Below are 72,089 nucleotides of genomic sequence, written 5' to 3'. Positions count from 1 at the left end.
ATATCACTCACAATCGTCCCCTCAATGACAACTTCAAAGTCCAAAGTTCAATGCAACAAAAACCCAACATAACAAAAATTTTATACTCTCATAATGAATAAAAGTAGGCAAGGATCCATTCAAGTCCCTATCACCAATCAATGGGTTATAAAACAAGCGCACAACCCAATAAATCATTCCATTATGTGCTCTCATTGCCACAAAACCCCATTGCCATGCGATATCTAGTCTTGAGGAACAGACATCAGCTACTCCTAGTAACCAGACAAAACGCAAAGATCGCTAACTCCCTCTGCCTAGCTGTAGTCACAAAATCGCAATCGATGGATATCAATTCCTCCTTTTCCAAAACACTGAATTGCAAAACATACTAACTGCAAAAATTCATATTGATAAGAATACCCTTTCCAATAAACAGGGGGCTAATTGTAAGTACACGTAGTCCTCCATTGTCGTAATTATGACGAAGATATCAAAACAGAACCACATATATACATGCGACGAGCTCAAAAAGCTATCCCAAGCATGCGACAAGCGCAGAAGGTTATCTTAAACCTACGATGAACCCTAAGAATTGTCTTAAACCTGAGACTTGAGGAAGTTGTGGTACAGTTCCTCAAGGGCAATTAAGCGCACAACCAAACATGATGGCCAGACATGGTTCCTGCCTTTTTCACATGACCATGAGGAAACCTATGATGGAATGTAGCTTATTGTGTCAAACGAGAACCCTTGGGAATTTAAGCATCATGTATATGTCAATGTGCACATATGTTGTAAAACCATGATAGAGTTCTCATGGAATTTAAGAATACTTAAACCTTGATGGTCCACATGCAACTAAACTACTAATAGTAATAGTCATTACAACGTTTATTCACTAAAAGGAGTTCAAACTTTCTCAAGCAACAAAAATAAAGACAAAAATTCCAAATCCAATAGCATTTAGACACATAAAACATGTGAAAAACTAATGCCAACAGCAATGCTGGTAATCCTACCACAAGGCATTGTCAATATTCTCTCGTAGGGTAGACATCTCCGTGGTACTATGTTTCATCTGCTTCATCATAAAAAATATAATCATTCAAACTTTCCATCAGGTTATTAACCTCCCATCTCTCTAATTCAGAATTGTGTTGTGCTTTCTTTTGATGAAATTGTAAGTGATAAAATAGGCTGCCAATATGTACCACTAAAGTCGTAATTCATAAGGTGACATATTCTTTCAGATGAAAAACTTTCCCTTCAATTCCGCAAAGCAACGCTTGATGACATTCATCAATGAGGAATGGACGAAGTTGAATAAATCCTCCTTTTTCCTAAATCTACCAACCCAATGCCAAAACTTGCTCAAATGATAATGCTCACGGGGATAAGGAATGAGAAACTTAGGGGCACTAGCAAACCTAGAGTTTACAAGGTAATATTTATATGTAATTGCATGAACGCTAACTAAATAATAATGTGAAAAGTATTAACTTAATTAAACTAATTATAAATTAACCCTAAACTAAACTTAGTGGAAGCATTGGGAACTTCAAGTTAGGAATGGTGATGGCTTTAGCAAGTAATCTTGAATCATCTGTTGAACCTTCATACCAAGTGAGCACAAATGTAAATTGCATGTCAAAGGAACATGCGACTAATACATTCAATGCGCAAACTTTTTTCCTTCCTTTATATGGTGGGACTTGATCCTCAATGGGCACATATGCATTAACATGCATTTCATTGATTGCACCAATACAATCTTATCTAGTGGAAATCATTTTTTTTATCAATAACACTTTCATTAATTCATCAAAAGAAGATTTACAAAAGGAAGACAAACACGCTTATCTTCCAAGAGCAACGAAGAACCTCAAGAAAAGAAAAAAAGAAAGAGAAAAGAAAGAAAACACACTAAAGTTATAGTTTAACCCAAAAAAGTGAATCCCTTTCTACCCCTTGTTTAGCTAAACCATAAGCTAGGGAATTAGCCGATCTTTTAACCCAACGTATCTTAACTTCCATCTCCCGCACCAGCCACTTGAATTTCCTCCTCTCGTTGTTGTACTTCCATAAGCCATTGTGATCTTTAAGCAGCCACCCTATCACCATCTCTGAATCCCTTTCATTTAAGAGTTTCCTGATGTTCAACTCCTTTGCTTTTTGGACTCCTTCCATAATTGCAAAGATCTCAGCTCTAAGGGAGTCACCCACTCCAATTGGGCCTGAGAACATGGTAGAAATGACCCCATTTTCATCCCTAAAAACACCTCCAATCCCCGATTGTCCTAGATTTCCCCTGCTACACCTATCAAAGTTTAGTTTCACGAATCCATTAGGTGGAGGGGTTCAAGCCACACTCATTACTTAGTATGTGTGCAACTTGCAATTTCACCCCACTTCCTCAACATGTCATCCACAGTGTAATCTGTGAAAAGCTCCAAAGGTTTCAGCCACTATACCGCCCTAATATGAATGATAGCCCTCAGATCTGCTACTCCTCTCTGAGCTTCTGAGAATATCCTGGAGTTTCTTTCTACCCAAAGTGTCCAACATACTGCAGCCCTTAGTTCTCTCCACATTGTCCTTCCCCTTTTTATCCGCCACTTGAAAAAAGTAGGGGAAAAAAGGCCTTGCAAGTCTGATGGGGGGTTCCAGCAACAACAAAAAAGGGACAAAGCCCATTCCCAAATTGACCTCGCAAAATGGCAAGACACCAGTAGTGAAAACTAGTCTCCCCATCCGCTTCATAGAGAACACACCACTGAGGTGACAAACAAGTATTGGGTCTCTTCTTTTGGAGTAAATCACCAGTGTTGATTTTTTCCAGATAGGCTTCCCAACAAAAACTACCAACCCTAGGTGGTATTGCTCTGCACCAAACCTCATCAACAGGAAAAGGAGGAAAGGTAGGATTGATGGACTGACTTAAGACTTTGAAGAAAGAAGCACAATTATTCTAGAGTCCGCCCTAGTGGGGTCTAAGATAACGTTATCAAGAGTTGCAATAAGGCTCAAAATAGTGTCAAAGTCTGAATCCCTCAAATCCCTTCTTAGACCCAAATTCCACCCAATCCTAGAAATGGAAGAGGACGGGGTGGTAAAAGATGAGATTGGCTCATTTTTCAAATCAGAAAGAGCAAACAAAGAAGGAAACTGATCCATTAGAGGGGCACTCCCCACCCAAGTTTGTTCCCAAAATTTTATGGAGTTACTGGAATTCAAATCATATCTAGTGGAAATAATCGGTGTAAGCATAGTAGTGATAAGGAATATAACAATTTTTTTTCTAATAATACCCAACTATTACCTTAAAGTATGAGAAGTATCTCTCTGATCCTTTGATATGTGCAAGTGTTTCAGTAAATGATAGTGAAGCTAAGAATTCCCCTCTCAATCTATATATAGCATTTACATCCTTCCTAAAATGTGTATTAATAGCCCATGATGAATGCTGAAAGCGCTCGACCATGATTCAATTCCTTACATTATTGCCAATGGTCAACAAGAAGTAAGCCAAAGATTCCTTAACCTTTATATCACATGTATTTTTTAACAACCCTTTACATCTCAATATATTTGCATAATTTTTAAAAGCATGGCACTCCATTCTAAATAAATCGTAACATCGATTAGGTTGTTCCAAGTCATTCAAAATCTCTTCCCATGCATAGTCTTGCCTTCTCAATGTTGATGTCATACACCTATGTCGACAATCCTTGATGTCAATCTATAGGATGTTGGGTTGAATGTAAACCTGTAGTACAACATTTAATGAATCTGAAGATTTAGAAAACATGCTTCACCCTATTCGGCATACAAATATTAAAAACATATATATAGTTTCAATACCTACTATCCAATACACATTCAAAGAAAATGCATTTACATATATAGAGTTATCCAACCAACAACAAGAAAGTTTCATTTGTATACCAAAAAAAATATATATCAACATGCTTTCAGTCGTCCACACATATGTACCCATCATTGTATCATCATATAACATCACATTAGAAAACAAAAAGAAGATATGCACTCACAAGCATCAATGATTAGGGGGTGTTAGACAAAAAAAAAAAAACAAAACTACCCCAAATGTCAATTTTCTTACACAGCATTTCCACCTAGACTTTGCAACCAAGTGAGCCTAAGCTCATTTCACATGCCAATTAACATAAATTTCCAAATATCTTCCTTGAATAGTTTTGTTGCATATAGATAACATTGTGAATGGAGATTGTGGATTGCATATATGTCATTCAATATTGAAATGCATCTACTGATGCTTTGCTTCTCTCTATTTGCTTCATCTGGTGATCCCTCTCTAGCTTTCATGGCAAGCATTTTCTTCTCCAACTTCAGCTTTTAAACCTCATTTTTAATCTTACTAGCTTCAACCCAAATTGATAGTGCAACATCAGAGGTAGATGATTTAGTAGTCTTTCTCTTCTTTTTTTGCATTTAGCACACTATTAACCCTAGTGTGGCAATCACCCTGAGTACCCAACAAATCATCTTCCTCTACCTCAGACTCGACAGTTAGAGGAGTTTTGGAACCATAAACTTGAGCAACTAGCTATGTTTCAGGCACCTTCTCATCTTCATCAGATGGTATTTGTGTGGCACTATATGCATTTTTCACCAGTGGCTATAAATTCCAACTCTTCCTAGTAATTATAGTTCTTGGTTCTAAACTCCAAGCTCATCCATAAGTATGCATAGTTTATTTAAATTGAAATTAACTTCATTTATGTAATCATATTTTTTAACACCAAATATATTGATATGCCCATATAATTAATTGATACATAGTAGCCCATACATCCTCATTTACAGTGGGATTTTTAGTCTCATGGTCAATTGCAAACCTTGTATGGGAAAGCAAAGTATTATATTTGCTCCTCCTCCTCCTTAGAGCATTGTACTTATTCTTGAATTGAGTGTGCAAATAGTTCTTGTGATGAATCTTATTGAGATTTTCTTGATTGTATTCCCACCCTTCATTGTTGAAACTTAAAGTTGTCCTATTGTTATCCTTGGTCATTTTCGTCATTAGATCAATGAGGGTTTTCTCTTTGGCATCCATCCAAATTGCACTTTCCACATTCATCTTGCACTCAATATTAATCCCAGTTGATGTAAGCATCCTACCAAATAGTACATCATTAGACAACTAATAAGAAAATACTACGGCTGATCAACTTAACATGGCGATCCTACTCCCATCTATACACAATGGGAAACCTTCCACTATAGTGGTGACATCATATAGTAATCATCTAGCATAATCTAACATAAAAATAGTAAGTACAGTTACATAGAAAACAGATTTAGGTGTTCTCAAAATAATCATTGGGCCATGCAATAATCGGTCAACCTATATCACATGCAAAGTTGTAGTAGATGATAGGTGGTGGCGCTCATTAACACTTAATCAATTCTTTGTTTTTATTGTCAATTAGGGCATTCAAAACATGACTCAAGTTTGGCATCTATAAATAATTCAAAGTCATTCAAAGGCAAAGGATTATAATTCAAACCATAAGTCTTTCTCCAAAACTAGATATTCTTATAATTACACAAGATTCTACAAATATTCGTTCAATAGGTTCTTTAGGTTTAGATTCTTAAACTGTACAAATGTATAGATTCTACAAATTGGGTAGTTCTTTAGGTTCAGATTCTTAAATTGTACAGATGTACATATTCTACAAATGGTTGTTCTTTAGGTACAAATTATGTAAATGGTGACTTAAGCTTAGGCTCAAATTCTACAATTGGGTAGTTCTTTAGGTTCAGATTGTATAAGTGATGGTTCTTTAGGTTTAGATTCTACAATTGGTTAGGTAGAGCCTTCTATCTAGAATGGGTTCAATCCAAACAATTCAAATAACTAACAAGTTAATTGAGGTAAAAAAGAAAAGAGTTACTATATTCACTAGTTGAGTCATACAAATGATAAATTATAATCATTGCTAATAGCTGAAGATGGCTCTATAACAAAACTTATATAAACACATTCAAAATCTAAACTTACACATTCTCATTAGGCTTTATTTGAAAGCAGAAACTGGGTTTGATAAATTCCAAGAGTGGCGATTCAAAGTCCCAAAAGCATATAACCTCAATCCATTTGCAATCCCAATCCATAAAGGAATGTCGACAGAAAGCAACTACAAACCTAGGTTAGATTAACTATTAATAAATTATCTTGAAGTCTTGTAATTGCCTAGGGAGTCATAATCTGACTAAGAACATGAATTGATGAATCTATAACTACATAATAGAAACATCCTCTGTTAAAGACTGTATAGAGGTCTTATGACTGTCTAGGAGTCATAAACTAACTAAGAACCTAAATTGATGGATCTGTAACTACAAAGCCTCAATTCTTTGTTAATGGAGTAAGATGTATCCTCTGTTATTGTTAAAACAAACATAACAAAGGCATCTTTGTTAATGATTTATTTTGTATCATATGTTAATGTAAAGAAATAAAACATAACAAGATAATACATATGCAAGTGTGTTCGGTTAAATCTAAAAGACAAAAAAAATCCATTATTATGTATCCTCTAATCATTGACGGTTGGGAAACAATGGTAGTAGTACCATGTAAGAGTTTGAATGGTTAAAAACAAAACAACAAATAGGGGAAATTTCATAGGAATTCAACAATGGTTACCTTGTTTGAAGGAGACCTTCAACTAGTGGTAGAAACGACAGGGAATGGTAGTGTTGGCTGCAAGAAGAAAACCTAAATGTTAGTATTATGAGGGGTTGGCATTTGAAATATTCAAACTAGAAACAAGTCATGTGGTAACGAACTTACAAAAAGAAAATGCTTGGATTTCCTTCTTATAGATCAGGGTCAGGGAGGTCGGTGATCTTCACAACAATAAGAAGAGAAATGAGGAGGAAGAGGGAGAAAAAACCTCTCGATGGGTTTTAGGAGAGTTGATGTATTTACGATGAGATGTGATCCATCATAACACTTTTAACTTGACGTGACTAATTGCAAACTCAGATGTCAGTAGGATCCATGTAGATTAATGTTCTTGAGTCAATGGGGCGATTCAAGAAACGTGAAAAAGTGCTTCTTCATAAAATGCCTTTCCAGGCACTTTTTAGGTTGATTCCATTTATTTCCTGATGTGTGTCATAACTTCCACAACAGTAGAAATGAAACACTTGTGAAATGCTCTGGTGCTGATTGCCAAATGCCATCAAGATCTATCACCACCGCTAATCAGTTGAATGTTGGATTGAGGGTGATGTTGGAGGTGGAAGGCATTTCTAGGCTTTTAGTTGTGAACACATGGGATAAGATTGTAGGAACTAAGAAAGGAAGAGTTTAGGTTTGGATTAGGTGGATGACGTGTCTAAAAACTAGCATAAGGCATTTTTGGAGCGAGAAAACAAACTATGCCTCTCCTGTGGTCTTACTTTTCCAATCGAGCATGGTCCGATAAGGGAGTACCAGATTTTTTTGGGGTAAATTATAAAGACCCCTTGTATTATGGGGTTAGTGACAAAGACCCCATGTACTTTAGTTTCTGAAAAAGACCCCCTTGAACTTTAGTTGTTTGACAAAGATCCCCCTCTATTGGTATTCCACCAATAACTTCGAAAAAGATTCTCATCTGATTGTTTAAATTTTTCTAAATGCTCAAACTACCCTTATGCTTCTTAACGAGCTATACAAACACTATTTTATTCCATGTGTTATAGATGTTTGAACCTATTATTCTTTTTTTGCTTTTATGCCCCATTTTCTATGAGATGTTACAATCTAAACCTCTTTTACCTTGGGTTGATTCGACATTGGAGGTATGATAATTCCATGGCTGTGATAACTAATCTAGGGAGAGGATAACCTAAGCTTGAAGATTTCTTGGGCGGTTATCCAAATTCTTTTATAGCAACAATGTTTACTATTAAAACAAGCAACAAGGTTTCCACCAAAGAGAGAGAAAGTGAAGATAGAAGATCCTAGAGATCATTCTTCATTAATCCAATCCTTCCGTTATGACAAGAACCCACATGCCATTCTCCCAACTATACACCTTCAAGCCACTAACCCCCACCCTAGCCCTAGTAACAATTTGTACCATCTTCCTCTTGATAGTACAACATCAATTTCTGGGTTCAAGCAATAATTGCACCAGACACCATTTTCAGGTCAGAAAATCTTATGTGGAAGTGAACTAACTTCCAGTCGCTCTCGCTCTCTATGAACCTAGGCTCTTAGACTAGAGTCCCTAGACTTACGTTGTCGCTGAGGTCTGACAAATAAAGTGGCAAGTTAGGAAAGCTGCCAATTGAGAACTAGTACCACGTAAGTCAATCAATACATTTGGACAACGGACATCTCAATATTGTGGTGTTATGAGGTGGGTTTTATCTTTGAAGTTTCGGTCTTGATAAGTTTTGTTGTAATCAAATTGTTTCTTCTTCTTTACAGTAATCCTTTAGGAAACGCCAATATTTCTAAACTCTAAATTGTCATACACACTTTATCATTTCTATTAAAAAATAGACACCAATGGTTTGGAAGATATGAAGCCCATTGTGGGATAATAGTTGTAGAAAGGAAGGAAAAAACAAGCCATTTGATAAATAGGAGCCTTTGTTTTCCTGAAAGATACACTTGACTAGACTATAACAACTATTTTTTGATTTATGGGACGGTCTTTTTTTTAGTGCATCTTTACCAAGTTCTGTCTCCTGCTCTCCAGGAATCCGACAGGAAAATGGTCGTAATTTCTCCCATGACGATCATCTTTAACCCAATATGATCAATGCTTCTTTTCCTCCTCCTCCTCCTCCTCCTCCTCCTCCTCCTCCTCCTCTCTCTCTCTCTCTCTCTCTCTCTCTCTCTCTCTCTCTTTGAGAACGAGAAATGCATCAATTCATGCAAAATAAGAGAAAGTTTGGGTCTGTTTTAAGTTTGAATAGAAAATGACAAAAAAAAAAAGAAAATAGAGAAAGTCTAATGGAGTATTTTGGTAATCTAATGCCTTTGTCGTCTTATTTAACGGTCATGGGGTATTTTTGCAACATATATCTTTATCGCAAATTAAAGTATAGGGGTTGTCCATAGCACGAGGGTCTTTGTAATTTACTTTTTCCTTATTTTTTATTTATCTATATTATATATAAAAGTGTGAATGTAGTATGGAAGTTTTTTTAGGCTAAAATTTCCCTATATTTCTGTATTTTAGAAAGGGTATAAAAGTCACTTTATTATAGCTTTAATGGCTACTAAAATTCCCATATTTGTGTATTTAATCCACCTCTAATTGTAAGGGTTGAAAATGTAACTTCAATTATTACTTTCCACCTCATTTAATCTCCTCTAATTCAGTCTTATACTTAAGGTATTAAATCCTATTTTCTCTTATTAAATTCTATATTTTTAAGTTATTTTTCACTAATAAATGCTACTATATAGATCTATGTCAATATTTTTAAGAGTATAAATCCACACATTTTAAAGTTGACTCAAAAACAAAATCATTCTTTATCTTAAGCAATTTAACCATCCAAATCAAATTGATCAATCTACAAAGTCATAGTTAGGTAATAAAATTTTTAAAATATAAGTAAATATAAAAAATTACAAAAAATGTAGAAAATTAGACATATTTATGTAATCAAATTATTATTTGTACTGAATTTTTGTAAATTTGTTATATTATTTATTTTTTATAAAAAATGTATATATGCGATGAAAATAGTTGAAAAGATACTTGTATTTCTTTGTTTTCTTTATTTAAATTGTTATATATATTTTTATTTTCTTTTAATATTATTATTTTTTAATTTAAATTGGAATGGATCAAATCCAAATATCCAGCTTCCTCATAGGATTCGTATTCAAATCCATGTTTATAAGACGCGATTGGATATGTTGTTAATAGTATTGGATCACATTCGAATATACCCTGATTAGAATATGATCCAATCCATTTGCATCCCTAACAAACAGGTGGCTTGTCAATGATACTTGAAACTTTACAACTCAATCCGATGATCACATATTTGGATGAGGTGTTTATGTAATCATATTTGGATTTTGTAATTTGCATCTGATTAATAATAAAAAATGTAAAACATAAAAACAAAAAAACATAAAAGTTTATAGAATACTTTGGATATATTATTACTCATTATGATCATCTAGAATTGCCACGTGCGTGCATCCTTACTAGTGTGTGTGTGTGTGTGTGTGTGGTGTGTGTGTATACATATTTGTAATTTATGTTATTTTCTTCAATTTTTATGCTTTTATATTTTTTATAAATTTTCTATCTATTTCTTTGTTTTTTATAATTTATATTATTTTCTTCATTTTATGTGTTTTTTCATAATTATTTTGCAATAACATATATATAAGGGGAAAAATAGAAAGTTGAGGGTAAAGTTGGAAAGTAAAATTAGTGTTTTGACCAAACCAATTGCACCATATAAGATATACATGGTATAGAAATTTTTATGATTTTCTATTTTTTATATAAATGCTTGTGTATTTCTTTGTTTTTTTTTTTATTATTTATATAGTTTTCTTTATTTTGAGGAGAAAGGTGCATAGGATAAAGAGACCATTTCTATTTCCTCCTTCCTATTGTGAAGTAGGGGGAATGGATAAGATATACACTATACAGAGAGGGGTTTAAAGGAGAGAACTGGGGTTTTAGAATTTATTTATTCGCTTCATGTGTGAATGATAATATTTGGCATTTTGCCTCATGTCGTTCTGTTCGTCAATGGTGGAGCTGTTATTTGCATATCCAATGGCTAGTGTTTAGATATAGATTGAACTTTATTCGTTTATAATTGGATTTGAATTGAACATCCATCTGATTTTTGTAGAAGAGTCTGGATCTCCTGCCAAGAAAATACATTCCAAACCCTTACGACCCTACCAAGTACCAAACCCCTACGGCATTACGTTGGTAGGGTGTTAGATTATTGGACTAGCCTGATGATCGTCGAGAAAAAAACACCCTAAAACAAATCAATATAATAAACCTAAAAGGATTTCTTGATCCAATACAACTTATTATGTTAACGGAGATAATCGAAATAGAGGGGAAATGGGAAAAAATACCTAAAAAAAATAGGGAGAAAACCAAAAAAAGGCTTCATTCAATCATTTAATTGATTGTTCGATGATGAAAATAGAGAGGTCGAAAAAATTCATTCCTCCCTTCAATTTGAATTCGTGGGTTTTGGGTAAACCATCTGATACTTGGCACATGTTGGCTCTATTCAATGAAGAGGTTCGTCAAGTAGGCCTGACGGGAGTAGGCCTGTCAATGGTACCCGAAAATCCAAGGCCTAATTTGACATCCAATCTGATTATCTTGGATTCAGATTACGTATTTATGTAATCGGATCAGATTTGGATGTTACAATCTACATCCAATTAATAATCAAATCGGATTTGGATTTGACCCAATATGATTTGATTAAAATTTGAATGTGATTATATTATAATATTTAATAATTTTAACATATAAATTCTATATAATTATATTAAAAATTATAAAACAAAATAATTTAAATATTATATTATATATGAATTTATATATAATAAATTTAGTATGTTATATTTATATTAATTTATTATATATAAAAGTTGAAAAATAATTTTTTTTTTAATTTTACTGGTATTTTATAGAATTTAAAGTGGAGCCGGATTAAATCCTAATCCGATATGAGTTTGTTAGGATTCAAATTCAAATCTAAGTCTCTAAATCCAATCGAATTTTTGATCAAATTTGAATGTAGGTTCTTAATATTTAAATCGGATGCGGATTTTGCTACATCCAATCAAAATCTAATCCGATTACAACCCTATTAGGGAGAAGATCAAATAAGGCCTAAGAGGGGAGAGAGGAGTAGGTTCCATAGCGGTTTTATTATTATTTTATTTGTTACAACCGTGAGCCGTTAACTAAATAAAATTGGAAAAAAAAACTATTATTATTTTATTTGTTTTATCCAATTACAAGTGTTAACCATTAATTAAATAAAATCAGAAAACTAAAAAGGGTAAAAATGGAAAGTGAAAATCAGGCTTTTTCACGAAAAGTTGTCACCATCCTCATTTTTATAAATGCAGACAACATTCTCATTTTTTAGTATGGTATAGAAATTTTTATGATTTTCTATATTTTGTATTTTTTTTGCGTATTTCTTTGTTTTTTTTGTAATTTATATTGTTTTATTCTTTTTGAGGAAAAAAGGTGCATAGGATAAGAGAGATGCCATTTCTGCTTCCTCCTTCCTACTATAAAGTAGGAGGAGTGGATAATATATACACTATGCAGAGAAGGATTTAAAGGAGAGAATTGGGGTTTTAGGATTTATGTCTTCGCTTCATGTGTGAATGATGACATTTGGCCTTTTGGCTCTTGCCGTTCTACTCACCAATGGTGGGGCTGTTATTTGCATATCTAATGCTTAGCATTAGGATATAGGTTACTCTTGATTCATTTATATTCAGATTCAAATTGAACATCCATTCGATTTATATAGAAGAATCTGGATTTTCTGCCAACAAAATGCATTCTAGACAAAAAACGATGCCCTTTTTTTGTTTGGAATTGTTGCTGCTAGGTAGGATGTTTCCTAGAGCAACAACAACTTTTTTTGTTTGGTACCAATGCTCCAGGAATCGTTTTCTGCACTTCTACCCATTATTCACTACCACATCATTGCCCTATGGCAGCAACGAGATGCAGCTCCAGGAAATGCCAAATTTGGCATTGCTCTAAGCCATGCCTTCTTGATTTCCAAGGCATGGCTTGGAGCACCTTTTTCTATGGAAAAGCGGTTCCAAATAGATGGTTGTTTCCCGGAGCACCGTTTTTTTCCTACTTGGCACTGATGTGCCACCGTTTTCTAGAGCAACAACAGCGGTTCCAAACAGACGCATAATGAACCTAAGAGCATGTCTTGATCCAATACAACTTATTACGTTAAGAGAGACATTTGAGAAAATAGGGAGAAAAAAAAGCTTCATTTAATCATCTGATTGTTCCCTAATGAAAAGAGAAGTTGAAAAAATCTATTCTTCCATTCAATTCAAATTCATGGTTTGGGCAAACCATCCCATACTTACACATGTTAGCTCTAATTAATGAAGAGTTTCATTAATTAAGTAGGTGCTTTGGGATATAGAGATTGTCCAATTACAAGTGTTAAGTGTTAGTTAAATAAAATTGGAAACATAAAAAACATAACAAAGGGTAAAAATGGAAAGTGAAAATAAAGGTTTAAAATAAGAAACATGATAAAGGGTAAAAATGGAAAGTAAAAAAGCAAGCTTTTTGACAGAACATTGTCGCCATCCTTGTTTTTATTAATGGTTAAGAGGGGATAGGATTGGAAATATGAAATCGGGGAGGGGTAGAGTTGGAAATGTAAAATCAGGGTGTTGGACGATGGATGCCTATGAAATCAGGGAAGGGGTAGAATTGGAAATATAAAATCAACATTTTAAGAGGGGATAGGATTGAAAATATATTGGAAATATGAAATCAGGGAGGGGTAGAATTGGAAATGTAAAATCAAGGTGTTGGACGATGGACGCTCATCCTTTTTTGTTAGCATGTCTTTCCTTCGAGAGAAGCTATTTATCTATTTTCTTCATTTTTTCTTATTTTCTTTTGTTTTAAAAATATAAAACAGTAATCATTGCTTATCTTGATTAGATTAATAAAGTTGCACACTATTAGAGAGAGACTTTTGGATTTTACGAGGCTTTTTATTTTAATGCATGTTATTATTACATTTAAAAAAGACATTTAAGAGAGAGATATAGATAAATAGAGAGAGAATAATAATAATATAAATAGGTTAAGGTTAAACAATCAAAAACATTAATTTAAAAATCCACTAAACTTTCACTAAAAATAAATATTAACAAAAATTAGTAAATATTAAAAATATGTTTTAATTCCACTTAAAATCAAACTTAATAAATGCTAATAAAAAAAAGAAATTTAAATATAAAAATATTAATTAAAAGTTTTAATAATATTGTAAGATAACTTATGAGTTGAGACCTTTGTTTTGCATAATGAACTCATTAAAAATGATAAAAATTAATAAAAATTTAAAATGCAGAACCCATTTTATTAACAATATTTTTTTGCAAAAATTACTGAATAATAATGAAAAAAATACCAACAATTAATTAAAAAAATTAAATATAAAAATATTAATTGATAGTTTTAATAATATTATTAGATAACTTTGTATTAATGCATTTTTAATTAATTAATAATTTTTATGAGTTGAGACCTTTATTGTGCATAATAAACTCATTAAAAATGATAAAAATTGAAGAAAATCTAAAATGCATAACCTGCTTTATTCACAATATTTTATTGCAAAAATTACTAAATAATAATGAAAAGTACCAACAATTAACTAAAAATCTGGAAAATTCTAAAAAACTTAAACATAATTAAGATATAAAAATTAATTAAAAAATATTAAAAATTAACAAAACTTTATATTAATAAGAGTATTTACTAAAAATAATTTAAAAGTATAGTTAGTAGCATTTTATTATTAAAAAAATACCCTAGCCATAAATTATTGAAAAATATTGAAAATTAGTTGTATTTTCTATTAACTATGGTATTTATTTAGTTATTTAATTTATCTTTATTGAAAGCAAATGCAAATTAATTTTGTAGTGACTAATATGCAAAAATAAATTCTGAAAATTGTTGAAAAATACTCATATGCAAAAATTGTTGAATGATAATGAAAAAACACAAAAAATTAATTAAAAATCCAATAATTCTGAAAAAACCTAAAGCTTAATTAAAATGCTAAAAATAATGAAAAAATTAAATTAATTGTATGTTATTGCAAAAAATATTTAATAGTAATGAAAAAATAATGTATTTTAATTATTAATTGTAATATAATAAAAAATAGTTATTTTTAAACTGTAATTAACACTAATTATAATTTAAGCTAGAAATAGTAGAGAATTACATTTAATTTGTTTTAGCCAAGAAATTAGCAAAATTTTTGAAAATATGATCATTTCTAGAAATTACTATATTTTAAATAAATACATCAATTTAATAATAATAATATTTTAATAGCTAACAATTTTTTAATAATTAATAAGAAAAAGTATCAAATTGTTTATAACTTAAGCTAACCCAATTGGAACTATAAATTTGCACGCTCAAGCAATTATTTTCTTTTGAGTTAGCTCTAGCTGAAATATGCACCATGCATATACATTTTGAAGGATAATCAAATTCGAAGTCTAATTGGGTATCAAACTTTTATAGTCCAATGATGACTTTAGTGGAGAGGGCCCAAGTTAAACAACCCTAATAAGCTCAACTTGGAAGTTATATGCATATATGGTAAATATTATTAATTTATATATATATATATATATATATATATATATTTTTTATACTAGACTAGAATTAAATAAAAATTTTAATTTGTAAAAGTTATATTTTTATAATTAACATTGGCCTCTTTATCAACAGAAAATGTGCAAGCCCAAGTCCGACCATCGGACCTAAATATTGAGCCCGAGCCCAACCCTTGTATAAAGCTCGAAGCTCGAGCTTGAGTCTGAAGCCCGATCTATACACAAAATGTCTTATTTTCAGTATACTCTTATAAAATGTAATAGTATCGAGCCATGCTTATTTGAGAAAGCCCAAGCTCAACCGCACGGCCTTGAAATTTTGTCCAAGCCTAAAAAATAACAGGTTAGGCCAGATTGGGCCGTTGGGCTACCTGGCCCATGAATAGGTCTAATTGAATATATAAACAATTGTATACATAAAAAAAAAAACATATGGAATAAAATTGAAACATCTTTTTTATTTTTTTAAACAGACCTCTCATAGCTTGGACCGGTCTGCGACCTGGCTTGGCCCAAGGCTCGACTCATGGACCAGCTCGGTCCATGGCACGACACGGGCCCGTATGGGCTTAGGCCGTCGGTCATTCCAAATTGACCCCCCAAATTATCCCAGGGGAGGGAGGCATAGCCGAGGATGCCTCGTGGGCCAGCACGACATGGCTCACACTTTGTGCGGGCTGCATGTAGGTCGTGTCGTGCCAGCCCAGCACAACTCAATTTACACCTTTACTTGAACTTGCCCAATACTAGGGACAGGGTAGGGAAATTCGAGGATTCCCCATCCTTGATGAGGAGTGGGATGCCTTGCCCTTGAATTCGCCCAACATTGAAGAGTGGTTGCTTTGCCCTAAACTCACCTGACACTAGGGACGAGGTGGGGTAGGGATAGGGATGGGGTAGAGTGTCTTGAATATGGGGTAGGGATAGGGATGGGGTGTCTTGCCTTGAACCCACCCTGTTGTCATTCCTATATAATTGTTAATTATTAGTGAAATTAATAAAAATATTAGATTTGGTAATTATTTTTATTTATTTAAAATGAATCAAAATTTCATTTAAAAATAATAAAAATAAAACAATTATTAAAATTACTACAAATTATTAATAAAACTAAATTTATTAAAAAATATTTATCATATTAAATTAACAATGATTATTTTAAGTAAATCAACATTAAATGAAAAATAAAATTATTAAAGTTTTAGATATTAACAATAACTTTCAATATTTTAGTTAATTAACAACAAATTTTGATTATTAATTTATGGGAAATTGTCTAAATCTCACTTTGAGTTTTCAACAATTCTCTTAAACTCTCCACAACTTGTCAAAATGTCTAAAACTCACCATGTCAGTAAGTTTTTATTTTCTAAAACTCACCTTCCGTTGATGCACCGTTAATGCTTCTTAACAGAGGTGTCCATGTTAGTATAAATAACAATTTTTATGACCAAATTGCCCTTGAATGGTGAGTTAGAGGAAAAATGGCCTTTTCGGTTTTCAAATTTCTTGTTTTTTTTTTCATTTTTAGTGTTTTGTTATAATTTCCAATGTTTTTTTATAATTTTTGTTTTTTTACATTTTTTTATTTTTTATGATCTATAAACTTTCCTATATTTTTGTTATTTATTGACGATTTCTGTGTTTTTCTATAATTTTTGGTGTTTTTTTTACATTTTTTATTTTCTGATTTTGTTTTTCAATTTCTATAGTTTCTATAATTTGAAAATAATTTTTATTTTGTTTGCAATTTTTATATTTTTTATAATTTTTATGTTTTATGTATTTTATATTTAAAAATATTTTTTGAACTTTTTCCTTTTTTTATATCTAAATATTAAAATGGTAATATATTAACACCCGTTAATTTATTTTGTATATATTTTATATTTTTCTATGAAAGTTAAAATGATAACATATTAACACTTGTTAATCTATTTAATGTCAAATTAGTAATATGGTGAGTTTTAGACATTTTAAGAAGTTGTGATAAGTTAAAGAGAAATGACGAAAGCTTTTGTTGTCTCGTGAGGAGGATGGCGATAGATGCAGTTGAATCACCATCTTCATCTTCCTCTCCATCTGCACTCCATTTAAGGTATTATTATTGTTTGAATGGACGGTGGTCTTTCTTCATTTTCTTTTTGATTTTTTTTTTTCGTTCTCATATGAAATTATTCTTCCCCCATAAAAATAACACTGCAAGGTTTTGTGACAGTCAACCACGGCACTACTATGTCGCCGTCGACAGAATTCAATTCAAAATGGTGCGTAGTGTCTTCTCCTTCATTTCTCTTAATTTCTTTATATCCGTTTGTATTTTACTTTAATTAAAACCAGTATTGAGTTTCGTAATTCTTTAATATTATCGTTTTTTTTCTAAATCAAAATTTTGGCAGGAGACTTTGGTAGATCTGTTGGGGGTGGCGGGCCGACGTTCATCCTTACCTATGGTGCTCTGTTGCAGCTCAAGAGATGAACTTGACGCTGTCTGCTCAGCTGTCTCCAACCTCCCCTACATTTCTTTGACTTCACTGGTATTTGTTCCTTTTTGTTTTTGAAAAGCTATTCTTTCCTTATCTTTTGAAAATTTTTGTATTTTTTGCTATGTTTAGATGATGGATGAACTTGTGTCTGGTTCTTCTAGAATAGAAATGATTGTAAGGGTTCCATCTTCATCATGTCATCCATTTGAACTATTTTAGGGGCCTTGTTCTTGGTTATGATGCCACTCCAATGGCGGGTGCTTAACTGTGCAGAAATCATTCAACATACTTAATTATTTGGGGGGAGGGGGTAAAATGATGCTGTCAGGACACTGTGCATGGGCTTCAAGTGAATACTTCTATCTATTTAAAGTGTTAATGCGAGAGTTCGAGGGACTAGTTTTCAACATTCCCGAAGTTTCATCATAGTTAAGATGCTTTGGTGGTTGTTTCTTGAGCACGTTACAGAAGCCTTCTAACTGTTATATACTAAACCTAGTAGTGCTCATTTGATACTTTAATTGAAGTCTATAGGTCATCATATGATTACCAAAAAAAGGGTCATCATATGGAAGCATCTAACTGAAGCTTAATGATATGATTATCCTCTTTGGGTTGTTCAACACTGAAATGTCCTAACATCAATCCCTGCTTTTGCACCAAAAAGAAGGGGAAATGCTAGTGAACAGTGATACTAGAATTCATGCTTGAGTACATTGAGATTAGTCATCTTGATCAATGCCACAAGAGCATGGGTTGGCATACTCACCAAGTAACTATTTTGATTTTTATTGTTTTCTATCCTTGCAGTGCATTTTCCTTTACTTCTTTGCTACTGGAGAATTCATTTGTGATTTTGATAGGCATTCCACTTAGAAAGTGCATATTCTTTCTTCTGAGTGCTTTTCATGGCATGCCATATGATGTAAAGAAGACTAGCAGGACCTTTTTAATGATAAAAAGTACTACTTTCCAGTTTCTTTAATGAGATTTACCTTGCTGATTTCAGAAAATCTGGTCAAAATTTTTATCCTGTTTCCTTGCATTATTTTTTAGTTATTGATTTTTTTGGGTGGTATCTGATGTGAACACGTTGTATGCATTTCAGTACAGTGATCTTGCTGAAGCTGAGCGCATTTCAGTATTTGACAAATTCTGTGAAGCAGTCATGGAGTGGAACCAAAATATTGCTAATCCCGAAGAAGACATTGAAACTGGGAACCAAGAGAACAAGTCGCATGTGGTAGTTGTGACGGATGCATGCCTGCCTCTTCTTGCTTCAGGGGAGTCACCAATTTCTGCTCGTGTTTTGATAAACTATGAGCTGCCTACCAAAAAGGTCTACCATCCTTCCTTTTTTGAACAAATACTTCCTGAAACCTGGAGGATGAGAGACAAGCTGAATCAGTAATAGGTTAGTTTTTGTGAAGGGAAAATGATTACAATTTTGGATACCTTGACTATGAGCTGCCTACAAAAAAGCTCTAGCATCCTTTCTTCCTTGAAAAAATATTTCCCAAAACTGCTGATAAAAACAAAATCCCAAAACCTGGAGGAGGATATACAAGTTGAATCAAAACCTGTCCTCCTTTCTCTGTCTGAGTCATATCTGATGAAAAGGATGTTTGTCATTATAACCATAAATATTCCTTATAGTTATGAAAAGGATGAGATACAAGGATTTTTGTCATGAAAAGGATTTTTGTCATTATGAGATACAGATGTGATGGATTTTCATGAGAAAGGAGATTTTTGTCCTTCCTGATAGCCTAGATGTCTGCATTTTTAAGCTATTGTCATTATAACCATAAATATTTCTTATAGTACAGTACTGCAAACTGATGTTCTTATTAAGGAATCATCACAGCCATTTTCCCAGCAAAGAGATGTTACTATCCTTGATCCTCCAAATTCCAAATCTCTCCGGATCATTATCTTTCTTATTTTGTAGTTAGTGACAAAGTTCCCTACCCTACACATTTGTGCATGTGTACATTTGTATGGCTGTTACAATGATTGCCAACTTGTGCACTTCTCATTGCTTGTATCTCATGTCGGTGAACTAATTCCAACCATATAACCATTGAATTCTGAATCAACCTGGGGCAGCATTATTTGTCACTCAACACTAGGCAATTGGAAAAGGATGCTTAGGGATATTTGATAGATTTTGTATCTGAACTTTTGGCTGCTTGATTTGATTCTCTGTCTCTGTACTTAAAACACTTGTTATTGGTCTTGTTAACTTGGTGCATGTATGCATACATGCAACTATTTAACCATATTTTGCTTGACCAATTTAATGAGCTTCTTTTAATTCTATTATAAGCCAAAGGACTTTAGAGGGAGAGCAATGCAGGGTATGATGCTCTTTTATGACAATAGACAAAAGGATACACTTTGTTCGAGAGAAGGAAGTTGATATTTTTCACTTTACTTGGTTTTACATTGTATAATCAAATTCCTTGGGCTAAAGGAAGTTTATTCCTATCACAACAAGATGAACTTTATGTAGAATGTGAATGGAACAACTATTAGATCTTGGGTGGAAATTTCTTTTACCCACTCCTCTAGGTAATGTATTACTGAAAAGTGAAAACTTCTTCCATTAGTAAGGTTTATTAGAAAATTTGCTAAATTGATAAACAAATGAATCTAAACACGGTGAATAGGATCTTTGGAAGAGAGAAGGATCTCCAGCATTGACTTCACTCTGCAGGTCAAGTAGTGCCAAGGGTATTTTCTGAACTTCAGCTTCAGTCATTAAGGAATAAGGAGCCCACAACTTCCTTAAAATGTTATTCACTAAAAGACAAAGCAATAAGCTTTCAGTTCAGCCACTTCGGCTGTTATCAAATGAACCTTAGTCAAATGAAAATGGAGACAAAGCTAAACTTACATTGAGAGTTGGAGTGTTAGCAATCCCTATATATTTTTACATCAATATACAATATGGTTGTTTTGGTATATTATATGATATGCTTGGTAGCTTTCTGAAAGTTGAGCTATTTGGTAGAAGAATGATTGATCATTCATTGTGCCTTAGGTAAGGGGAGAGAAGCACTCTTTAATAATTTTGCATTAAGGAAGACATAAGGATTCTCTATGGAGAAGCTTCTGAGATGAGTTGTAGTAATCATTTCAAAGACCTTCGAATTGGAACTATGGCCTAACATCCAAGAAGATGTGATTGCAGTGATAGAAAGAGGGAGAGGCACCTGGATGAGATTGTTTATGAAGGAGGAGGATCCGAAGTGGACGTGAAAGTTCATATAGGAGGTGTTAAAGAACCAGAGACAGACGCTAGATGTCGTGGAATCTCATCCAGAAGTTAGACTCCATTCACCTCATGACCACTCCCAATCATCTTCTTTGACTCAAGATCCTGCAAAACACAATTACCAGGAAGAAATGTCACAAAACAATTCAATTTTTTTGTCAAAAAAACTAACAGACAATAGGTTGGTATGAAGTCTAGGGACATGTAAAACAGAGGATAGAGTTATATCATTGGTCACTCTAACTGTCCCCTTCCTAGCAATGGGCATATGTGAACGAACTACTTGTTTGTGCAAAGGAAGTGGTGTAGTTGGCTCCTACATTCAGCTGTCCATCTGGAAGGCTAGAGCTAGGTGAATCTTTCTTACTCATAAGCTGTCCAAACCTCTCCAATTCTATTCTCATTGCTTCTACTGCAATGGATTCCCAATCAGTTTGGGAGAGAGGGGCTGAAGAGTCTCTTGTAGTGGCTACATTTACATTTCCCTTCTTGTTTTTTACCCGAGTAGGAATAAGATTTGGATGAATCTTCCAACAAGTGTCCCTGGTATGCTTAGGCTTCTTGCAATAATCACACACCAAGTCCTTATCTTCCCTTATAGTCTCACTACTCCCCTTATCTCCATTCGGCTTGGGTTTTGTTGTACCAACCATAGCCGACTGGTCAATCCCAAGCTGTCTCAGCATTACATTCCTCCTACTCTCCTCTTCAGAGACAAAAGCATAGGCCTGAAAAAGTGTCACACCCTTCATAGAAAGAATATGCTGCCTAGCAATGTCAAATTCGGGGTTCAGCCCTGCTAAGAACTCAGAAACCCTATTCCTCTCTACCAGTTTGTGATAAGTTGCTTCATCATTTACACTTTCCTATACCACAATTTCTAAGTGATCTATTTCCTGCCATAGGGTTTTGAGCATGGAGAAATACATAGCAAGAGGTTTTCTCCCTGTTTCATACTTATCACCTGATTTCTAAACTGATAGGCTCTGGCTTCATTTTGCTTCTGAGAGTAGGTTTCAGTCACTCCATCTCAAATCTCCTTAGTAGTATTAGCCCATAGGAAATTTTTTGCAATATGAGGTAACATAGAATTACACAACCAAGACATTACTATGTAATTCTCTTGCACCCATCGGGAAGAGTTTGTATCAGGTTTCTTCTCCTCCCCAATGAGATACCTTAATTTTCTACGGGCACCAATAGCCATCTTAGCTGATTGTGCCCACTCCAAATAATTTGTACCATCAAGTTTTACTGTAGTAATGATCCCAGACCCAAAAATATCACTACTACCTCCAACATCTAGTACCACAGTACCGGTAGATTTCATCTCGGTATTCCAACTCTCCATTTTACTTCAAAAAATTTAACAGTAAGAAAAAAATAGATTGGAGACCTTCAAAAAATAATTTAATACCACACACAGAAACCAACCCTTCTGGAAGAAGAAAACCCTAGCTAGAGGGAAATCTCTCTCCTCCCCACGCCTCCCAACAGAGAGAAAAGTGAATCGATCACTCTGGGAGGCCTAGAAAATTTCAGAAACCAAACTGCCATCTTCAGAAAATCAAAAGAAAACTAACAATACCTGGGCGCTCAAGATCAGATCAAAAACAAAGAGTCCAACTTTTCTGGGACTCTTCCCCGTACTCCGGTTCTTTCTGATTTTGATGCCGAACAGTAGATCACCTTCCTGATGTCTAGATCCCACAAAAACTCCAAGAACTGGGCAATCTATAGCAGATCGATCAGCCCTTTACTACTTCATGCAGTCGGATGATCTAGGGCTGCATGAGAATGCTTCAAGAAACCCTAACCTGGCTCTGATACCAAGTAGAAATCTGCTGAATTAAAAAATATGAAAGAAAGTAGTTTCTTGAAGAGAGAAGGAAGAGAGAAGGAGAGAGAAGGAGAAGAAGAGAAGTTGAAAGAAAAGAGAGCTATATTCTGGCCGCCCCCTTCACTTATTATTTATACTAAAATAATAGAACAGTACAAAAACAACTATGCCCTTATAGGGCGGCAAAACATAAAACAACATATATAACACTCAAGAAACATAATAAAATTTGGACTCACATAATTACTATGGTCCCCACCTCCTATCTAACAACTAACATAAAACATCTACTCAGAAAAACATCATAAAACTAATTAATCTTCAACAAGGTCAAATTTGGAGAATATTTCTACATCGTATAATCGATTTACTAAGTCCTGTTTATTAGGAATATGATACCTAATCCATCTTAAGGTTTTGTTTAATGGCTTATAGTTTATTATCAACCTTGGTACTCCTCTTTCAATTTTTGCAGCATTTTCTACATAAAATGCTAGGCAACTCCAAGGGGATTTGCTTGGCCTAATTAGATGTTTAGCTAATAACTCCTGGGTTTCTTTTTTACAAATTTCTAATAATCTTCTATTCATTTGAATGGATCTGGCCTTAGTGGAGATTTTAGCTTCACTAAATCCTTCTTCATAAGGGAGTTCCACCATATGCTTCTTTCTACGCCAAAATGCACTAGGAGTTTTGGCACATATTTCGTTTTCTACTTTTGATTGGAAATTCTCAATTTCCAATTAGGTTTTTGGGTCAATAAGTGATTTAACCAATTGTTTTTCTTTTATCTCTGTCTGTAATTTAGAGATAAATTTAACTTTACCTTTTAAACTCTCTTTTAGAGTATTTATTGTAGTAAGTTTGGGTTTTTGACAGAATTTATAGGTGATTGAGATTTCTCCTATGGTAGTGGTAATTCCTGTGGAGTCTATTTGACAGGGTAGAATTGTCAATAAGAATGGTGTTCCTGAGATGACATCTCGTCGTAAGTCCTTGACCATTAGGAATGTGGTTTTCAGGCAAGTTCCTTGGTTATAGATATGAGCCATAGGAATTTTGTATTTGATCCCTAGTTTTCTTCCATCAATAGCATTCACCTGTTGAGAAGTTTTCTCAAAGTATTTGGAAGGTATAATTCCTTCCCTGATACAATTTATGTCTGTCCCTGAATCAATTAAGGGTATGGCTGAAAAGCTAAAATCCTTAATTCGAATAGTTACCTTTGAATACCATTTTGATACTTAACTTCTTCAATATAGTATATAAATTCTTCTTCTTCTTCCCCTATGATATCTGCAGGTTCTACTTTTGACGTCTTCTCAGATTGATCTGTCAAATACCTATAAGATTCTAGTTGTTCAACTCTAGACTTCAGTATCTTGACTTCCTTCTTAAGATCATTGACCTCTTGCTTAAGGTCTATTAGAGTGGGAGGTTGCGAGGTACTGACCCAAGCTTTCTTCATAATTTAGTCATACGAGATTATATTTTCTACTGTAAACAATCTTTTAGATTATTGTTTTTTATCATTTTCCTTATTTTGCATTGCTTTGAGCAAATGCTTTTTTCTCGTTTCTTGATCAGAAATTTCTTCTAGAATTTCTAGAAGGTGTTTTTCATCTAATGAAAGCATATTAACACTTTTTGATTCTTCTTCTGTGCTCATTTCATTTTTACAAGTGTAGACTATGTCATTATAGTGGGTTGCCGAAGAGGTAGAAGATTCTCTTTCTGAAGTTACCTCTTCTTCCCTTTTAGATTCTTCTAACTCATTAATTTTCTTTGAGTTTTTAAAACATTTATTAGCATAGTGTCCATTTTTTCCACATTTGAAGCATGTAGGGGTTTTGTATTCTTTCTTCTTTTTAGAATACTTTGATTTCTTTGCTCCTTTTTCATATTTTTTCTTGTAGAACTTTGGTTATTTTTTCCTGTGCATTGGTCTAGAGCTGGTTGGTTCGGGAGCTACTCCAAACTGGTAACAAAAATCTCCTAACTCTTTTTTAGAGTCAGATTTTTTTTTCTTAATTTGCCTTTTAAGGCGCAAATCATTGCATAGGTCTAAGCCTACTTGTTTTGCTACTTGTACTAAATACCCAAATGTATAGTGAGGGTATAACAATCTACCACCACCTAGATGCCTAAGGTAGTTCCTAACCTTTTTTGCAAACAATGGAGGGAGACCTGGAATGAATTGATCATTCCAGTAATCTTGTCTAGGGGTGGTTAATCTATGTACTTTGGAAAAAAAAATATCTTTATACCATCTAAAATCAGATAGTGTTTTACATCTAAGATTAATAAGTTGTTCGCTTATTCTCTCCATCATATCATTAGAGTTTCCTATGAAATGATTCAATATATTTAAGACTAAAGTAGTTAACGCATCCTGAATGGGTTGGCCTTGACTTAAGACCATTTCACCGTCTTCATCTTTTTTACAGAATTAGGGATATAATCCCTTTCTTCTTGGGTTAGGTAATGGAGCCGCCATCTTTAAGTTGTCCGATGAAGGAATCAATTATTACCGTGGCTATTACATTTTCTTCATTTCCTGCCAAGTTATTGGCACTAGCATACATAGTCATATGATGAACCATCTCATGAATCTGGTATTCAGATTTTCCATTTAGATTCCATTCGTAAAAGGTATTCCCATCATAACTAATCTGTGGTTTAACTGGTTCTTCAAAGAATAAGTCTATTGGCATATGCCTAGGATAATAGGGCTTCTTACTTTTGTATGAGAGCTTATTTAGCTCTATTAAGGGATTTTCTTGAAATTCTTTTTCTGAGTCCAATTCGATTTCAGATCCTTCACTCAATAAATTTACTGAGTGCGAATTAGATGCCTTTTCTATTTTCTCTATTTTGGAGAATTTAGTTATTTCTCCTTTTTCCCATAGGTCTTTCTTTTTTGATTACTGTTCTCTGTTTAGAGTTTTCTAATGAATTTAATAATGTTTTCTATCCTACTAGTATGTTTTCCTAAGATATTTAGGCATATATTAGTGTAATTATTTTGTTCTGTTATTTGAGAATAGTGTTCAGGTATTATTGTTTCAGATTCTTTTATTATATTAGAATTTTTAATAGGGCTAACTATCAGTTCTTTGCCTATTTTAATGGCTTCTAGAGGCGGATGTAATGATTCTACAATTTTACCTGTAGAAATAATTTTCCATGCTCTAGATAATTTTTCTGTCACACAAAGCTCTAATTTCTCTACTGGTGGTTTTATGTGTTTGAATTATTTTTTCCTTGTAAACTCTTGATAGTGTGGCCGGTCAGAGATAAGAGGAAGAGAAGAGAAGAGAAGAGAAGAGGAGAAGAGAAGAGAAGAGAGGAGGGAAGAAAGAAGGGTTTTGCAATGTAACAGTGCTGGCGGCGCTAGCCTTTATTTTAATATATATAGGGCGGCAGAAATAACAAGGGAAAATACCCTTGTGCCCCTGAGTACAATAACAGACATAACAGAAAGAAAAACGAAATATAAAACACTTTAATTAGCCAAACAGGCCCTAACATTTGCAACTAAGTTATTTTAAAATTATTCTAATACTCCCCCTCAAGTTGGAGCATAGATGTCAATCATGCCCAACATGTTACACAAATCTTTGTGCCGCACATGATGGAGACCTTTGGTGAAGATATCTGCAAGTTGTTCTTCTGGGTTGACATATGGTGTACACACTTCTCCACTTTCAAGTTTCTCTTTGATGAAATGCTTGTCCGCTTCAATGTGTTTCGTCCTGTCATGCAGAACTGGATTAACTGCAATATTTTTTTTGATGAGAAAAATGAACATTAACCACACTTTGTTTTTTGCTTCTCCATGTGTCAAGGTTTCCTCCTACAAAGGCACAATACCCACTGGTAGACTTTTGGTCATTGACTGCTCCTTCCCAATCTGCATCAGTATATACTTCTACTTTTAAGTGACTGTGTTTCTGGAACAACAAACCAGCTCCGGGAAACTTCTTGAGATAACTCAAGATCCTCTTTGCAGCCTCAAAGTGAGGTGTCCTAGGGCTGTGCATGAATTGACTGAGGACACCCACTGCATAGGCAATATCAAGCCTGGTCATAGACAAATACAAAAGTCTCCCCACGAGTCTCCGAAACATCTTTACATCTTTCAAAAACTCTCCCTGATTGTCTCCCAGATGGTGATTAGGTTCAATAGGTGAATCAAATGGTTTTACCCCCAACTTGCTTGTATCTTCTAGTAGATCTAGTACATACTTCTGTTGGGAAATAAAGATGCCCTTGTGAGTGCGGGCAACTTCAATTCCAAGAAAGTATCGTAAGGGGCCTAGATCCTTCACCTCAAATTTAGTGGCTAAGAATTTTTTTAGTCTCTGGATTTCAGCCTCCCAATCTCCTGTGATCACTATGTCATCCACATACACAATAAGAGCTGCAATTTTACCTTCACCTCTTTTCACAAACAGAGTATGATCTGATTGGCATTGTTTGAATCCCATCTGTTGGACTGCTAAATGGAACTTACTAAACCAAGTCCGAGGTGATTGTTTCAACCCATATAGGGATTTTTTTAACATGCATACCTTTTGCTCATTGCCTTTGGCACAGAACCCTGGGGGTTGGGTCATGTACACTTCCTCTTCCAAGTCACCATTCAAGAAGGCATTCTTGATGTCCAATTGGTGAAGATCCCAGTCAAGATTTATTGCCAAGGAAAGGAGAATCCGGATAGAGTTCATCTTGGCTACTGGAGCAAAAGTCTCTGCATAGTCCACTCCATATACCTGTGTGAAGCCTCTTGCTACCAGTCTAGCCTTGTACCTTTCAACAGTTCCATCAGCCTTGTGTTTCACTATGAACACCCACTTGCACCCACTAGTTCCTTCCCTTCAGGAAGGTCTACCAACTCCCAAGTACCATTTTTGTGTAATGCATCAATTTCTTCTTGCATTGCATCTGTCCATTCAGGTTTTGACAAAGCTTTTGCCACAGTCTTAGGAATGGGGACACTATCCACAGAAGAGAGAAAGGCACGGTACGAAGGCGAAACATGCTCATAGGACACAAAATTAGAGATATGATGATTAGTGGTACAAGATCGAACACCCTTTCTCTTAGCAATAGGAATATCAAGATCATTTGTGACAGGGGAATCAACATTTAAAAGAGCAGATATATCAATGGGAGCAAGTGTACCTGGCTGAAGAGACGGATCTACCTTGGGTGAATCCGATGATGTTGGTTGCATAGTGTCTGGCTCCACGGCTCTTGAACTTTGCTGGCTCTTATGGCGACAATGAAAAACCCGGAATGGAGGAGGATCGGGTAAATGAGGTAATTGAATTTGATTCGTTGCCTGTTTCTCCTCAACCCTACTCTCCCCCTGAGGAGAAACCGAGAAAAACGGTTGACTTTCAAAGAATGAGACATCAATGGAAACATAGTACTTGCGGGCAATGGGATCATAGCAACGATACCCCTTTTGAGATAAAGGGTAACCAAGAAAAACACAAGGGATAGCCCGAGGATCAAGCTTACCACGAGTAGGGGACAGGTTATGGACAAAGCAACGACACCCAAAAACACGCATTGGAATGGTGGACAGTGGGGCTGTAGGGAACAAGAGCTGATGTGGGGCCTTATACTCTAGTAGCCGAGAGGGCATACGATTGATGAGATATGTCGTACACGAGACTGCATCCATCCAGAACTGTTTTGGCACATTCATATGAATCAGCAAGCCACGAGCAACTTCGAGAAGGTGACGGTTTTTCCGTTCAGCCACACCATTTTGTTGGGGTGTCCTTGCACAAGAGCTTCGCTGAAGTGACCCACTCGAAGCAAAGAACTTTGTAAGATAAATATGGAAATATTCCTTTGCATTGTCCGACTGGAAGATATGGATTTCCGTTTGGAACTGAGTGAACACCATGCATTGAAAATCTTTCACAATTTGTGGCACTTCATCTCGAGATTGCATTGGGTAAACCCAAGTGTATCTAGAATAATCATCAATCAAAGTAACAAAATACTTATAGCCAGCCGCAGTAGGTAGAGTAACAGGGCTCCAAACATCAGAATAAACAATATGAAATGGAAATTCAGATCTTTTATTTCGTAAAGGTAAAGAACTTCTACAATGCTTACTCAACTGACAAGTTTGACATTGTAGCTAACTCATTGACAAGGACTCAAACAACTTTGGGAACATAACTTTTAACGACTCAAAAGAAAGGTGACCTAAACGACTATGCCATAAATAGGCCTGACTCTCACTTGACGAACTTGTGGACTCTGCCGCCACTAGACCAGCATTATTTTCTAACACGTAGAGACCATCCACCATGCTTCCTCTACCAATCGTCTTCCCCGAGGTCAAATTCTGAAACACACATGAAGACGGAAAAAAAGTGACTGAGCAGTTCAAAGAGTGAGTAAGACTACTAATGGACAACAAATTAATAGGTAATTTCGGAACGTGTAGTACATTAGGAAGAGTAAGGCCAAGTGGGAGAGGTATGGTGCCTCGGCCAACTATGATAGAAAAAGAACCATCATCCAATCTTACCTTATCTCTCCCAGAGAGAAGGTTATATGTCTGAAACAAATTTGACTTACTGCTCATGTGATTTGAGGCTTCAGAGTCAATAATCCAAGGAGAATTAGTAGTATGAGATGACACATGGAAGGCTGTGGCATTACCTGATGTAGACGCAAATGAGGTAGAAGGAGTAAGCCCAGAATCCATCTGGCGGAGAGTCCTACCATACAATTCCAAATGTTCACGGAAGGAGTTGATAGTATCTTCCTTGGGGTCAGAACTGGGATGTCTCTCTTGAGTTACTGAAGGACTAGTCTCTATCGATGCCGTATTAGTTGAGTTATACCTTTTTTGATTCTGCTGGCCTGGTTTCTTGCCCTGATCAGGTGCTGACTTCTTTCCCAAATCCTATGCCCATTTAGGTTTTCCATGGAGATCCCAACATGTATCTTTCGTGTGTTGTGTCTTCTGGCAGTGAATGCACCAAAGCTTGCTCTTATCATCTGATTTTTTCTGAGTGTCACTCCTTTTAAAGCCACCTCCGACATTTGTATCTGAATTTCCCTGGACAGCTAGGGCAACTGACTCCCCTTCTACACCATTCATCACATTTATTCTGATTTCTTTTGATTGCACCAAGGCATACACCTCCTGGACTGATGGCAAGTCTTTACTACCCAAGATCTGCACCCTAATGGACTCATATGACGGATTCAGCCCTAGGAGGAAGGCTAACACTCGTTGCTGTGATACAAGTGACTCATAGGCCTTTGCATCTTCATCACACTTCCAATTCACATTCTGATAGTGATCAAGTTCTTTCCATATTGATGTCAAATCGGAATAGTACGTTGAGAGACTCCTCTCCCCCTGCTTGCAAGTAGAGGATTCAGTTTGTAGTTGATATATCTTGGCATAGTGTCTCTTCTCTGAATAGGTGGACTTCGCTTGTTCCCATATCTCACAAGCAGTTTCAGCTCACATAAAAGTCTTCCTTACTTGTGGTAGCATTGAAACCAAGAGCCAAGACATCACCATACTGTTCTCTTGGTTCCACCTATCATGCTCAACACTTACATACTTCGGTTCCTTCACTCTCCCATTGATGTATCCTATTTTCCCCCTAGCAGTGATGTAGAGTTTTATTCCCCTAGACCACTCAAGGTAATTCAGACCATCAAAGGGAATAACAGCCATGGGAAAGCTCATATCCATTCCCCCACTCACTCCATTGTGGCTCCCTGAAATCTCTGAAGTAGCAGAATTATCAGTCGACATGTTCAAGCAGTTAATCAGTCCCAAACACCGGATTTAGGACCCCTCCTTACTCCACAAAACAATGCTCCACGCAGTTCACACCCACACACTTGGGTTTAACAACCAGGTTGAGCACAAACAGTACCAAATTCCAGACAAAACAGAGGTAATATTCGGCAGATTTCAGACCTGTATAGTTTTAACATTCCCAACCTACCAGAATTCCATAATGTCTAACAGCCACTAATCAGTAGGAGAGATCCTTCTTACTTATAGTCAACTCAAACCCTTGAGAAGACAGGTCATCCTTGACCTACAGTTGTCTTAGCACATGAACAGGATTAAACGATCCAAAAAAACAGGGGTTACACAGGTTCGACAGCATTCAGCCGCCCAGACTCATAGGGTTTTCACTCGGCACATGACTAAGGAGGGTAAAGAAGAGAAAAACAGGGAGAACTGTACCAGTTGTAGCTATTTTTTTTTTTTTTTTTAGTCTAGAATCAGATTTCTGTTCCGCCCAGGTTCTGCTAGTCTGTTCGATCTGTTCTTTGGGTTGATTGATCTACTCTCTTTAATCAGTATTCCCGCTTTGATACCATCTTGACAGTGTAGCCGGTCAGAAATAAGAGGAAGAGAAGAGAAGAGAAGAGGAGAAGAGAAGAGAAGAGAGGAGGGAAGAAAGAAGGGTTTTGCAATGTAACAGTGCTGGCGGCGCCAACCTTTATTTTAATATATATAGGGCGGCAGAAATGATGAGGGAAAAGACCCTTGTGCCCCTGAGTACAATAACAGACATAACAGAAAGAAAAAACGAAATAAAAAAACACTTTAATTAGACAAACAGGCCCTAACATCTGCAACTAAGTTATTTTAACATTATTCTAACATAAACCAATCCCATAAGGGAATATTTTCTTACTTCTAGCATATCTTCTTACCATAGTTCTTGGGTACATTCTCTCTCATTTTTAGAGAAGTTTTCAAAGAACCATTTTTTCTTTATTGGTTGTGAATTAAAGTCTAACCTTATGTCTTTATCTATTTGGAATTCTTCTTCAATTTCCAAGATATTTATCTCAAAATCTTCTTCAGCCGGTTCATAAGATTTCACTGAGGGGTTACCCCTCTGGGCTGCGTGATAGTCTAAAGGTGGCGTATCTATTATAGGAGTTTCATAGGTAGCATATATAATGCCAGGAGGAGGACGAGGTGGTTCTGATGAATCAATCTACCGATTATCTTGAATGAGAAGACCTTACTTGTAATGGTTCAGCATACGAGGGTCTCAAAGAAGTAGAGGCTCTTCTGAACCACAACTCAACAGATCCATCCTGTTCGCTGAATACTGATGCTAACTCAGTGGACTCCACCGTATGCCCCTCACGATGGCAATGTGAACAAAAACGAATCCCATACAAGTGTCTGCAATAACCAATTGTATGTCCTTTCAACCCATGTGCACCTCTACTACTACTACTACTACTACCACCACCACCACCACCATCACTACCACTACCACTACCACTACTACTACTACTACTATTACCACCTCTTACCACTTGGACACCCTGGAGGTCCACGACCACCATTCCCGCAGCCTCCTCCATAAGTACCTTGACCTCGTCCACCACTCCTAGATACGACGAGTGCTGCTCGATCAGATGGAGAGGTGGATTCAGATAGTTTGGCTCTCTACTGTCTAGAAAATACATCCTCTAAATCAGGTAGCTCCAGGCTGCCCAAAATCTGAGCTCTCACTGATTCATACTCAGGTTTGATTCCTGAGAGAAACTTTGCTACATATAGTTCTTTTCTCTGCTTCTCCATCACTGTAATATCATTGGTGACAGGTTAGGTATATATTCAGCTCCTAACATAAACTCATCATATCAGAATATACTCCTCAAGAGACTTATCCCCCTGTTGTAAGCTTAAAAATGACTGAAAAACTGATATATTCGGGTGATATTATTGCTTCCTGAATACATCCTCTTCACTTATTCCCAAAACTGTTTTGAAGTATCAAGAAAAATAAGGGTGCAGCTGATTTTTGTTTCCATGGAGTTCCACAGAGTAGAAGAATCCTAATAGGTTTTAGGTTTACAAAACAGAAGAAAAGTGAGAGAAAGGAGAGAGAATAGAAGAGAAACAGGAGAACACAAGTGGTTGAAAGGAGGGACAGATTCTAACAGATCTGCCGCCACCACTTTCTTATTATTTATAGGTTATGTTTAGTACATAATGGAAAAGACACATCTGCCCTTAGTACTTACATAATAAATAAAGTAAATAAATAACAACTGAATTAACAAACTGACTCAAACTGACACTACTATAACTGAAACAAATAATTACACATGCCGTCCTACGAACACAGTGGGGACCACTGCAGTGGGGCCCACATCAGTGTTCTCTACACTCCCCCTCAAGTTGGGAGTAGATATCTATCATTCCCAACTTGGATAGGTCTGTCTCTAACTTCTTCCTTGGTATAGCCTTGGTGACGATATCCATGAGCTGCATATTAGATGTGATGTACGGAAGACACACTTCTTGTGATGTGACCCTTTCTCACACAAAATGTCGATCAACTTCGATATGTTTAGTTCTGTCATGCTGTACTGGGTTGTGGGCTATATTAATAGCTGCCTGATTATCGCAATACGACATTAAGGGCTTTTCATAGTTAATACCCAACTCTTCAAGTAGTGACCTCAGCCATAAGATTTCAGCCACTCCATTAGCCATTGACCTGTATTCCGCTTCAGCACTGGAGTGGGAAACAACACTCTGCTTCTTACTCTTCAAAGAGACAAGGTTACCTCCCACAAGGGCACCCAGAGGTAGACCTTCTGTCATCAACACTTCCAGCCCAATCGGCATCTGTATAGACTTCCACCCTCATGTGATTATTGTTCTTGAGCAGTATACCTCTACCCGGGCATCTCTTCAAGTATGTTAATATTCTCTCTGCCGCAAGAAGATGAAAAGTTCTAGGGGAGTGCATGTTCTGGCTAACAACACTAATTGCATAGCTGATATCCGGCCGAGTGAGGCAAAGATATAGGAGCTTTCCAACCAACCGTTGGAACATAACTTTGTCTTCAAGAGGCTCCCCGCCCTCTGCACTAATCTTGTGATTTTGTTCGATGGGTGTATCAGTCGACTTTACACCCAACTTTCCAGTTTCCGCCAACAGATCTAGAACATATTTTCTCTGAGAGATAAAAATCCCCTGCTTGGATCTCGCAACCTCAATACCCAAAAAGTACCGTAGTGCACCAAAATCTTTCACCTCAAACTCTTGATGGAGCTGTTTGAGGGACTCAATCTCATGACTATCATTTCCTGTCACCATAATATCATCAACATATGCTGCAAGTAGTGTCAGAGAGGACTCCACCCTCTTGATGAATAGTGTATGATCTGACTGGGCCTGTACATAACCAAACTTCCAAGGGCTAATTTGAACCTATCAAACCAGGCTCTAGGTGACTGTTTCAAACCATACAATGCCTTGTTTAGTTGGAAAACCTTTTTACTTGTCTCTGTATCATAGAATCCAGGAGGCAACTGCATGTAAACCTCTTCCTGTAAGTCTCCATTTAGAAAGGCATTTTTAACATCCATTTGAAACAGGGGCCAAGAATGATTTGCTGCAAGGGATGACAGAACTCGGATGGTGGTCATCTTGGCTACTGGGGCAAAGGTCTCCAAGTAGTCTATACCATAAGTTTGAGTGAACCCCTTTGCAATCAGCCGAGCTTTGTACCTTTCAATAGAGCCATCAGCATTATGCTTCACAGTGAACACCCATCTGCATCCCACCGGTTTCTTTCCTTTTGGTGGGTCAACCAGTGCCCAAGTATTATTCTTCAATAGGGCATCCATTTCGACTTGCATTGCATCTTTCCATTTTGGAACTGATAAGGCTTCTTGCACTGTTCTTGGAATGGGGACATCGGCAATGGAAGTGAGATAGGACCGGTAAGATGGAGACAAACGATCATAGGATAAGAACTGTGAGATGCTGTGAGCTGTAGAAGTGGTGCAATGTTGTTTCCCTTTGCGAATGGCAATAGGGAGATCAAGGTCATCCACAAGAGGGGAAGTGGCAACAGTGAGAGGTATCTCAGTAGGCTCTGGATCTGGAGCCGCAGAAGGAACTGGAGCTGGCCGGGACTGCCAATGACTAGGATCAACCTGCCTGCATCGCCTGTGATAGACTCTTAACTCCGGCTCCCTCTGACCACCCTCACCACTACAACCTTCATTATCCAGTGGAATAGGCAAAGGAACAACCCCACTCAAAACAACCCCACTTCTACCAGCCCCATTTCCACTCTCACTACTCTCCCCTTGAGGAAAGAAACTCAAAACAGCCCCACTCTCACTGCTCTCTCCCTGAGGAGAAACCCTAGGATAATAGGGTGTCTCCTCAAAGAAGGTGACATCCATGGAGACGAACCGTTTCCCTGAAACCGGATCATAGCAACAATACCCTTTTGAGTTTGTGCATAACCAAGGAAAATGCATTTGGAGGCCTTAGGTTCAAACTTGGAATGATGAGTCCCGAGAAGCTGAACGAAACAAGTACAACCAAAGGTTTTAAGGGGAACAATGAACAACTCCTCGTCTGGGTATAGAAGGGAAAAGGGGGTTCTCATTTCAAGAACCCGGGAAGGAGCTTGATTAATGAGATAAACTGCCGTGAGGATAGCATCACCCCAGAAGCGAATAGGTACATTGGAGGTAAACATAATGCTTCTAGCCACCTCCAAGATATGCCTATTCTTCCTTTTGGCAACGCTGTTCTGCTGTGGTGTATAAGGGCAAGTGTTCTGGTGAATAACTCCATGGCTAAGAACGTAGGAGGTCAATGGTTGAGCAAAGTATTCCTTTGCATTATCAGATCTAAGGACTTTGATTTTGGTCCCAAACTGAGTGAGAACCATCTGATGGAAGTTTTGGGTCAGAGCAGGAACCTCATCTCGAGAACGCATAAGATAGACCCAAGAAAAACGGGTATGGTCATCAACAAATAGTAGACAATATCTGTACCCGCCCATAGAAGAGATATGATATGGCCCCCAAACATCAGTATGCACAATATCAAAAGAGGAATTACTCGTTTTATTACTTAAAGAATAAGAGGTTCTACAATGTTTGGCAAACTCACAACTCTCACACCTCAACTTTGATAACTCAACAGACTCAAATAAAGCAGGAAACAGACTCTTCAAAGACTTAAAAGACAAATGACCTAATCGGTTATGCCAAAGCATAACCGAACTCACAGACTGGGAAACGAAAGACTTCTTATCCACTGACTCCTCCCGACGAGAACTCTCTCCAAGCAGATAGATCCCATTCGTCTCACGGCCAGTCCCAATCACCTTCCTCGTCTCCAAGTCCTGAAAAACACATCGGTCAGGGAAAAAGGTTACTGAACAGTTCATGTGTTTGGTAATACTACTAACTGAAAGCAGGTTAGTATCAAGCTTAGGAACATGCAGGACAGAAGATAAAGAGATAGTATCCAATAGCTTGATGTCCCCCTTGCCCGAAATGGGAACAAGAGAGCCATCAGCAATGGATACTCTATCTTGGCCAAAGGACAAGTGATAAGAAGTGAACAAAGATGGCAAGCGCTAGTCATATGGTCAGATGCACCTGAATCTATTACCCAACAGTGGTCAGTATTACCTGGAGCTGAAGCATGGTAAGCTGAGGCTCGAGTACCTGAATGTGCAAATGTAGATGTGGCAGGAGCTGATGGTGACTGAGATGGCTAAGCTGAACTCCCAACTTCATTTTCCAACTGTATGAGGGCAGCCCGAACAGCAGCTAAAGTCTCTAGGGATGTGCCTGATGAGGATGCTGAATCAGTGTTCATGGCCACATGAGTTTGTTGGGACCAAGTGAGGATGTAGCTTCTAAAAAGTATCTTTTGTGTGCTTGGGTTTCTTGCAATGTTCACATACCAGATCCCGTTTATCTTCCTTCTTCCGGTCCCTTTCTAAGTCACCCCCTGGCTTAGGTTTAATAGCTGTCAAGGCTGGGAAAGAGGGCTGAGGCTGCATCATGACTTTCCTCCTGGTCTCTTCACTATGCACCAGGGAGTATGCTTGAGAAAGGGTCACACTATCTCTTGTCAATATCTGTTGTCGCACAATGTCATATTCTGAATTCAAACCAGCTAAAAACTCAAACACCCTATTTGTCTCAACTTGTTTTCTATGAGTCTGTGCATCTTTGGGACTCTCCCACTCAAGGGTCTTTAGATGGTCAATCTCATGCCACAAGGATTTCAAGGTAGAGAAGTAGACAGGAACTGGCTTCTCTCCTTGTTTAAGGCTGTTCACATCACATAGGCTCTAGCAACATTAAGGGGTTGGGAATAGGTTTCTTTCACAACATCCCATATCTCTTTGGCTGTCTTTGCCCACAAGTAATTTCGGCTGATATGTGGTTGCATAGAATTACACAATCATGCCATAACCAAATAGTTCTCTTGAATCCACTTGGTGTATGTTGGGTCCTCCTTGGAAGGTTCTTTCACATCTCCCAAGAGGTAACCCAGTTTTCCCCTTCCTCCAATAGCCATCATGGCTGATTGAGCCCACTCCAAATAATTTGACCCATCAAATCTCATAGTTGTAATCTGAAACCCGGTTTCAGATACACTACCATAACTGTGGTTTCCAAAACTACTTTCTCCCTGACCCTTAAACTCCATCTTTGATCAAGATTCAGTGGCTACAAACTGTTAGAGCCACTATACCAGAAAACAGAGTCAAACAAGCAAGTCTGAAATCTGATCCGAAACCAACACAAATCTGATCTGATTCGAAATCTGATCTGAAATCAATCGCCTATCACAGTATATGCAAGGAATCAACTCAAATCTGATATGAAATCAATCGGCATGCACAGTACCAGGCTGCCTGTCAATCTGAGATGCTATTTTCTGAAATCACTACTGTGGGGCCCACTGTTGCGAAAGCAAAATTAGGGTTTCAATTGTAGGTCTGAAATAAGTGCTCAGCTGTACTCTCCAAGTAGTCCGCACAAGTGGGACTTGTCGTAGGACAATATGAAACCCTAAAAACTAATCACCTCTGAGGGGGGGGGGTTCGGCCCAACAGTCAAACCCTAGAAACAAACTTGAACACAGTTTGACCCCTCCTTCTAGATAGGTCCAACCTATCTCGATTGATTGCAGTCTTTGAAACTCAATAAAAAAAACTTATGTACTTCGGTTTACTGTCTTCCAGGGTTACCTGAACCCTAACCTTCGTTGCTTCTTCCTGATTACCAACTCTCTGCAAGCCGTGACAAGTCTTCAACTGCTGCGAACCTCTCCTGGTAATCTCCAAGATTCAGCCACCGAATACTCCTTCAAAGCTTCCAGCCCTAGCTAGTCCTCATGTGGTCGGCTGGACTAGACACACATGAGAAGCCCTAGATAGGCTTTGATACCAAGTAGAAGATCAAGACTGTAATCAGTCTTGAATCCTAATAGGTTTTAGGTTTACAAAACAGAAGAAAAGTGAGAGAAAGGAGAGAGAATATAAGAGAAACAGGAGAACACAAGTGGTTGAAAGGAGGGACAGATTCTAACAGATCTGCCGCCGCCACTTTCTTATTATTTATAGGTTATGTTTAGTACATAATGGAAAGGACATATCTGCCCTTAGTACTTACATAATAAATAAAGTAAATAAAAGCTGAAATAAATAACAACTGAATTAACAAACTGACTCAAACTGACACTACTATAAGTGAAACAAATAACTACACATGCTGTCCTACGAACACAGTGGGGATCACTGCAGTGGGGCCCACAGCAGTGTTCTCTACACACAGCAAAGTTTTGATTTGAGAGTCCTCTTGTAACCGCTCAGAATATTTCGGATTATCAGTAATATATTTCAATTTCCCAACTGCCGTGAGTGACACTTCTATAGATTTTGCCCAAACAGCATAGTTTGTACTTCCACTTAACTTGATAGTGGTTAACATAAAGGCTATGGGGGAATAACACTTGATTTCATCTCCATCCTAACTTAGATTTCTAAGAAACAAGAAGATTACCACTATATTCTACCAACTTGAACACCTTCACAGCTCACAAAATCACTTATGATACCACTATTAAACTCTTCACAGCATCAATCACTAACCCAGAAATATTTCTGTCACAACATTCCCTCTTGGATTCGATCCACTAGAGGGATACACACCTCATTGTTCACCTGTCATAGTAGTTGTGATAGTCAAAGACCATTACTAATCACCAAGAAAGCAGACTAAAAAACTGGTCCGATCCCCTGTAGCAGTGAATATCAACCTTCCAAAAGAAACCCTAGATAGATTGACTGTGAGAGGGAACCCTACTAGACCTTACATTTCCTGCTCTGATACCATGTGAAAAAGAAGAGAGGAGAAGAGAAGAATGTGAAAGGAAGGGAAGAGGAGAAGAGAAGAAGAGAAGAAAAGATGCAAGAGAGGCAAAAAGATATGCTGGCGGTGCCAGCCATTCTATTATATACTAGGGCGATCAAAAACAAAAGAGAAAAATTACAAGTGTCCTGGTAATTGACTACTAGGAATAGTATACTGATAGTAGTCGACTACTAAGAACAGTATATTGATAGTAGTTGACTGTTGACTACTAAGACATCTCTGTGTGAAGTAGTCGGCTACTAGCAACAAAGTATTGCTTTCGGGTACAAATTTAACATATTACATTACATCAACACTTAGATAACACTCTTTCAACAGGTTCTAGCCGCTCCATTTAAAAGGCAATTAAAATTATAAAATCATTATTTTTTTGTGTGATAATTAAGAATTTTAGACCCTAACATGGACTTGTTTGGTTGGGCACCTAGGTGTGCCTCAGGTGCACCTTTTAAATCACTGCTTTGGGTCGCTGTTATCACCAGAAAGTATGGGTTGAACACAAATGGTTGGGATATCAATCTTCATTTGAACCAGATAAATTCCTCCAATCTTAGGAAAGGTATTATCTCCACTTATAGAAGCTTTATTCCCTTCATAAGATTTAAAGTGGGAAATGGCAACAGAATAAAGTTTTGGACCAACCTGTGGTGGGGCATTTCTACTATGCCAGCCTCCTACGCTAGACTGTTCAACCTTACCCTAAATAAAGAAGCAACCATTTCCTAGTGCCTCCCCTCTTCTTTCACTGAGAGCAACTTAAACTTAAGCCTTAGAAGATCCTTAAGGGACTTGGAGATCAGTGAGTTAGCTGAGTTTCTCCAAACTCTTAAAGAGGTCTATCTGTCCCCCCTTTTCCCTGACACTTGTGTATGGAAACCTCACCCAATTGGAAAGTTTGCTTATAAGTCTTTCTTCAAGGCTTTGGTTGCATGAGAACAGGACTGTTTTTTCCTGTTCAAGGTCTGGTGAGGCCACTCCCCCTCAAGAGTTTGTTTCTTCACTTGGGAAGCCTGTTTGCAATGAATAAACACCTGTGATTGCTTGAAAAGGAGCGTTGGTAGATATATATTTCTCCCAATGTTCGCACCCTATCCTTATTCATGAAGAGGAATCAGCTGATCGCTTATTCATCCACTGCCAGGAAACTAGAAATGTTTGGAACCACTTTCTTCAGCTAGTTGGTTACAGCTGGTTGCTCTCGATCATCTATTGGACTTTCTCCAACAGTGGCAAGGCAAAGGCCTTGATAGGAGAGGATGGTTTACTGGAATAGTGCTGCATTCTGTGCTTTGGGGTGTTTGGGAGGAAAGGAATAATAGTTTGTTTGATAACAAGGCCAAATCCTAGGAAGAGGTGATTTCTCATATCACTTACAACTGTAATTTGTGACATCCATGTCATTAAGGCAGTATGCTTCTTTAACATCATTTACATCTTGGTCTATATTAGTGTTTTCATCTTTAGTAGTTGTTTGCAGGAAACATATTTGAGGCGCATGACAACCTGTTTGGCAGCAGGTATTTTCTATTCAGAGTAATAATATTTAGGTATTCATGGGGTTCACATGTTGATATTGTAGAATATGTACAGATGGAATTGTAATTAACATGGTTGTTGGGGGTGAAGTGGTGACCTTGAAAAGCATTGAGGAAAGCAGTGGGATTGCCATAGCTGAGATGCCCATTCATGTAAGTTTAGTGTTTTATTTGTGCTAACTTGTTTTGATGTCAATCAACATGACACATGGTTATTGCAGATTTCTGAGATTTTGTGAGGATTTCTCCCCCAAAACAGGCAAAGAAGCCATTTTCATGGATATGTTTCTAATAAGGCCATTTTGGGAGTTAACCTGATTTGAAGTCTGATTATCTGATCTTGTGGTGCTTTTATCACTGGGCGCTGAGACACGAGCATGTTCTCTTTCCAATGACAAAACTGTCCTGGTTAAATTAAATGCTCTACCAGTTTAGGTGCTACTCTTCTGAACTTTTACTTTTTCTATAGTTGTGCATAATGTTATACAGATAATCTTTAGTTGTATGATTGCATTATTCTTTTGTCTAACTTTTTTTTGGTTATTGTGCTAAACTACTACTACTACTGTATAATGACAACACCTTGGTGGCATCCTTTAGTCTACATTAACTATTTTTGTAATAAATTTGTATGTTTGAATTAAATCAGGGATAAACGGTCCTTTCCGTTGTTCTAATTTATAATCATTTATCCAATAATGATTCTAACAATATATTTAACTCCACATTTTGGCTAATAGTTGGATAAAGCAAAATGCAATTAATGCCATTGACTACTTCATAATTTAAAGCTTCCTTCCATGGTCTATGTACATGATGAAGCTTTTTGGTTATTTTGACTATTATCTGCTGATACCAATATTGTTGTGGAATCTGGCCAGATGTCAGACAATTTGAATGTATGATTATCAATGGATTTAGATAAGCAGGAAGTTCCCAAATCGTGGTAGGATGCATGAAGACAGAGATACATCTAGTGGATTGTGGATAGGGGTGTCAATGGGTCGAATTTGGGTTGGACCCCATTTGGATCGAATATGATTTGAACGGACTGAACGGTCCAAGAGATTGCATTGAATCAAACCCATCCAAACATAATGGACCAATAGTCCAATACAAGTAACAGACTGGAATTGGACAAGTCCGATTTGTCCAAAGTCCAGCCATCCAGTCCAGGTCCGTGACTCTCTTGTCATTCAAACTTCATACTTCCAAGTTCCAAGTTCTCTCCACACTCAGCGCTCCAACTCTCTCTCTCTCTCTCTCTCTTCGGAAGCACTCTCCTTTTCTCTTTCCAGCGGCTCTCTCCCTCCCTCCTCTGAGTCCTCTCTCTCTCTCTCTCCAGCGGCATTCTTTCAGGTGACTCTTTTTGACCGGATCTCTCTCTCTCTCTCTCTCTCTCTCTCTCTCTCTTCTATTAATCTATATCTTCCTCTGTTTTAGTAATTTTAGGGTTTCTACCGATCCATGTTTTTGTTTTCTGGTTATAGTTGAAAGCATTGACTGAAACAAGGAGGCAGGCTCTTCCTTCGCTCATTCAGGTGAACAACCAAAGTGATCCCAACTCTATTATAATTGAGACTTAATATACGAACCCAGAAATTGTACAATAGGGTCAGATTCGTTTATTACTAGTAATATGATATATTCATAAACTTTGATTTTACTAGTACTCTGATTATTCTAGCAGTTGAGGATTTAACCGTATCTAATTGTTCTTTTTTTAATTGCTTTAAATTTGTTTTTTTTTATAGATTTTGTAGCTTATCTGCTTAAGTTTATATTTCTTGTTAGGACATTAATTTTTTAATTAATTAATTAATCTGAATCCGATCCAATCAGATTCTGATTCAAATAGGGTATATCTGAATCCAATCTAATAATACAAATCATAAATCTGACCTGAAGATCCGACTGGATCTCACAAATGTCTATTCGAATCCGAATTTGTTAAGGATGTCAGATGTATCTGAATCAGATATGGTTCGATTTAATTTCTGAGAAATTTAATAAATTATTAAAAGAAAAAACATAACAGTTTATATAAAGAAAAACAAAAAATACAAGTATTTTTTTTACTATTTCCATCATATATATGCATGTATTTTTATAAAAAAATAAAAACTAAAAATTACAAAAATGCAATATAAACATGCATATGCAATAGAAACAAAAAATACATGTATGCAATATAAATATACATATGTATGCATGCATGATTGGATCAGATCCTTTTGGGTCGGATAGGGGGATCCGAATTATTTGACTTGATCTATTCTGAAAATCCAACATGGGATATCCAAATTCGACAAAATAGGATCGGATCGGATCATGATCTGATCCATTTCACCCCTATATATGAGCTTATGTTTTGATCTGAGTTTTCCATTTTCAAATGTTGCTAGAACTGAATCCATGATCCTATAAATGCTTGGTGGTAACTATTAAAATCTCATAATCAATTTATGAATTTGGAAGGTAACTGTTAAAGATAGTTAAAAGGGGATAAAATGTCATCTCTACTTCTTTTAGATAGGATAAAATGTCATCTTTCATTTCAGTTCATCTGTAATGGACTCATCTGGTCCATATTTGCTTATTCTATTTAATCTCATTAGATTTTCTTGTATTTCATGTTAGTGTGAATGATACAGGTTATGCTAGTAACAATTAATGAGTTGTTAAAACACAACTTTCCTATTAAGTTTTTTCATTGGACAGGTTATGCTAATATATATGAATGAATGGTACATGTTTGATAGAACTAACCAATCCTCAAACTCTTTGAATTGATGGATTGAATAGGTTCATCTAGTGATAGATATTACTAGCTCTTAATCTATTTGGATGAGTGCATTAGATAGGTTATAGAAATCTGCTTAGCTTTAGCTTCAGCCACTTCAATTGTAAAAAAAGTTCAGAAATGGTGTTCCCAGACCACTTGAAAGGAGATTTTCCTTTTTTTTCACCATCTTTTCTACCTATGAAGGTGAGGTGGGTCTCATCCAGCTTTCCTGCATTGCAAGCCATCCATTAGATCTAAAGTGGATCATCCTGTTGGTATTATGACTTTCATGTAGTTCCAATGCTTATTTTTTAATCTTAAGTAGATGTAGTTAGATCTCTACTTTTTCTTATTTAATATTACAAGTTAAGTGTATGAATTATAATTCTTGAGATGTACTGATTTGCTTGTATAAATTGTTGCAGGAGGAACCTTGAGATTAGTGAGTGGACAGGATATTATATTTCAGATGATTGATTTTTTTTTTCTAGTTGTATTAGGTTAATTTTTCCTAGGACCACTCACCTTCTTGCAATGGAAATATGTTGTCAAGAAGGTGAGTGGTCCTAGGAGAATGCATGTATTGACTAACAACATTGACAGTATATGAAATATATTGTTGTATTAGGCAAAGATAAAGAAGTTTTCCAACTAACCTTTGATACATAGCCTTGACCTCAAGAAGTTCTCCACCTTTTGCACTTATTTTATGGTTCAACTCAATGGGTGTGTCATCAGTCTTTATTCTTAATTTCTAGTTTCTTCCAATAAGTCAAGGACATATTTTCTTTGAGATATAAAAATGCCATACTTAGATCAAGCTACCTCAATTCCTAAGAAACAGTGCAATTCCCCCAAGTCCTTCACTTGGTGTTTTCATGTTTGGATATAGAAGGTTGAATGGTGTTTTTATGTCTAGAACCCGTGAAGGAATTTGGTTGATAAGGTAAACAACAATATGGATTGCATCCCCCTAGAAGCGTATGGGATCATTAGAGTTGAGCATGATGGTTCTGGCTACCTCTAAGATATGTTTATTTTTTCTCTCAGCAACCCCATTTTGTTGAGGTGTATGGGGACAAGTGTTCTGATGAATAACTCCATAATCTAGGAGATATAATGCCAAGGGTTTTGCAAAGTACTCTTTGGCATTATCAGATATAAGATTTTTGATGTTGATTTCAAATTGGGTTAATACCATCTAATGGAAAGCCTGGGTTAGAGAAGTGACCTCATATCGAGAATGCATAAGGTAGATTCATGAGAAATGGGTATAATCATCAACAAACAATAAGAAGTATCTGTACCCCCCTACAGCAGGAATATGATATGGCCCCTAAACATCTGTATGCATAATTTTAAAAGGAAGATTACTTCTTTTATTGCTCAAAGAATAAGTTGATCTATAATGTTTTGCAAGTTCACAACTTTTACACCTTAAATTAGACACTTGGATTGACTCAAACAAATTTTGAAACAGACTTTTCAAATACCCAAAAAATAAATGACCTAATCTGTTATGCCAAAGCATAATTTGACCCAAAGACTGAGAAAAAAACAAACTCCCAACTTCACTCTCCTTCCCTTGTAGATGTTCAAGCAGGTAAACTCCATTCGTCTCACGACCAATCCCAATCACCTTCATCGTTTCCAGATCCTGAAAAACACAATGATTAGAAAAAAAATGTTATTGATTAGTTTTGATTCTTAGTAATACTACTAACTGAAAGTAAGCACTAAACTTAGGGGCATGTAAAGCTGAGGACAGAGAGATGACATTAGATAGTCTGACGTCCCCCTTACAAAAAATAGGTATAAGAGAGTCATTAGCAATAGATACTTTGTCCCTGCCAGAGGATAAACAATAGATGGTAAACAAGGTGGATAAACCAGTCATATGGTCAGAAGCACTTGAATTTATTACCCAGAAAGTTCTAGTGTTACTTGGGATTGAAGTATGATATGTTGTAGTTCTTGCACCTGAGTGAGCAAAGGCTGAAATAGGATTAGCAAAAGTAGTAGCTGAAGGCTGAGATGATGACCCTGAGATATCGACTTCACTCTCTAATTGTGCAAGGTAGCCCGAACAATAGTTAAGGCATCTAAGGATGTGGTCCTTGTGCTAGAAGTGGATGCACTGTCTGTAGTAACTACCACATTAGCATTTCCCTTCTTATTTCTAACTAGAACAAGATGAGGGTACAACTTCCAACAAGTGTCCATAGTATGTTTCGACTTCTTACAATGATCACCAAAACCTTATTTTTATCTTCTTCATTTCCTTTTCCCTATCTCTCTCAAACTTTTGTTTTGTTGCTGCTAAGGCTGATTCCATGGGCTGAAATTGTAACATCACCTTTCTCCTACTCTCTTCATTGTGCTAGTGAATAGGCTTAAGATAATGTCACACTTTCCTTGGTAAGTAGTTGCTGTCTTATAATGTCAAATTTTGAATTTAGACCAACTAGGAACTCCAATACTCCGTTTGTTTCAATCAGCTTGCTATAAATTGTTACATCTCTTTGACTCTCCCACTTAACTGTCTCCAAATGGTCAATTTTATGCCACAGATTTTAAAGTAGCAAACTAAACAGAGATGGGATTTTCCCCTACTTAAGATTATTCACTTCACACTATAGTTCATAAGCCTTAGCAACATTAAGGGGTTGGGAGTAGGTTTTTTTCATATTATCCCAAATTTCCTTAGTTGTTTTTGCCCATAAATAATTACGGCTAATGTGAGGCTGCATTGAATTGCACAACCATGTCATCACCAAATAGTTCTCTTGAACCTATTTTGCATGTGATGTGTCTTCCTTAGCTGGCTTCTTTAGATCCCTAGTCACATAGCCTAATTTGTCTCTACCTCTAATAGCCATCATGGATGATTGAGCCCATTCCAAGTACTTGGTTCCATCGAACCTAATAGTAGTAATCTGAAAAGAACTTTTGATCATGCTTCCAGCCCCTAAAAGACCTTCCCCTTGAATCTTTAATTCACTTCCAACCTTCTCCATTTTATATGTGATGTTAACAGCCACTACTTCAAACAAAAGAAACTTGAACTCCTCCTTTTAAGCAAAAAGGAACTTAGTTGATTGAAATCAGCCACCCAGAAATCACTCACAGTGAGGACTTCTCATTTAGAAATCATCCACAGTCAAGAAACACAACTAGGAAATCACTTCTCAGCCAAGAATCATCACCCAGGAACCATTTACAGTCAACTATAATTGTCCAATAATCAACCACAATCAAAGAACAATCCTGGGAGTACTGATTGTGGAGTTCTGAAAAAACTAGGAAAATTGATAGGGAAAACAAAGATCTATCAAAAACCCTAAAGAAACGAGCAAGGGAGACAGAAAACTGTTAACTGCTGCTTCTAGAGAGGTTTAAACTGCTCTTATTCAAGGTCGGTCTTAGTAAAAAAAAAAGGTTATTTTTTAAAAGAAGTTGATCACCACCTTCAATTCTCTAATTTAAACCCTAAACTTGCACTTACCTAATTTCTCTGATCCTTCTTGGTCATCGGGCAATCTCCAAAGGTAATGTAGTCCCTTGGGCAACAACTCAAGACTCCAATGATCCTCCAGGAATCAGGCGATGAACAAAATTCCCAAACTTAGAAAGTTCTCATGCTACCGATTGGATTAGGTTCACATGAGAACCCTAATCTATCCTAACTCGGCTCTAATACGAACTTGGATAAAGATAAATCAGAAACTGGTTGTTTTCTGATATAAATTTAGTAAGAAAAAAGAAAGCAAGGTCACGAATAAAAGAGAAGAGAAAAGAGAAGAAGAGAAGGAGAGAAAGAAAGGGTGTGGATAGATCATACTAGCTGCCCACTTATTCTTATTTATATTTATAACTTTACAAGGGGTGGAGTTACTCTAATACCCTTACTTAAAATAAAAGGGAAACAAACAAGGCCCAACCGGCCCAACTACCATAACTAAAATATAAAAATAAGTAGTAAAAATAAAGTGTGGGGTTAACCCCACACACACTAATAAGTTATCCCTACAGGCTCGAATTCAGCCCGAAGCTCGGTTTTAGACCAAGTCGAATCGAGCTTTTCACAAGCTAAGCTTGAATATCTCATGAAAGGCTTAATTCCTTTACACACCTAAATGGATCTATGTTGGATCAGATTGGACCAAATGTGGTCCAATTGACAACCCTACTTATGGAGATAGGAATGCAATAATGGAACAGATCGGATTTGAATTAAGGTATATCCGAATCTTACCCGATAATATAAAGGGCAATTTTTTTTTAAACTCCCCTTACTATTTAACTAATTGACAAATTGTACCTTTACTGTTTAACTATTGTCTTAAACCACCCCTACTATCTTTGACAATTGTCGTCGTCTGTAAATCGTAACAAAAATGATGAAAATGTCCCTTTTTCCCTTGGTCTCTTCCTCACTACTATTCATTCTCCCCACCCTCCTACTTACAACGTGAACTAAAAGAGAGGAACGGTGATGCTAGATCTCCGGTAGTCCCTCCTCTCTGAATGAGACAAGCAGTGATGTGATAACCCCCTCCACCTCTGCCTTTTTCACTCTTTCTCCTTTTTCTTCCCTTTTGTTCTCTCTCATTCCCTTCCCTGCAAATTTAAACTCAGCTCCTCCCCGTTTTGGTTTTTCTTTTCTTCTTCCTCTTCCTCTCTTTCCCTCAATCCCATGTTCGCCTATCTTCCGCTTATTGCCTCTACGCTTGTTTCTCTCTTCTTCATGTTATTCTTATGTCGCTTCTAGTGCTGGCACTGACATCAGCAGTGCCATTAAGGCTGAATCTAAACGGCATTGGCCAAGTTGGGGCATGACCACTAGCGCTGTTGCAATTTCTTTTCTCTAGTTTTCCTCTAAGATATCGCTAGAAGAAGATGGAGGAGGCATCATTGGCATAGTTTTACATGGTTGCTAAGGTGAGCTTGGGCCTAGAGCTGCAACTTATATTAGAGGACCGTATATTGATGATCATTTATGAATTTGAAGGACAAGATAGTGAGGGTGGTAGTAGTAAGGGAAAGAAGCTTGAATTTAGACGGAGGATCGTGTACTGATCATTTCATCGCTACTAGCATGGAACTTTGGTAGCAGTAATGCCAGGAATTTGTCACTTCACAAATCTCGAGCTTTGAGAAGAAATACCAGCAGCAACGTCGGGAATCTACCACATCAGTAATCTTGAGCTTTGAGAAGAAATACGAACAACCCAAGGGTCGATAGGCTGGTGGGAGCTAGCAGGTGAGGCCATAATTGATGGATCTTCAAAGAACATGCCGTTAAGTCCTTTTCAATGAGTGGCGGTGGTCCGATTACATCTTCCTCTCTTTGCTATGGAAAGCATTTCACTAGTCCCGCCCTGACATGGTCTAAAGTATGAACAATTACCGTGTGAGTGCGACCCACCAACTCTATTGTCTATGGTTCTCTGAGCTATTCACTCATGTGATTTGTTCTCCTCCGTTCTTCAAGGCAATCTGTCTTTTCTCCCTTAGAGTGTTGAACAAGAAAATCTCTTCTTGATTTTTGTAAAAAAATAGGTGATAGATGCCTAGACTCTGATAAAAAATCCGCTTGAGAGTGAGGACGATGGAATGATTATCGATCTGAATCCATTTGAACTACATTGACGCATAGACTCGATTAAGAAGCTGGTCATCACACAATTGTCGTACGACCCACAAACTCTATTTTTTCAATTTCTTTATTTGGTGTGGTGATATTGTTGATTTTAGGTGAGTTAAAATACCAAACCGTCCATTGTCGACTAGAATCCTTGGCTGACTTTGGAGGCATTTGGCAAGTCTTTTTAAGAAGATCTTCCAAAAGCTGAAGACCTTAAAAGACTGATGAGCTTTCATGGGTAGATCTTTAAAGACCAAAGATTGTTTGGTTGCAATTTTTTTAATAGATCTTCTTTAAAGCTAAAAAGACTGAAATACTGTTTGGTAAGCATATATAGCCCAACACAAGGTTTTTAAAACTGACTCGGAGAACAAACTGGTTAGGGGTCCGGTTCCCGGTTCGAACAGTTAACTGCTCGGGTCAGCGGTTTGCTGACCAAAATCAACGGTTTTTGGCAAAAATCCGGTTTTGGAGAAAAATGAAATCGATCACCTGACCGATTTTTGAATTTTCGGTTTGACCGTCTGGTCCAGTCTGGTTTTGAAAACTATGTCCCAACAAACAAATGTTGAACATTTAAATAAAAATGCACCTATCAAATGTCTTGTGGCAGACCCATTGACATATCCAAATGTACATTTAGCACTTGTGGGCCCCACATATCATTTGTGCAAAATAACACGTGTGTCCCATTTGCACATTCATTTGTGCAAAACAGTCCATCTTGGGCATTTCTTTGTCCATGAATGATGTATGTAATGTCAGTTCAAGAGAGCCTGTAATATCCATTTAGGGCTTGCTTTTGTCCTACTCCAAATCATTTTGGAATTGTATGCGCACAAACAAATACAATATTCCCCGCATTCATAATCATAGATAGGTGTAAATTGTTAGTTCACTTGTGCAAAAATGTCAATGCTGGAAGTAGAGTTTCTCTTGTCAATCGAAATGGAGAATGAAGGGAGGTTCAACCAATCATTTTCCCAATTTTTGTCAAGTGTATTGGGAATCTTCTCAAATTTAGATGAAAAGCTTTGGTTGGAGCTTTTCAAATTTAGACCACTTTGGGTTTTTAGTGTCTTTTTTTCATATCTTGTCTTTTGGTCTAAGGGCTTTCAGTAGCCAAACAGAGAAAGACCATTTTTGGACTACCAAGCTTTTAAAAGCCCAAAAGATCTTTTAGAAAGACTTGCCAAACAGGGTCTTTGTTTATTAATTGAAAACCCTACAAGAGAAGGAGGAAAAAATAGAGAAAAACTCAGAATATGAAATGTGCTTTGACAACTTTGTTTATTTTGATGTTTCAGAGTTTTGTTTTTAGTGAGTTTTAAGAATAAATTATAAATAATATAAAAAATTTTATTTAGTTTTGACAAAGGGTAATATTGGGTTTTAAAAAATTATGTCACATGGTTTCACATGTGTATAGATTTTAACAGAATATCAATGGATGCTAATGACTATGGTAGAGCTAGTCATTTGTTAGAAATAGTAGGGGTGGTTTAAGACAATAATTACATAGTAAGGGTACAATTTGCCAATTAACTAAACATTAGGGGTAGTTTAAGAAATTTGCCCTAATATAAATTTCATATCTGATCCCGTTTGAAGATCTGATCGAATCTCAAAAAGTTCGATTTGAATTTGAATCCGTTAAGGACATGGGATATCCGAGCTCAATCCAATCCAATTTATTTTCTTTAAAATTTAACAAAATATCAGATTCTTTTGGATTGAATAAGGAGATCTGAATCTGGTCCGAACATGAACCAGATCCAACTATCCATTTCGATCCTATCTAAAAATCCAATAGGGGAAACTTGAATATGAGAAAGTAGGATCAGATTTGAGTTCGGTTCGAGTCATGATCCGATCCATTTGCATGATGCCAGATTGGGGAGGTTGATATTACATGACGAATCCTCATTACACTCATCTGTAGGATTCATAGAACAACCGATTTTCTATTAATAGGCTTGCAGCAATAGGAGTCTCAGTTCTCAAGGGTTGAACATTTTGGTATTTGAGTCAAGGATAGAGTCATATTTTGTCTAGACTCAATCAAATGTACTGGGCTGCCGTAGATTGTCGGCTTCCATTACTTGAGTTTGGGGCTTTTTATTGACATATATACATTTTGACTCGTATGCTGACATAATACTTCTGCTACCAATAGAAAGATGGGAAAGATGGGCTAGTAGTTCACAATTGAGTGGGCTCACTACCTGTTTCATATTGTGTGAGAGAGAGAGACACTTTGGTGGGTGTGTCAAAAGTGACTGTCGACACCTTTAAAGAAAGATATTTATATTAATAAAAGGTAAAAGGATAAATCTGTCCTTATTATATAAAAGATAGTGTACAACACAAATTACTGTACAAGAAAGAAAGTAAAAGTATAAAAATAGCCCTCGGTTAACTTTCGTTATCTCTACACTCCCCTTGATGCCTAGAAATAAGCATCAGTTTGTCCATGAGAAATATATGTCAAGTCCAAGTTATTGTTTTATCAATATGCCTACAAATTGGAGGCCGAAGGACACATGTGGAAGAGAAATAATACCCGCAAGAAGGTAGAGAGAAGTATCTTTCAGTTGTTGTCCAGAAAAGGAAACTATAATGGTCAGCTGAACCCAGAAGTAGATTAAAACTGTTCCAGATCAAAGCTGATCCAAACCAAACCAAAGTGAATCAATAGATCTCTTCCGAGCGGCATTAGATCTAAATTTTCAAGCTGATCTTATGTTTCTACAAGGCTATCCAAGGAGAAAAAGCTTTTTGATGGCGCAACAGTCTAGGAAATTGGTCTGTACAGTTCTAGTCGAATAAGCCCTAGAAAAGGGATTGAAGGGCACTCATGGTCTTCCCAAGGGAGACCCCAAGAGAACAGTAAAAACACAAATTGAAATGGAACTTTATGCAGATCGGATCATGACCTGTTCTAATACCATGTTATAGAGAGAGAGAGAAAGAGAGTGAGAGGGTTGTCAAAAGTGACTGTCGACACCCTAAAGAAAGATATTTATAATAATAAAAGGTAGAAGGGCAAATCTACCCTTTGTATACACAAATTGCTGTACAAGAAAGAAAGCAAAAGTACAAAAATAGCCCTCAACTAACTCTCTTTAGCTCTACACTTATCATTTGAATTTTGAGAATAAAAAATATAAATCCGAGCACTAAAAAATAGGGAAAACTTAGATTAATATATAAATCTAAGGGAAGCATTGTTAAACCATAACATAGATATCTTTTTAATTTGAACATCTGCAAGTGGTTTTGCACTGATTATTTCAACCTTATAAAAATGTTCAAGAATCAACCAAGACTAGGTACAAGTTGGTAGTTCGAAGGGTTCAAGCATCTCTTAAGACAATGTCTATGCTCTCTTCTCATACAGACCTTCACCTACTGGCTATTCATCTCATGTTTCTCAGTACTATAAATTTATATAATAAAATAAGTCAATGTGTGGAACCAAATTAACCTTGTTGAGTTGTATGGTTTCTAGTTAGGAGCATGAGAAAGAAATGCAATGAGTTATATGGTTTCTAGCTAGAAGTTGTATGGGTGTTAAAACAATGGTATTATTATTGTTTTTTTTTTTTTGTTGAGAAAACTTGTCCTACTTCAAGATACTATTGCAAAATTTGGATTTTCTTTTGGATAGGTAATAGGTTGTACTCGTGGCGTTGTCGAAAGCTCAGGTTGTGTTGTATCCCTTCACTAGACCACTTCTCTAGGAAATTATGATAATAGTCATTCTGACATTTTAGCCATTGTGGACACTTTTTCATTGATTTTTTTTCTTCACAATTTCAAAATATAGGTCACAATTTTTTATAAGATTAATTGTTTTTATCAATATTTTCATAGTATTTTTATTGATTTTTTGTAACATCTACCTATAATACTATAAAAGTGTGAATAGCTCCCCATGGTTTTTTTTGAAATTTTGAATTAAAATACCTCTCATTTTGAATATGTTCACTCTCTATTGTGAGTGCATAAATTGTAATTTGGATATTACTTTTTAGTGCATTTCATTCTCTTATTAAGTTATATATTTAAGGCATTAACTATTATTTTCTCATTGAATATACTTATGGTATTTTATTTATCATCATTAAATTTCATTAATTAACATTTATGATCACTAACATTAATATTTAATAGTGTAAAACTTATGTTTTTAAAATAAAGTAAAAACTAAACCGATTTTTCTAAGTGGCAAGTAAGTAGTTCTACTGTTTGGGTTAAATACGTGAATCCACGATGCCATGATTAAATACTAAAAATTAAAAAATACATAAAAATACATAAATAAAAAAATTTAAAAAAATTTAAGCACATCTCTAAAATTATATAGTTGTCATATTAAACAAAAATAGGTATGATAAATAAAATGTATTTTTATTAATGATGGAAATTGAGATACAATTTAAAATTGATTTATAAATGAAGCCATTTTCCTCCCTAAATGTTGGGTCAATGGTTCAACTATTCGGTCATTGGACAACCCATGATGTCATAGCTAAATAATATTTAAAAATAGAAAAAATAAAAAAAATTACATAAAATAGAAAATTGTAGACACATATCTAATATTATATATTAATTCATATTAGAAAAGATAAGTGTGATAAACAAGAATTATTTTTATTAATGATATAATGGAATACAAAATTTAAAACCAAGTGGACCAACCCTTGTTATAATAGAATAATAAAAATTAAAAAAAAGAAAAAATAGAGAAATTTAGTAGAAATTTTGATATTTGCAATATTATATAACCATCATATTAAGAAAAAGTAATGTGATGAATAAGAATTAATTTTATGGTTGGTGGAAATGGAATACAAATTTTGAAATTGTCTCAAAAAGGAAAATGTTTTCCATTAGGGGAATAGTTTAAGAATTCAATAGTCTAGGTTAACCCATGATGTCACAATTAAATAATAAAAAATAAAAAATAGATAGAAATACTAAAAGCTATAAAAAAGCAGAAACAATTTATAGAAAAATTCAGAGACATCTCTAATATCATACATTCATCATATTATACAAAAATAAGTGTCATAATTTAATAATAAAATTTAAAATTAGGTAGAGATATAAAATATTATAAAAGAAATTAAAAAATAGACACATTTTTTATATTATTATTGTTATTACAATTACTTTTATCTAAAATTGCCACATACAATACTTGTGCACATTTACTAGTTACATCCAAAAGTCCTAACAAAAAAGTACCCCAAATCCTAATTTGAAAAAAAAAACTCCAAATTTTCATATGGAATACATCCACCCATGACTTATTACTTTGTCTTTTAGTGAATAAGTAATGAAGGAGGTTCTTGAGTGGTTATGCCATTTGAGTTGTGATTACTATATTCTCGACCATTTTGCTATTTATATTATCTATTACAAAACGATAAAGCATTCAAATATTAGAAAATGTCTTCACACAACTTTGATATTATTATTACTATTATAATTGTTATTATCTAAAATTTCCATGTGCAAATGATCATGCACATTTACTAGTTATATTCAAAAGTCCGAACAAAAAAGTATCCCAAATCTCAGAATTTTGAAAAGGACTCCAAAGTTTCATATGGAATACATCCACCCATGCTTTGCACATTTTATTGTCATTTGGTAATAACTTGAGTGGCTCAGAGCTCTGGAAAGCTCATGGCCGGCCCAAAAAGATGGAGTCACCACCAATTTTTAGAAGAAATGAGCCATCATTTTTAGATTTGAAAAACTCGACTTAAGTCTTTGATAGTGACTTTGTCCTCCATGGAAAATGCGCCCCTCTCCATGTTGATATAACAGCCTAATACGGGAGTTGTTCAGGCTCAATTTCTTTCAGAGAAAAATAAAAATAATTGTAGGAATTTCTTAAATATAGATGAACATGTTTTCAACTTCTCCTAAGACCGATTTTGAAGTGATGTTGTTGGGTCTTAGGTATTGATTTCCCTAAGACCCTCACCTCTCTACTTCTAATCTCAGTCAAGAAGAAATTGAAAATGATGGTTCTCCAACATTTTAAAACTTCAAACAAACAGAAAAACAAAAATAAAAAATAAAAATAAAAAAACAAAGATTACAAAATCAGGTTTAAAAGTTAAAATGAAAGACTTGCCTTTCGTATGTACATTGATGGGAGTTTTCTAGTAGTGGAAACAACTTGAAAGAAGCTTGAATGAGATACTAGAATGGATGGTGCATTTTTTGGTTTCAAATCTCATAGTTGAAAATAGATGGGCGGATTTGAAATTTGATCTTCAAGGACTTTGTGATTACAAAGGTTGGAAAAAATGCTCTTTTCTCCTCTTCTCCTTTAGGTCTCTACATTTTTAGTTTTCTATCACTTTCTCTTTTCCCCTCTCTCTCTATGGGGGCTTCCTTTAGGTTTCCTTCATCTTCTCTTTCTTTTGAGCTCAAATTAGATTAGTATTTATAGAGAAAGGGAGGGGGGTCAAGTCTGAATTCGTTTTGCTACAGTGTCTAGGATTCAATAGAGTTTTTTCACACAAATAGGCAAAGATTCTTTAAAGAAATAAATGCCCAGTCAAGCTTTCCTATTTAGTGAAACGTTTTCTTTGATTTGGGGGGTGGTTTTCATGGGTTTTGTGCGTCCAATGGGAGCTTGAGACGTATCTATCATAGTCTAGTATTTGAGGTTATCAGTGACAGAAAAAGTAAATTTGATGAAATTTTAAATGTTATTTTGTCTTTTCTTAGTTTTAACTAGGGATATCTTGGGATTTTTGGGGTTTTTGGTTTTATTAGGCTCTGTTTCATTGGTCCAAGTGTTCTAATGAGTCAAGAATGGGTCTGACATCAGTTATTACCCTTTTGAGGCTTCAGGTTGGAACGGATGATGTGGCCATTTAATTTTGTAGGTCGAAATGGTATATTTCTAGTTTGGCGATCAAAAAGATGAATCTGGTCAAAAAATTTGGCATGTTGGGTTTTTTTGGGTCTTTGAACACAGTGGTGAGGTCTAATCGGACAAATAGGGTCGAGATGTTTGGGATCTATGGATGACAAGTTCTGATCGATGGGATTTATTGAAATAAAATCTTTATTTGGTGGGTTGGCATTTTTGAATGTCTTAAATCTAATGGAAGTGATAGATCTTTGATCAGAGGTGTAAATTTACTGATTTAATTCAGATCATGGTCTTAGCTTATGGTTTTCTAATCAACGAAATGGCCTGAAATGGAATCTTACATTTTTAACAGTCAAATGGAGGTGCTTAGTCGTGAAATTTGACATGTTGAGGTTTTTTGGGTCTCTGAACATAGTAGTAAGGTCTGATTGGTCATACGAAGTTAGGATGACGGATGATAAGCTCTAATTAATGAGATTTGCTAAAATAGGATCTAGGCTTGATGGAGGTCAAATAGGGGATTTTTGAGCTACAATTTGGTAGGTGGGCATGGATTAGGGTGAGGAGTCAAGTGGATGGTTCTGATCTGAGAAAGATATGGTTGACCTTGGTAATCATTCAGGGCCATTAGAATGAGATCTTGATGTTTTTGTGGTTGGTTATCGTAGTTTTGTGTTGGGATTTGCTAGTTGATTGTTTCCTAATGATCTTGATGTGATGGATATGTTGGATTTGATTTTAGAGGAGTTGGAATTTGAATATTGCATAGATCAGGGCTATTAGGAAGGGAATTGGCGTGATGAATGGTGGATCTTTGGAGTTTAGTCATTAAACTAATGTGTAATTAAGTTATAGTTTTCAAAGTATATGGATGGTGTCTAATCGGACGTTGATGTTGATCTCAAGGTTCTTATTCATCCTGTGGATTGTGTCAAATGAGGGTAGTTTAGGGTTTTGAAAAGTCTCAAGTTGATTTGGTTATGTTTCCAAGTTTCTAGGGTCTAAGAGGAGGGTACGAAGAGGTATGGTAAGAGGACTGAGCAAAAATTGGGTGGTGACAATGGTCGAATTGAATGACTTACTACTTTCTCTTTTTTTAGTGAATTAGTAATGAAGGAGGTTCTAAGTGGTTCAACCATTTGAGGTGTAATTACTATATACCCGATTAATTTGCTATTTATATTATCTACTACAAAACAATAAGCCATTCAATTCAGCCATTGAGCTATTATCAAACTAAAGGTGTTAGATGGCTCAGATCTTCTCGATGCATTTAACCTTGCCTAATTTCATTAAATGTGATTAAACTTATCATCATAAAACTTGAAGCATGTCTCAGTGTAACTGGATTTCCTGCCCACCACTCTCTACTCACACTCTACCCGCCTTGAATTGCAGCCACACATTGCCATTTTGTATTGTGAGATGTGTGGCTGCAATGCACTGTGGATAGGGTGCAGGTAGAGAAAGTGGGTAGGAAATCCGAGTTCCGTCTTTAGGATATGGTGGTGACGAGCTGAAAAATTGACTGAAACCAAACTAGAAATTCGGTTAACTAAATAGGTCGGTTCGGTATTTTTAAAAAGCCAAAGGTATCAGTTCGGTTTCAATTAACCAATACAAAAAGCCAGTAGTTAACCAAACTGACTGGTATACATATATTTCTATATTATATATATTTATTTATGTATATTATAAATTAATAAATATGCATTATATATGAACATATAATATATGATATATTATTTATTATTTAAAATCAACGAATCGAATCGACGGTTAACCGAATTGGTCAATCGATTAATCGATTGGCTTCCGTTTGGTTTCAGTTATCAATTTCCTAAAAATTGATAGGACCGATTCAGTTTCAAAAATAGGCCCACGATTCAGTTAACCGAACTGTGAGCACCCCTAGTGACGAGTAGATCTATTGGTTGGGTATCAGGCCCATCACCACCTAACTTCCTATTTTTAGGGTTAAATTATTCTCCTGATAGTGATTACATAGGAAAAAGGGCCCACAAGTTAAGTTATAGGAAAAGCCATGTGGAGAACAAACAAACTTGAGGGTGAAGTAAAACCCGGGTAGTGCATTTAAGTTTGGGGTCGGGGACGGGGCATGCAAAACCCAACCCTGCTTCACCCCATTGTCATTCCTAGGGATTAACTTGTAGTAGTAGCTACTATCTACTAGGGGTGAGCATGGGTTGGTTTGGTTCGGTTCTATGGTAGAACTTGGAACCGACCTCCAAGTTTTTGGAACTAGAACCTACCCAAGTGAAGGTCGGGTCTAGCCTTGGCGATTTCAAGGTCTACCTGTGGAACCCATTCCTTCTTTACTCTCCCTCTTAGAAAAAATGAAACATGTAGTTTAAAAACTTAATTTTCAATAATGATAATATATAGTTTAAAATTTATATTATCTTTATTGATTAAATTGAATAATTTAATATGTAGATTATCATAATATATTAATGTATGATTCAAAAATTGTCATTATAATTTAAATTTTGTTGGTATTGCCTTTCAAATATTAAAGTGAAAACAAATGATCAAATCACTTAAGTAACTTAATGGTCAAGTGAGATTGTGGCTTTTTTAACCATGAGATTTTGTGTCTAAATCTTTACATTCTTAAAAATATTTTGAGCTTTATTTCAATGCAAGTTTAGTTCCAAAGTTGATTCCACCAAGGCCAACCAAGGCCAGTTCATCAGGTCGGTTCGGGTAGGGTAAACCTCTAGACCCTAGAACCAACCTAGGTAGGGGTTGATTCCAAAAATTTGGAACCAGACCCTACCCTATAACAGATTGGGTAGGGTTGGTTCAAGGCTGATTCAAGGTCGGTTCCATTGGGTTCTATGTAGAACCTTACCCATTTGCCCACCCCTACCAGCTACCCCCCAAAGAACAACAAAAGGGGGGAGGGGGGGACGAGCTACCCGTAGGAATGCTAATGGGGTGGGGATCATACTCCTCATCTCTGATATCAATTTTGAAACAAATCCCCCTCCCTGACCTCAATCCCGACTTTGAATCTCCAAAATTTTTAAATTAATTTAAAAAAATAGATTTAATTAAAATAAGGAAAAACTTTTAAATATATTTTAATATATAAATATATATATATATAATATACACACAAATAATCAGGATCAGGATGGGGTGGGGAATTCACTCCCTATCCCCGGTTGGGTATCATTATTAATCCCTGTCCCCACTAGGCAATCTCCATCCCCGATCCCATCAGGTCAGGGAAGCCTATCTCTGGCTTCCTAGCGGGCTACCCTATTGTGTTACTGCCTTACAAGTTGTGGCCTGACTGTACTTGGTGACTTTTGGTTATGAAGATACGAGTTCAAATCAGCCCCCCCACAGCCCCCCACAACGTCCCACAACACATCCCATAGTGTATTGGGAACATCTCCTGATGATAACATCATCATTCCTGGTATATCATCGGAAGATGTTCCCAATACATGGAGGGGATGTTTTGTGGGACGTTGTGGGGGACTGGTTCGGTCTCTCTGGATACATATGAATACATGATCTGAGGAAACCCAGGGCTACGGATCCTATTCACATAGGTCTGATGATCAAGGTGTATACATGGGTCATGAGCCCATGAGTGCAGATCCATCATCGCCCATATGGTGAAAAGCCTGGCATTTTTGATATCCAAATGGGGCGATGTTTATATTCCCTTGAGGAAAAATCTAAGATGCGGGGAAGATATGGTATGGAAAGAGTTTTGACCAATCAAAACCCACCCATGAATTTTGATGAATAACACCTAATTGGTTATAAAGTTTTTGATTCCAATTGACTGATCAGAGATCTTTCAGATATCATATCTTTCCCATATCATACAGGAACCCTATATTTGAGTATGTATTTTCAACATGAATAAAAAGTAAAATGAAAAAGAAACAGCCAATAGAAAAGAAAGGGAGGAATATAGGGTTTTAGAAATATTAGCAGAACAAATTGAAGTTCATTAGTTTTATGGTGCTTGTTGCATATATATAGGAACAATTCTAAGCATATTATTTTTATATTTTTGGTAAAATTCTAAGCATACTGATTGGTCAATTCTGTATTGAGTACAGCATCGAATGCACTGTGGATGTGTGTACATTATGTGGGACTCACCGTCTTCTTCTAAATTTGCTGCTTCTTAGCTGCTCGCTTGCTCAGCCAAATAATTAATTATTGAGGAATGGTGTCTGAAGTTGTTAGTTAAATGCATCCAAATCCATTGTGCCTGAGAATAACAGATCAGAGATGATGCATGCTTTCTTGATTCTTCTTAGCCATCTGACAAGTCAGTCTTTTCTGCAATAGTGCAACTTCGTAGCCATCTAATAATACTCACATTCAACACTACTGCTCCTCGTGGGCTGAATTTGTGTTTCTCTTTTGCCTTGAGTCACTAATCGTATAGATTATAAGCTTTGAATTTGAGGAGCATCACTATCTCTGAGTAGAAATTAAGGCTGTATTTGGTTTGGAAGAAAAGGTAGGGAAACGGGAAACCTATACATTTTTTCTTTCAAGCCAAACACAGCCCAAATGTAAAACATGCTTGACTGGGGTTAATCGATCACCTACGATTCTTTTTTTAATAGATTTGACAGGGCTACATTACTTCAATTTGCTTCTGGTGGTGCCATCCATCCATTATGCATGTAATTTGCTGGTGCCAGTAAACTATGGATGTCTACTGGAAGTATGGACAAGCATTCCATAATTAATCAACTCCAAGTTGCATTGCAATGTTATTATCTTCCTGTAAGCTTGCATTGTGGATTGCCTGACAGCTCACATGGATGGACATTTAAGGTGATGTTTGGTTTGCTGCTATGCGCTTCATTTTTTCAATTCTTATTCATTTGCCTTATTCATTTATTTTAAAATGAAAAATGAGTTCATGGCATGAAAGTTGAGTTAAACCAAACATCACCTTGCCTTTGAATGATTGATATGAAGGCAATTTGTTATGATAGATATTGACCACTAGTCATGACCGCTGATATAAGGTTTCTTTGAGAAAAATGAAAATAAAAATATGAGGCACGATTTTATGATGTTTTACTATATTTTATGGTTTTATTAATATATTCTCTTTGTTGAATATAGTATTATCAATTTGATGAAATTATTAGACATTTTGTAATTCTTCATTCTATTAATTGTATTTTTAATTTTATAAAATTTAGATTCTATTTCTATTTTGAAATGGATATATAATAAATTGCTAAAACCTACCCTAAAGTTTGATAATTGCAATTATCTCCCATGAATTTTGATACAATTGCAAGTAGACTCTTTTTATTAGAATCTTCTAAAAATAGACATAAAATGCCCAAAATACCCATGCAACCTTGCCTTTGAATGATTGATATGAAGGAAAAATTTGGAAAATAAATCAATTTCAGAAAAGAGATTTGAAGGGTTTGGGCGAATGATTCATATGAAGAGAAAATTTGGAAAATAAGCATTTTGATAAAAAATAACTGCATGGGTATTTTGGACATCAATTACACGCAACTTTGCCAGAAAGTTCATGCGAGGTGATTGCAACTACCAAACTTCAGGGGAGGTTTCAACAACAACCAAAAAATATCAGGGGAGGTTTTAGCAATTTATCCTTTTGAAATTCAAAGCTCTTTTCTTCATTTGCACAAGTGCCTTCTCATTTCAACAAACTATTTTTTTATTTAGTTTTAAATAAGTGCTAATTACTTCCATAAAAAAATGAATGAAAATGAAATTTATAGCCAAAGAGGTTCAAAATTTATTCTCATTCTTGTAAAACAAGAGAACTCTTTTGGAAAAAAAGCATTTAATCCATAGAAACATTCTCATTCTACTCATTTCTACCCATTTTTGGTCATTCTAAAATTTTATTATTGGAAAGAATGAAAAAAAGGAGCAATTAAAGCATTCTCTTGTTTTACACATATAGAGGTCATGTTGCCTGTTGCCTGGCACGATGGTATGTGGGCCATGCCACCCATGACCCGACATGATGGTATGCGGGTCGTGCTAGGCACGACACGATTGTATGAGCCGTGTTGGGCCAAGGGTTTCAGGTCCGTGGGCTGGCACGACACGTCACAATTGTGCGTGTCGTGCCACCCACGGCCCGCATGTTGACTTGACCCATATATATATTTATATAAATAATATATATATATATATATATATATATATATATATAATATTCTATATATTATAATTATATAATAATATATAGTATATCATATATTAATAAAATAAATAATTATTTTCAATTTTATTATACTATTTTGTTTAATTATTGTATATATAAACAATTGTATATATCAAAATTCATATAAAATAAAAAATTTAAGTTTTTTTTTTTCAATTTTTTAACTAAACCTTTCATAGCTTTGGCCCGGTCCCGGCTTGGCCTAGCCCAAGGCTCAACCCGTAGAACAACTCGGTCCATGGCACGACATGGGCCCGCATGGGCTTGGGTTGTGGGCCGTGCCGGGCCGACATCCCAAAATATCATAGGGGAGGGAGGCACAGCCTGGGATGGCCCGTGGGCCAGCATGGCCCGTTTTACAGCTCTATACACATATGCATACAATTTTATTTTTGTAATTAGGGTAAATTACTGAAACCTCCCCTAAACATTTTGATTGCTGTAAAAACCTCCCCTGAAGTTTGATAGTTGCAATTACCTCCCTTGAACTTTGTGAGATAGTTGCAAGTAGAATCCTTTTACTAAAATCTTCTAAAGAGAGGCATGAAAATGTCCAAAATACCCATGCAGTTATTTTTCACTAAAATGTTTATTTTTTAAAATTTCTCTTCATATGAATTGCTAGCCAAACCCTTTCACTCTCTTTTTCACTTTTCTTTTTTAAATTGATTTATTTTTCAAATTTACCCTTTATATTAATTGCTCAAAAGTAAAACTGCAACTTTAAATTGTTTTTTATAAATATTATTTTTTCTAGAAACCAGTCTCAATAATAATTGCATAGGTATAGGTATGGCACTAACATAGATAGCATTGCTACATAATTAAAACTGATGTCATCATATGTACTTCATCATCACCAAAAATATTATTGACACAAGCAAAGTTGAAAGAAGAAAGTGGACATATATTGACACTAGGCCTTCAGAATTGATAAAAGAATGGCCACTAGCACACTTAACAGAGCTTGTTATATAGAGTAGGCTCATCTATGGATGTATTTGCAGGTGAGAAGGATATCTAAAATGAATGTCCAAATATTACAAACAAGAATATATATATATATATATGATTGTGTAATTTTATATATTTGAGAGTCAGGAATACTGGATATTCAACTCATAAATATGGGGAAGAGGCCCAATACCATTAAAGAAGATAAAAGAAATGAGAAAAGAAATCACTTGTATGGCCAGGTGTTGGCAGGATGCATGACCAAGTTGGTTTCTTATATTAGTATGGGAATCATCGGTCATAGGTCAAACACCTTATTGTATTCCCGTCTTGGTACATGGCTAGTGTTGAATGAATCCATCAATATTTGAATGGTCCCCAGAACTGAACCGGCCGGTGGCAGTAAATTGAGTCCTGTTTGGTTTTAGTGAAGGCATCTGCACGTGAAACTTCGTTGCCGATGCTTGCCCATTTGCAGCAATTACCGCATACTCAAGGTTCACAAATCACAACCAACACATTCTTCTCTCTCTCTCAAGGGTAAAAAGAAAAGAAAAAGTGTAATAAAGGATGGATCCTGTCTGAAAGAAGGGAAGAAAGGGGACAGGGGAGAATTCTATATAATAATATAATTAATATGTAATGTGCCTGAGTTTCGTTTATACATTCAAAGGGGGATGTCTGAAATTTCAAATTTCTAGTACGACTGTAAGTGTAGAGTTGTCTGATATATCAAAGAAGATGAGATATCCTTGATTTTAGCCTTTAGGCGCCCATGGTAGTATGGTGTTAATATCTGAAATAGGAAACATAGCAGATTAGGAATAAACGAGGGTGGTCCTAGCTAACCTTTTTCACAATCTCTTTGCGATGATGACGATGGGGCTTTCTTGAATGTAATAAGCCATCAGAAAGAGTAAGTTTTCTTGAATGTTTTTGGACATCCTTTTTCACAATCACTTTGGATATCCTTTTGTCTCCTCTTCACTGTTCATTACTTCGGCAAAGCAAAATGGCAAGTGCTTGGATATAAATGAATTAAGGGGGTCTGTTTGGGTCACAAGAATAGGGGTTTGGAATCGGAGTTAAAATATGGCCTATTCTGATTCTAACCGTTTGGTTGTATGAAAGGAAATTCCGATTTTCATTTCTGGCAGAATGACATTCTTTCATTTGAGGGAATGGTTGCTAGAGAGAGAGAGAGAAAAAAAGATAGATGACTTGAAAACCCCCCAAACCTATTTCTAATTTACTTGGTATATGTTTGTATTGATGTTGCAGTTGAGAAAACGGTGCTGCTGATGTGTGGGTTGGAAGCATCGCTTTTGTTTGTAGTCATTGCTGCTAGGTAGGACGTTTCCTGGAACAACAACTACTTTTTTCTGTTTGGTAGCCTTAAGGAAACGTTTTCTGCACTTCTACCTATTATTCAATGCCACATCTCTGTTGGCAGCAACGAGCTGCAATTCTATGAAATGCCAAATTTGGCGTTGCTCCAAGCCATACCTTAAAAATCGGAAAGGCATGTCTTAGAGGACCGTTTTCTATGAAGAAACGGTTCCAAACAGATGACTATTTCCTAGACCACCGTTTTTTCCTATGTGGCACTGTTATTTCAAGAAACGACAACGATGCCAAACAACTGCTTAATGCTCATTCTTTTGGAAATCATGCATATCTTATGAAATTTGCTTTTAATTCCTATTTAAATTAAATAAGGGAAAGAAGAAATGGTTCAGATTCTAAAATCAATGGATTTCGGTTCTTATTCCGATTTTGATCATAAACCAAGCGGGCCTTTAAAACAGAACATAAGGTTTGAGCCAAGAGCTCACTTAACCTTATTTCTGTGGGTACCGTTAATCTAGTGGCTATCTAAACTTCCTTCCAAATCCACCCAAGTATTGCTTTTAGTTATTTCTTTTTTTTTTAATGCTTCTTACTATTTTTTTTCCCCTGCTGCTCCAAATTCTCTCTCTCTATTTTTTTTTCTCATCATTAGGTCCAGTCAGTGTACATTAATATATAAAGCATTCTTTGAATTATTATTACTATTTGCCAGTAGGATCCTTGGGAGAAGTCCAAAGTCCAAACTACCCAGAAAGGAAATAGTTTCAGCCAAAAAAAGCCTATGCTTGGTTTCCAAAATAAGCCCTTTTTATGTCCGTTTTTTTTATCTTTCAATTGGAATTAAATTTTGACAGCTATTACAAAGTTGAGGAAAGTCCCATGCAGAGAGAACTACATATACATAGCATAGGGCCTTCCATCTAATCTAGTCTTTGGATCAACCATATCATTCCTCCACGTGTAGAAATGTGAGCTGTAATTACGCTACCTTCTTCTTCTCCTATTACTACTGTAAGTAGTAACAGCAGCAGAATTAATAGACTAGACTTCTTGAGTACATTTTGATTTTTCATTGGTTTTGTCATCCACCGTCTTTCATCCAATCGTTGTTAAAATATTTGGATGCAACAAATGCCAATCAGATGGTGGTAACCGGTTGACATTGGAATTGGACGCTTAATCATCATCATCGATGGATGTATTACTATTAGCTCAACTATTCCAGCTCTAGCCATCTGATGTATATAATGATAATTAATTAATTTTCAGTGTTTCTCCCTCTCGGCCTCTCCGTCATGTTAGCGGTATGGATTTAAACGAGGGCTTTCTCATTCGTTCGAATCGTGACCATTCTTCTATTTGACTCTCCAAAGGAATGGAGACAAGATCCGATGGCTGATAAACTGGGGCAAGATCTTACGAGGGTGGGCCCACCCATTAAGTGGTGACTCTGAGGTCGCACACAAGTGCGTAAATGGTAAAAGCTGTTGTGGAACGTTTTTAATTTTTGAGTGATGGTGGGGGTGGTGAGTTCAAATTAGCCCCCGACAACGTACTACAGAACATCTCCACCGTGTATTGAGAGCATTTTCCACCCAGATACGATGACAACTGACCATCTCTCCCTCTCCCTCTCTGGAGTTTGCAGGGGGTTTGGCAGTAACGCACTAAGGTAAGGGCAGGGCCAACGCCAATGGGACGGGATGGTCCATCAGAGGAGAGTAAATTGAAGAGATATACGCATCATGACATCATCGCTCACTCTCCTCACCCAGCCTCCTCTACGCTCCTCCTCATCCTCCTACACTCATCCGTCCGCATTTCCCACCTTGTCCCAACAAGGCAGTCATTATATCAAACACCACACAGCTCGCACACTGTCTATAAGTTTGAGAGAGAGAGAAAGAAGAATTAGAAGATAAGAAACATAATACATTCACAGAGATAGTTCAGCAGAAAGAAGAAGAGGAAGAGGGAGAAAAGTGATCGAATGTTCTTATTCTGCCACCTGATCCGGAGTGATTATGACAACTCACTGCCGAGCTCATCACATTTCTCTTTTTCTGTGTTCTTCCGAAATTCAAGCTTGCTTATCATGTACACCGGAAAATGAAGCCATAAATTAAACAAAAGAACCAGCAGAGAGAGAGAGAGAGAGAGAGAGAGAACTATATATATATTTTTTTGTTTGTAAACATGGAAGATTATTACTTTGAACCTTCATCTCCTCTAAAGATATACACAGATTTTTCAAGAGAGCAAGACCCTCAACAAAGGTGGCACCCTACCCCATCAGAGGTCAGTACTATCATGCCTTCAGTTTTCTTTGTCTGCTTTGGCTCTGATAGCTTTCATGGGTCTCAACATAAAAAACAAAAAATAATAATAAAGATGCATGTCTCCTCTTGATCTACATCTTCTTTCCGCAGGTTGTTGAAGAGATTAGACAGCTTTACACGATCGCCTTTCCCATGATCATCACAGGTCTACTTCTCTATGGTAAGTCCGCGATATCGATGCTTTTCATGGGAAGACTAGGCAAAGAAGTTTTAGCAGGTGGATCTCTCTCGATTGGCTTGGCCAACATCACAGGCTACTCGCTCCTTTCTGGCCTGGCAATGGGCATGGAGGCCGTCTCTTCTCAAGCCTGTGGTGCCAAGCAATGGCCTCTCATGGGTCTGGCACTGCAACGCACCATAATCATTCTCGCCATGATCTGCCTACCCATCTCGCTCTTGTGGCTCAAGGTCGAGCCCATCCTACTCTACTGTGGCCAAGACCCGACTATTGCCTCCGTTGCGTCTACTTACCTGGCCTTCTTGCTCCCTGACCTCCTGTTTCAATCCGTTATTAACCCTCTCAAGATTTACTTAAGGACCCAGAAAATTACTCTCCCTCTCATGCTCAGCGCCGGCTTCTCTCTAGCACTGCACGCACCCATCAATTACTTGCTCGTCTACCACTTCGACCTCGGCATTCGCGGGATCGCCATGGCAGTGGCATTGACAGACCTCAACCTCCTGTCAACCCTTCTGCTCTACTTGTACTTGTCTGCTAACCACCGCAAGTCATGGCCAGGTTGGTCAGTCGACTGCTTCCGTGAATGGTCACCGATTCTCAGTCTAGCCATCCCAAGTTGTGTCTCCGTCTGCTTGGAATGGTGGTGGTACGAGCTCATGATAATATTCTCTGGCCTACTTTCAAACGCTGCGGAGTCAGTGGCTACCATGGGCATTCTAATTCAAACAACCTCCTTCGTCTACATTTTCCCTTCAGCGCTCAGTCTAGCCGTGTCCACGAGGGTTGGAAACGAGTTGGGCGCCAACCGCCCTGACCGAGCAAAGCTATCAACTCGAGTGGCGCTGTCTTGTGCTATAATAACTGGCTTCATGGCCATGTCTTTCACCACAACGATGCGAGACGCCTGGGGACGAGCATTCACAACCGACCAACTCATAATATCGTTAACTGCGACGGTGATGCCGGTATTGGGACTATGCGAGCTAGGGAACTGCCCACAAACTACTGGTTGTGGAGTTTTGAGAGGTAGCGCGAGGCCATCGTTGGCAGCCACCATAAACCTCGGCTCCTTCTATGTGGTGGGAATGCCCGCAGCAGTACTAATGGGCTTTGTAATGGATAAGGGTTTATTGGGCCTGTGGATGGGCCTACTTATGGCACAAGCAACATGTTCAGTGGTGATGGTATTGGTGTTGATGAGAACAGATTGGATTCTCCAAGTAAGACGGGCAAGTGAGCTCACCGGTAGTACTTGTAGTAATAGTAATAATAATAATGACAAGTGACAACAATGAAGAAAAAACTGGGGAAACAGACGACATTGAAGGGCTCTTATCAATCAAGCTGGGTCTGGGTCTGGACTTTGGTGGGAAACCCAGTTGGCGGTGAAAATCTACCACCTCCTTATGACCATACCCTTCAATTGATTGTTAAACCACGGAGGATGGTGATGGAAATAGACACAATAAGGGAAAGAAATTTTATATTAGGTGGGCCTGTAATCCTGGATTTCTGTTCTAAAATCTTCTGCTCTGTATGATTATTCTCTTCTGGTAAGTGAATCAATAAGAATCGAAAATGTTTGAAATATTTTATTATTAATAAGATGGTGTGACAATTGATTGAAGTATTGTAGTAAGATCGTTAATATACAAATTACTTACAATATCGATCGTTATTGATCAATTTTCAGTGAATGAATGTGACATTCATGGTCCAATTGCACGGCCGGAGCTGATGTCAATACATCTGCACTGCAGCAGGCCGTGGCCTATGCAAGGGTTGTAGTACTAGTTGTATATGGGGAAAATGAAAATGAAGTAACAACAATACTATTTCGTCCACGTGATGCACCAAGTTTGGTTCAGAGCAATTAGGTTGGATTCTATTATTTTATCATTTTATTATAGCAAGATTTCATATATTACTTCTTTCATCTCCCTGTGGAATATCTAATTTGGAATATTTATTAATTTATTAGACTATCTGAACGGTAGGCTTCAAATAGAAAATAAAAATAAGGACTATTGGATTTGGAAGGGGACCTGAATTTGTAGTTTCGTAACCCTAAACTGCTTGCTCCTTTCTCTCTAACAAAATCCAAGAATTTTGTGGTACCAACAGTGTATGTAATTCTACATATTTATTTGGATTGTGCGGTACCATTGCTGATTCTACCCGAAACGTTTTGGGTTGATACCACAAATTAGTAAGCAATATATATATATATATATATATATTATATATGCATTGGTACGTAGCATCGTATATGAGAGTAACTTCAGCTAGAATGATTAGTAGAAACAGCATCAACTTGGTGTTTCTACAAAGAGTTTCCCCCACATGCATTTTTAAGATCTATATATGGCTGTTTCAACTATAAACAACCTCAAATAATAGTTGTACGCAAATTTCTATGGATCAAACCAAAATAAGTAGAAACAGCACCCGTCTTCAATTACGCAAAGTTTGTTTTAAAATAAATAATTAAATATATTGAGATATGTGGCTATTGTCATAAAAGGAAGTGGCATTACCATGCAAAATGAGTTAGTTTTAACTTGCAACTGATTAAAAAAATACACTATGGGCCAGGCCGGGTTTTTACAAGGCATTCATGGCCTTTTTTGTCACATTTATTTTTGTTAATATGATAAACATACGATATTAGAGATGTGTTCAAATGTCTTCTACATTTTTTTTATTTTTTTATACTTTTGTTTGTTTTCATCATTTATTATTATTATTATTATTTAATTATGACATCAAGGGTTTACACATTTAATCTAAAAGGTTGAATTGTTAACTTGCTATTAAATAGGAAAATTTTGAATTGATTTTAAATTTGTTTTTTTTTTCATTTCTATCATCAATAAAACAATTGTTTTTTGGCACGCTTATTTTTTCTAATATGGTCAATTAATATAAGAGTTAATGAAAAATGGGAGTTGATACACTAAATGTAAGACTTAATGAGATGGAATTGAATGAATAGAAACGTAGTAGTTCAAAATACATTTTATGCCCTCATAATTGGAGAGACTAAATTCAAAAACAGGTTTCAATAATAGGATCCAATGTATGTTATTGGGAGTTATTGCATACCTTAAATATAAGACTTAAAGAGAGGGATTTGAATGAAAAAAAATATGGTTATTCAAATTACATTTCTATCCTTACAATGAGAGGGACCAAATTAAAAATTTGGGATATTTTAGTCAAACAAAAAATTTCACACTTTTAATAGTAGTATAGATGGGGTTTAAAATTTTCTATCCATAAATGTTGTTCATTTGGTTTACCGTCTCAATTAAAGCTTTTTTTTTATTAAAATACAAATTTTCTCCTATGATAGCTCAAGATCAAGTGTAAATTTTGTCCAATAAAAATTTCAGAAAATAAGACCCAATCACACTTTTATAATATAAGTAGTATAGATTTATATTTTAAAAAACAAAAAACTTAATTGATCTGTATGAACAAAATTACAAAAAAAAATGTATTTAAAATTAATATACTATACCATATATGCAGGTGGGGGCGGTTTCATAAATGATCATGACTAAACAAATGCTTACAAAGTAATATTTTATAATTAATAGGATAGTAAATTCTGAATACTGATCCTATCATACATTAAAAACAAAAATTAATATATAAGTATATACATAGTATAATCAACAAGCAAAGAAGCAAATGTGACCTCAAATAATTGTACAAGCAATGAAGGGTGCATAGAGTGGCCAGTGGGGAACATCCAGAGCCCTTTTAGGCTGCAAACAAGCTACTAGTTTTATAAAACCAAGGTTTAAAATATCACCTTCCATGCCGATACGATAGTATACGCATAGTAAAATACGACACCTATCTATACTTTGAACCCTGTATAAAACTATTACATTTTTTACCTTATTTTTCTACTGAAACCAGTTAATATCAAAGGGATGTTATTCATTTCGGACTTGTATGAAAAACAATGGGATAAAGTAAGCTGATTTAGTTTCTGGAGTAGGCGTAGATAATGACCTTTCATGTACTTATAGCAAGGGTTTCTTTTAACGTGATTTTGGAGTTTTGATAGAGTTTACTTTATATATGGTCCATTCTTGACTTTTCATTGATGTGTTTGTCATTCGGATCCCTCTGTCTTTCTTGCAGTGTCATAATGCAGCTTTCTGTGTCGTCTTGTTGCGTGGTAAGTATGGGAGAACCGACACGCTCGAGATGTCCATGTGCTTGATATGATGTTAACAAGAGCAAGTTTCCTTTGTTTTAGTCCCATGCCTACAACTTACAACAATAAAGGTTTTCTGAATTTTCTAGGGTGGTTTTTTTTTCTTCTTTTTAATTGTGTGTGGGTAGAGCGTAGAGGAGGGATTGATTAATGGATTCTATGTATATAGATACTATTCACAGTGAGTAGGATAGGATTTGAATTCAAATTCAGATGCTGCTTAATCCATTGACGACTTAAAATTGGGTTAAAATTCCTTTCACCACAAACGTTCATGTTGCGAAAAGGCAAGGAGGATACAAATTACAACTCACATGTAAAGTTAAATATACTGGAGTCCCACGTGGGTTTTTCAAGGGCACTATAAAAATTGTTATAAATAAAAAAGGAATGATTTATTAAAATGAAAAATATCCCCAAATCCACAGGCCGTGGAATTGATATCTCCTGCCAATAAAACACATTTCAATACTTTACCAACTTCTTTTAATATCACACATCTCATTATGAAATTGGGACCATCATAAAGTGGGATCTATCATCTATGAGATGCACGATGTCAGATGATGTTGGTAGGGTGTTAGAACAGGTTTTATTGGCAAGTGATCTGTATTTGTGTTGAGTTGGGATT

General features: G+C 36.2%; 2 protein-coding genes across 7 annotated transcripts; both read left to right on the top strand.

Moving 5' to 3' along the window:
- Window positions 1-17,395: 17,395 nt before the first annotated feature.
- On the top strand, window positions 17,396-60,635 carry LOC148877137 (initiation factor 4A-like protein). Of its 6 annotated transcripts, XR_016111832.1 has the most exons (9): window positions 17,397-17,519; window positions 17,640-17,688; window positions 17,821-17,958; window positions 19,016-19,246; window positions 40,766-40,805; window positions 40,879-40,976; window positions 41,045-41,258; window positions 43,813-43,883; window positions 44,034-44,289. XR_016111832.1 is itself a non-coding variant. In XM_088981810.1 (7 exons), exons 1-7 carry the CDS (start codon window positions 17,458-17,460, stop codon window positions 41,060-41,062), a joined length of 636 nt encoding a protein of 211 aa, XP_088837936.1. In that variant the 5' UTR covers window positions 17,396-17,457; the 3' UTR covers window positions 41,063-41,468. The 6 variants fall into 6 exon arrangements, 1 of the variants encoding a protein (XP_088837936.1); XR_016111826.1 differs by lacking the exons at window positions 43,813-43,883; window positions 44,034-44,289 and adding an exon at window positions 60,275-60,635; XR_016111820.1 differs by lacking the exon at window positions 43,813-43,883.
- A 6,086-nt stretch (window positions 60,636-66,721) lies between these two features.
- On the top strand, window positions 66,722-68,685 carry LOC148877136 (protein DETOXIFICATION 48-like). Its single transcript, XM_088966935.1, has 2 exons — window positions 66,722-67,002; window positions 67,134-68,685. The coding sequence occupies exons 1-2, from the start codon at window positions 66,901-66,903 to the stop codon at window positions 68,508-68,510; spliced, it is 1,479 nt and encodes a 492-aa protein (XP_088823061.1). The 5' UTR covers window positions 66,722-66,900; the 3' UTR covers window positions 68,511-68,685.
- The last annotated feature ends 3,404 nt before the right edge of the window (window positions 68,686-72,089 follow it).

Source organism: Nelumbo lutea, chromosome 1 (assembly GCF_056320005.1).
Source record: "Nelumbo lutea isolate HS-2025 chromosome 1, American lotus-T2T, whole genome shotgun sequence".
NCBI classification, from domain to species: Eukaryota; Viridiplantae; Streptophyta; class Magnoliopsida; order Proteales; family Nelumbonaceae; genus Nelumbo; species Nelumbo lutea.
Note: the sequence above shows the minus strand (reverse complement) of the source record. Positions and strands in the feature narration are given on the sequence as shown.

What these genes read in the sequence shown, in the direction of transcription:
- LOC148877137 (XM_088981810.1), top strand. Translation starts at nt 17,458, where the DNA reads ATGGCGATAGATGCAGTTGAATCACCATCTTCATCTTCCTCTCCATCT. An exon ending in CCATCTGCACTCCATTTAAG is followed by an intron (nt 17,520 to 17,639) that starts GTATTATTATTG and finishes GTTTTGTGACAG; the next exon opens with TCAACCACGGCACTACTATG. An exon ending in ACAGAATTCAATTCAAAATG is followed by an intron (nt 17,689 to 17,820) that starts GTGCGTAGTGTC and finishes AAATTTTGGCAG; the next exon opens with GAGACTTTGGTAGATCTGTT.
- LOC148877136 (XM_088966935.1), top strand. Translation starts at nt 66,901, where the DNA reads ATGGAAGATTATTACTTTGAACCTTCATCTCCTCTAAAGATATACACA. An exon ending in GGCACCCTACCCCATCAGAG is followed by an intron (nt 67,003 to 67,133) that starts GTCAGTACTATC and finishes TTCTTTCCGCAG; the next exon opens with GTTGTTGAAGAGATTAGACA.